This window comes from Megascapheus bottae, chromosome 7 (assembly GCF_031878675.1).
Source record: "Megascapheus bottae isolate mThoBot1 chromosome 7, mThoBot2.hap1, whole genome shotgun sequence".
Lineage (NCBI taxonomy): Eukaryota > Metazoa > Chordata > Mammalia > Rodentia > Geomyidae > Megascapheus > Megascapheus bottae.
The window spans coordinates 7,534,327-7,593,199 of record NC_143515.1 but is presented as its reverse complement, the minus strand read 5'-3'; the positions used below and the strand labels follow the sequence as shown (position 1 = coordinate 7,593,199).

The window sequence follows — 58,873 nt, the reverse complement described above, 5'->3', positions numbered from 1 at the left end:
CAAGGGATCGAACCCAGGGGCTTTGTGCATGTTAGGTGAGCACTCTGCCACTAGGCCACACTCGCGGCTTTTTTTCCCCACATTTTTTATCAGGATCACTTAATTATATAAGGGGAATTTATTTGGACATATCTTAAAATACATATATAATGTGCCTTGCTTAAACTCAGCACTCCGTGACTCTCCCTTATCCCCCTGCCCTTCCCTAACCAGCCTCCATAGGCCTCATGGTTCCATTTTTCATAGCTGTACATAAAGAATTTCAGCCATATTCATCCTCCTTCACACTCCTGCTCGCCCTTTCCACTCCCACGAGCTCCCACACCACACAGGAAGTTTGACATTCCTGTCTGTCCTGGTTTTAGGACATGTTAATTGTTCAGAGGGATTTGGGGATAGCATTTCATACACACACACACACACACACACACACACACACACACACACACACACAGTATTTTCATTAGATTGACCTCTTTCACTACCCCTGCTCCATTATTCAACAACTATGTTTCATTCTGCTCTCTTTATTCACAGATGCAGTGCAGTTTGCAATTGTTCACCCTCTCCATTCTCCATTCCCTTTTCCCCTGTCCCTTCCAACAGCCAACAGTCCCACAATTTATATATGTATAGTTGTATATATGTATAAATGTGTATGATATGTATATAAATATATTTATATATTATATATTCACATACATATATCTATTGTATCTATTATATATGGTATATAATATTTGTATTATACTTTATACATGCTTATAACATGTCTATATTATGCTATATAACATGTATAAATCTATTATATGATATAAATATATATTTATATATGATCCTGCATGTGTTTACATATGCTTGTATTTAGGTCCAGCATCCACACACAGATGTAATGGGGGGTGGTTTTTGTGTTTTTGGCCAGTCCTGGGCTTGAACTCAGGGCCTGGGCACTGTCCTTGGGCTTTCTCAAGGCTAGCGGTCTATAGTCACAGAACCACTTCTGGCTTTTTCTGTGTATGTGGTACTGAGGTATTGAACCCAGGGCTTCGTGCATGCTAGGGAAGCACTCTACCACTAAGCCATATCTTGCCTCACATGTAGTTTTAAGCAGGACTTGTCATCAAGTCCTGCCTAGCCTAACCCTGCTGGCAAATGGTTCCAAGACAGCTAATGTGGCCCCTTCCGTGACCTGCAGAGAGCTTACAGACAAGAAGGCCAGAACCTTTGAGCAGGCACCCACCAGGCTAGCACTGATTCCTTTGGTTCCTCCTGAGAACAGCTGCTCCAAAAGTCCATGATACCAAACCCAAAGACCAGCATGAATTATTTGCAGCGTTGCTGTGATGTGGGGCTGGCCCATTTCCCATGACCTGCACAGAGATAATGCCTGTATGCATAATTTATCTTGCCAGGAAGAGACAATACAGCCTGGGAATTTATTTAAATAGACAAAAGTGATGTTCACCCTCTCTCAATTTTTAATGTACTATGTGATCACAAAAAGCACTATGAAGCCAAACTCTAGTGGCTAGCTCAAGCCTGTAATCCTACTCAGGAGGCTGAGATCTGAGGATCATGGTTCAAAGCCAGCTGGGACAGGAAAGTCTGAAAGTCTTTTTTTTGGCCAGTCCTGGGGCTTGAACTCAGGGCCTAAGTATTGTCCTTGGGCTTTCTCAAGCTACAGCTCTCCCACTTGAACCATAGCACCATGTCTAGCCTTTTCTATATATGTGGTACCAAGGAATTGATTCTGAGTCTTCCTGCATTCTAGGAAAGCACTCTGCCACTAGGCCAAACTCCCGGTTCCTGTGACAATCTTATCTCCAACTAAACACAGAAAAAGCTGAAAGTAGCACTGTGACTAAGGTGGTGCAGTGTTAGCCTTGAGCAAAATGAGCTCAAAGAGAGCACCTAGGCCCAGAGTTCAAGCCCCAGGACCAGAAAAACAAAACAAACCAAAGCAAAAAAACAAAAACAAAGAAAAACACTGTGAGCAAGGCACTCCCAGCTCATGCTTATAATTCTAGTTACTCAGGAGGCTGAGATTGGAGGATTGCAGTTCAAAACCAGCTTGGGCAGGAAAGCCTATGAGACGCTTACCTCCAATTAAGCACACACACACACACACACACACACACACACACACACACACACCACAACCACTTTATCAGGAAACTTAAAACTTTTTTTTAAAAAAAGTGTTAAATGGGACCTGGAGTTTGGCCTAGTGATAGGGTGCTTGCCTAGCATGCATGAAGACCCAGGTTCGATTCCTCAGTCCCACATACATAGAAAAAAGCCAGAAGTGGTGCTGTGGCTCAAGTGGTAGAGATCTTTGAGAAAGCCCAAGGACAGTGCTCATACCCTGAGCTCAAGCCCAGGACTGGCAAAAAAGAAAAGTGTTAAATAAGTGTTCTAAATAAGTTGTAATAAATTGGCATTTTCATTTCTTTTTTTTTTTTACTTTTTACTTAGTTGAAATCACACTACATACAACTCTAGCCTGGTCCCATACCTTTCCTTTATTATAGTAAAACACACATAACATAAAAATGGCCAGTAAGGGCTGGGAGTTTAGCCTAGTGGTAGAGTGCTTGATTCCTTGGTACCACATACACAGAAAAAGCCAGAAATTGTGCTATGGCTCAAGTGGTAGAGCGCTAGCTTGAAGGAAAGCCTAAGGACAGTGCTCAGGCCCTGAGTTGTACTCCAGCACTGGCAAAATAAAAATGGCCAGTATGGGAGTTTGAACTCAGGGCCTCTCATTTTCATTCAGCTTTCTTGCTCATGGCTACGGTTGTGCCACTTGATCCATGCCTCCAGTCCATGATCCTCCAGGATCTTCCTTAGTAGAATTATGGGCACATGGCACTACTACCCGGCTTGCTTTGGTTATTTTATTTATTATTTATTACAGGCGTGAGCCACTGCACCCAGCTAATTTGGTTATTTTGAGATAGTCTCAAGTTTATGCCCAGCTAGCCTGGGCATAATCTAATCTATACTTCCCACAGGACTAGGATGAGAGGAGATGCCTTGGTGTCTAACCTTTTGTAGTTTTTTTTAATTGGTTGGGATGTCACCAACCTTTTTTTAAGCTGGCTTCAAACCTTGATCTTCTCACCCTTTGAGTAGCTAGGGTATCAGGAATGAGGCAATTCTTGCACAACTTGTAATTTGCTCACGTTTTAAACATAAATATTTTTTCAGCAACTTTTTTTTTTGCCAGTTCTGGGGCTTGAACTCGGAGCCTGAGCAACGTCCTTGGGCTTTATGAAGGCTAGTGCTCTTTCACTTGTGCCACAGCACCACTTGCAGCTATTTCTGTTCGTGTGGTACTGGGGAATCGAACCCCAGGCTTTTGCATGCTAGGCAAGCATTCTACCAGTAGGCCACACTTCCGGTCCTCAGCAACATTTTTGTAACTTTTAAACAGTTATATGATTTAAAAGTTGCAATAATAGTGCAGTCTACTAGACCTGTTCTTTAATCAGATTCACCAGTTGTTACCACTTTGTCATATTTGCTTTCTTTTTTTCCGTCCTCCTCTCTGGGCAGATAGTTCGGTCATTATCTCAAAAGGATTCATTTGCATACCCACAGAATCATCTTCAAAAACAGGACATTAAACAATGATATAATTGATGTAATTATCTAATTCAAAACCAATATTCAGGGGCCGGGAGTTTGGCCTAGTGGTTAAAGTGCTTGCCTAGCATGCATGAAGACCCGGCTTCAATTCCTCGGTACCACATACATAGAAAAAAGCCGGAAGTGGTGCTGAGGCTCAAGTGGTAGAGCTCTAGCCTTGAGAAAGTCCAAGGACAGTGCTCAGGCCCTGAGTTCAAGCCCAGGACTGGCAAAAAAAAAAAAAACAATATTCAATTTAGTTGTCCCCAGTCTGAAAATATTGCATTCAACTGCCAAATGCTGTGCTAGGCAGAATTCTAAAAATACTCTCTGCTTTTATCATCAAGATTCTCATCTCCTAGTTAGACAAACAAAATCAGTCTAGGAACTACTGTACAGAGACTTTGCACGTATGATTAAGGTCACTAATCAGCTGACAGAGAAAATAGCCTTTTCAGAGGAACCAGATATAATGACAGGATCCCTTAAGACCACGAAAGGAGGAAGGGAGAAGAGGTGAGATAGATTTAGAAGATGGCAGAGTTGCTTGACCTACCATTGGGAGGGGGGGGTGTTTCAAGGACTAAAGTCATCCTGGAAGAAGAAAGATCAGGTTCAGATGACATCCCGCATGAAAACAGAGATCTCAGTCCTATCACCACAAAGAACTGGATTCATCCAACCATCTTTCTGATTTCTTGACTGGATTAAAGCCCAGCGAAGGAGACATTTCAACTTTAGCCTGAGATCTGTAGCGAAGGAACCCACCAAATCAACCACTTCTCCCATCTGAAACTTTGAGTAGGAAGTTTGTGTGGTTTAGGTCACACTACACATGCGATGATGTGTTCTGGCCTCAATAGGAAATAAATGCAAATCATTTTAACCCAGATACTGGCCCACTTCCAGAGATTCTGTGTCATTCCTGACCTTGAGTATTTGATGATGACATACAAGTCAGTCATTTATAGGAAGTCTTTAGACTAGAATTTTTGTAATGTGTTTTCAGTAGTCTCAGGCTTTACACTTGACCAAGTGACACTCTTCCAGTGACACTGTGTCCTTCCCAGGGCACAGTGTGTCTGCAGATGTCTAATAATAACAATGCTAATTTTGATCTCTTTGATAAGACAATACTTGTCAGTTCTCTGTAAAAGCACTACTGTTATGAGATACATTATTTAAAGATACATGATTTATTATATGGAGTGTTGGTATTTGTTGTTATTTCCAGCACTGGTTTTAGAGCTCAGGGCCTTGTGCTTTCCAGGCAGGCATTCTACCACTTGAATTATGCATCCAGCCACGTGCCCAACCCTTAGGCTTGAACTCAGGGCCTGGGCACTGTCGTTGTGCTTTTGTTATCCTGTGTAGCAGGGATGACAGTTGCCTACTATCATGTCCAGCTTTTTTTATTGGCTGAAATAGGGTATCTTGGGGCAAGGAGTTTGGCCTAATGGCAGATTGCTTACCTAGCATGCACAAAGACCTGGGTTCGATTCCTCAGTACCGCATACATTGAAAAAGCCAGAAGTAGTGATGTGGCTCAAGTGGTAGACCCTAAGGACAGTGCTCAGGCCCTGAGTTGAAGCCCTAGGACTGGCCAAAAAAAAATGGAGAGTCTTGAACTTTTTTTGGCCAAACTGGCCTCAAACTGAGATCCTCCTAATCTCCATCTCCAGACCCCACAGGAGGCTCCCATCACAGCAGGGCTTCCAGAACTGTCTTTCCAAAGGAAAGAAATGTGGCTTTTCAGATAACATTATATTCAGCTCCATAGTAAGGTTATGGGTAGTAAGTAAATAAAAGGAGGCTTTGTTATTTTTTATAGGTTCTCATGCTCTTTGCTTAGGAGTGACTTTAAACCACAAACCTCCTCCTTACACTTGGGTTCTAACTGGTGTTCTAGATGTATACCACCACACTTCAGCTGAATAGGCTGAAACAGATCTTGGTAACATCTTCCTTCTGATACCTGCCTCCAGAGCAGCTGGGATTTCAGCAGTTCCCTGTTCTCTACCCCCCACAACTGCTGTACAATATTCTTCTGATGTGTGGATATTCTATGGGCATCTGTGTTGTTCAAATGCTTGAAAATTATGAATACTAATGAAATGAATAATCTCTTGTCTGTGTTATGTTTATGCATGTTCATCTTCAAAGAAAATTCTTGTCTTCTGACTCTGCATTTTACCCAACTTCCTTTAATTGTATACAATCATAGCACATTTATCAAAGCTAAGAAAGTGGCATGGATATACAGCTGTTAACTACATCTGAAGTTCTGTTAAAAACTCACTAGTTTTGCACTAATTTCCCTTGGTCTATCTAGGATTCAATATTGCAGTTCATCATCATGTTTTCATGGCCTCCAACTTGGATGATTTCAGAAGGAAGACTTTTGGAGATGAGAGAGTTTAAATGATCTTTTGGGGAAAATTTGCTGTTCTGGGCACAGACTGAGAAATTAGCCCTAAGCCAATCAGAAGTTCAAGTTCCTTTCTTGTGGTGATACTTTGGTAGTTTAGAATCTCCTTCCTACTGTGGAAAAGGTCGGGATGGAAACACTAATATTTACTTTATCTTGGTAGCTACAGGCTTACATTATTGTAGCTTGGCCATTGGCTTCTGTGTTCTTTATTTTCCCCTCTCTCTCATTTCTGCCAGTCCTGGGGCTTGGACTCAGGGCCTGAGCACTGTCCTTGGACTTTCTCAAGACTAGCACTCTACCACGTACCACGTGAGCCACAGCACCACTTCTAGTCAAGTGTATCGCCACTGTGCTACATACCAGTCTTCTTTTTTTTTTTTTTTTGGCCAGTCCTAGGCTTGAGCTCAGGGCCTCAGCACTCACCTTGAACTTTCTCAAGGCTAGAGCTCTAGCACTTGAGCCTCAGCACCACTTCTGGCTTTTTTCTATGTATGTGGTACCAAGGAATCGAACCTGGGTCTTCGTGCATGCTAGGCAAGCACTTTAACCACTAGGCCAAACTCCCGGCCCTTATACCAGTCTTCTTTCATTAGTTTTTTTCAACTACTCATGATTTCCTACATCCATTGGCTTGTGGCACCTTCCTCAATCTCTACTTCCTTCACTCATCCTCTCTTTGATTCCTCCCGCCTCTCTCTTTATGAGCACTGTTGTGATTCCTCTAGATCTACCTAGTATGGCTTTCTCATTTCAGGACACTAAATGTAATCACATCTAAAGGCTCCTTTTATGAAAAGTAGCATATTTCAAAAAATTAACATGAGACCCTTACTCCAACTAAACTCCAAAAAGCCACAAGTGGTTCAAGTGATAGAGTACTAGCCTTGAGCAAAAAAGCTCAGAGACAGCATCCAGACCTTTATTCAAGCCCCCAAGACCAGCATAAGAAGAGGAAGAAGAAGAAGAAGAAGAAGAAGAAGAAGAAGAAGAAGAAGAAGAAGAAGAAGAAGAGAGGAGGAGGAGGAGGAGGAGGAGGAGGAGGAGGAGGGGGAGAAGGAGGAGGAGGAAGAAGAAGAGGAAGAGGAAGAAGAAGAAGAATTATTGAGTATCAAGAAGATTAAATATACTTTTATATTTTAACCTTTGTTTCTAAGTTAATTTTTCCAGTAAGAATTATTTCTTAAATTGCATTTCAAATCATACTACATTATTTATTTTATATTTTGTCAATATGGGCTTTCACATATGATTTCTTTCCAAAGATATTTAAGACTATCATACAACCTGAGTTACATGTTCCTCCTATTGCCAGTTTTTCCGAAAGTGGACTTGAGTTCTTTGAAAAAATTACCTGTGGGCAATTTGGGCCAACTCTTCGCTAGCATTTGTCAGTCCAGATGCCGACATCTCCAAAGAGGCAAACACATCGTTGCTTATAACTTTCGTCTCCATCGAGATGAGCAGGTGGCAAAGTTGAATGGTCATTGGTGAGATGATTCTCTCTATAGCCTTGTTCTGTATTACAGAGCCAATGACATCAAGGCAGAAAGACTCCATGTCTTCTAGGCTGTGAATGGAAATTATCACATGGTTGTTGCTTGTGTAGACTGAATATAAAAGTGGTGCTTCTGATTTGATGCTCACTTACTTTAATTTCTACGTGGAGAAAAGAAATTTATGAAATCAGAAAGTAAGAGAGTGTTTTGTGGCTTAATAGTCCATGATAGATTGTGGCTTGAAAGAAACATAGTGTAGGACAAAAACAAAGTGACAGGCACAGAGGAAAACAGACTCGCAAGCAGACCCAGTTAGGAAATGGTTGATGTGTGACAATGTAGTTGAAGTCTTTCATCTTTGTAGCACCATGAAGAGTAGAGGGAACAGATTTTGCTTTCATTTTATGTAGTCTCTTAGAATAAGGTAAGCTATGGGGCTGGGAGTCTGGCCTAGTGGTAGAGTGTGCTTGCCTAGCATGCATGAAGATCCAGATTCGGTTCCTTGGTACCACATACATAGAAAAAAAAGCCGGAAATGGTGCTGTGGCTCAAGTGGTAGAACTCTAGCCTTGAGAAAGACCAAGAACAGGGCTCAGGCCCTGAGTTCAAGCCCCAGGACTGGCAAAAAAAGAGAGAGAAGAGAATGAGAGAGAGAGGGGGAGAGAGAGAGAGAGAGAGAGAGAGAGAGAGAGAGAGAGAGAGAGAGAGACAGAGAGACAGAGAGACAGAGAGAGACAGAGACAGAGAGAGACAGAGAGAGAGACAGAGAGAGAGACAGAGAGAGAGACAGAGAGAGAGAGGGAGAGAGAGAGAGAATAATGGAAACTATATCAATAGAAAGTTTACTTGATGGTATTCAAAGCTGGATGAGGATTTGTGGATTATCTATCAACATCTATTTTTTTTTTTGCCAGTCCTGGGCTTAAGCTCAGGGCCTGAGCACTGTCCTTGGACTTTCTCAAGGCTAGAGCTCTACCACTTGAGCCTCAGCACCACTTCCGGCTTTTTTCTATGTATGTGGTACCGAGGAATCGAACCCGGGTCTTCATGCATGCTAGGCAAGCACTTTAACCACTAGGCCAGACTCCCGGCCCTATCAACATCTATTTTTTGTTGCTGTTGCTGTTTTGAAGACAGGATCTCGTATATAGCTCTGGCTAGTTTCATAGTTGATGTAGTTGTTCTTCAATCTCCCAAGAGCTGGGATAACAGGTGTGTGCCAATCCAGCTAGTCTATAGAAATATTTTGCATTACATGAATGGATGGACAAAATCCCAATAGTGAATTTCTGTGATTTGTTCAACATTATTCTTTCATTCAAAATCTGCTCCGTACTCTTAATAGAGATGAAAGGAAGAAGGTTTAGATTTGCTCTTCTGGTTAGCATAAAATAGATTGTGGTAGGTCAAAGTTCTTGCTATAATACTGGGAAAGTCAAATAAATTATAAATATATGCATATATATAAGCTACAAGACATAAGAAAACTGCAGAAAGCAGGACTGTAAAAAAATTCCAGAAAGAAGAATCTTTTAGAGATGAGACAGTATAAATGATCATTTTGCAGGAAATCTGCTGCTCTGGGCAATCGACTCTAATCCAATCAGAAGTTCAAGTTCCTAGGTGAGCCAATAAAAACCACAATTTTATAATTTAAACATCTAGATACATTGCCAAATATCTAATTGCCAAAAACCAAGCACAAGAAGAAAAACCTTAATGCATCCACCAAGAGAAAATATCCTATATTTAAGAGCTATATTAAATCTCCAATGACTTATTACTTGGAACCAAAGAATCCAGAAGATAATGGAATGGCATCTCCAAAGACACCAAAGAAAATAATTTACCTAGAACTGTATATCCAAGTGGGTGGTGTGCTGGAGGGATGGAAATGTTCTAAATCTGGATTGTTGTGGTTACACCACTATATGCATTTGTCAAAGCTTACAGAACTGGGCCCTGAGGAAGGACAAATTTTAGTATATGTAAAAATGTAAGTTAGAATTTCAAAACGAAATGGCTGGGGATGTGGCTTAGTGGAACTTGCTTTGCATGCATGAAGCTCTGGGTTCCATTCCTCAGTACCACATAAACAGAAAAAGAATTTCAAAACAAAACTTGGTGAGTTGGGTGCCAGTGGCTCACATCTGTAACCCTAATTATTCAGGTAGCTGAGATGTAATGATTGCAGTTTAATAACAGCCTAAGCAGGAAAGTCTATGAGATTCTTATTTCTAATTCAGCAATAAAAAAATCTGAAAGTGGCATTGTGGCTTAAATGGTAGAGCATTGGCCTTGAACAAAAAAGCTCAGGGACCATGCCCAGGCCCTGAGTTCAAGCTCCATGACCAGCACCAAATAAAAAAAAAACATTTTTTAAAGAAAAGAATGGTGGCCCCGCACAGTGGCTCACGCCTATAATCCTAGCTACTCAAGAAGCTGAGATCTGAGGATCAAGGTTCAAAGCCAGCCCAAGGATCTGAGACTCTTACGCCAATTAAACTCTAGAAAATGGGAAGTGGAGCTTGGCTCAAGGGTAGGGTGATGGCCTTGAGCTGAAGAGCTCAGGGACAGTGCCCAGGTGAGTTCAAGCCCCATGACCACCCCCTCCACACACAAAATGATGAAACAAAATTACCTCAAAGAAACAACAAAAACTGAAGGGGCTAATTGCCAGCAAACCATAGAGAGAGAATGGAAAAGGAAGCAGGAGAAGAAGAGGGAGAGGGAGGAGGAGAGGGAAATTTTCAGGAAGGAGGAAAATTATTCAAAAGGGCAGCAAATGTAGGAGAAAAATCCAATAAGGCTGGGAGCATAGCCTAGTGGTAGAGTGCTTGCCTAGTGTGCAGGAAGCCCTGGTTTGATTCCTCGGTACCACATACACACAAAAAGCTGAAAGTGGTGCTGTGGCTGAGGTGGCTGTGGTGTTGTGGCGAAGGTGGCAAAGCATTAGCTTTGAGCAAAAAAGAGTCCAAGGATAGTGCCCGGGTCCTGAGTTCAGGCCCCAGGACTGGCAAAAGGAAAAAGAAAAGAAAAATCCAATAAGGGTGAACTAGGGATAAAAACAAAAATGCTGCTTATTCAAAATAATGGTATATCTTGTAGAGATTGAACTATATACAGAACAAAAATGCATGCAGCCAATAGCACAGAAAGCCTGAGAGGGGGAAATGTTGAGGAAGAGTTTCAAGATTGTAGCATCATGAAGAAATTAGTAAACAAGCAAACAAAAATACCACAAGCAACTCTTTTAGACCCTAAGACTCTAATAAGGCAAGTACACATTACCTTTAATGTAATCACTAAAAGAAAAGAATGCAGAACTAAAAAGTTGCTACTCAAAAATAATAGAAAAATCAAAGTTTTGAGTGATGTTCAAAGGCAAGAAAAGGAGAAAATAGCCATAAAGTGAATTTAAAAATGCTAAAAAAAAATTCTACTAAGTTAGTATACCTAAAAGAAAATACGGCTATGTGCTGGTTGCTCATGCCTGCAATCTTTGTTATTCTCTGGAGGTTGAGATCTAAGGGTCATGGTTGAAAGCCACCCTGGATAGGAAAGTCAGTGAGACTCTCATCTCCAATTACCAAAAAAGCTGGAAATGGCACTGTAGCTCAAAGTGATAGAGCTTTTTTGAGCACAAAAGCTCAGGGACATTGCCCAGGCCTTGAGTTCAAGTCTTAGGACCCATCATAACACACACACACACACACACACACACACACACACACACACACCAGTGGTTATATTAAGTGTAAATGCCTGGATTCATCAAGTGAACTACTGAACTGGCAGTCTAGATTAACTCCCACCATACATTCTGCTTTCAGGACATACTTTTTTAAGGCACAGAGAGATTGAAAGTAAAACGAGGAAGCATTCTTTTTAATGGAAAGAAAGCTGGTTATGGGGCCAGAGTTTGGCCTAGCAATAAATGCTTGTCTAGTGTGCATGAAGACCTGGGTTCAATTCCTTGGTACTACAGACATACAAAAGCTGGAAATGGTGCTGTGGCTGCAGTGGTAGAGCACTAGCCTTGAGGAAAGTCCAAGGACTGGCCCCCCCTCCAAAAGAAAAAAGAAAAAAAAAGAAAGAAAGCTGGTTATGGCTTGATTATTTCCAATCAGAGTAGCCTTAGGTCAAGAAGAATTACTAGAGATGATGATTCCTTCATACCTGTAACATCAAATTCAGCTACGTTAAACTACTGTTCTCATGGATGGAAAGGGCAGAGGAAAATGCAGAGTAGATTTTTATTAAAATCCCTTTCAAGCTAGAGATGTCATTGCTCACTATCATTAAATATTTTATGAAATTCCATTTAGAGCAAGTAGATGAAGAATTTATGCAAGTATTGAAAGAAGAAAAATTGTCCAAGGTATTTCAGGGGGAAAAAAAAGTACCAGCAAAAGAAACAATCAATAGAGTTGGTATTGGTGGCTCATTCCTAGAATCCTAGCTACTCAGGAGGTTGAGATCTGAGAACTGCAGTTCAAAGACAGCTCAGGTTATAAAAAAGTCTGTGAGACTCTTATTTCCAATTAACCACTAGAAAACTAGAAGTGGTACTGTGGCTCAAAATGGTAAGAGCTTTGAGTGAAAAAGCAGGAACAGCGCCCCTATGATCAATGAAAACAGAACAATGCTGGATATGGTGGCTCACGCCTGTAATCCTAGCTACTCAGGAGGCTGAGATCTGAGGATCAAGGTTCAAAGCCAGTCCAGGCACTAAAGTCTGTGAGACTCTTCAATTAACCACCAGAAAGCTGGAAGTAGCACTGTGGCTGGAGGGGTAAGGTGCTAGCCTTGAGATGAAGAGCTCAGGGGCAGTGCCCAGGCCCAGAGTTCAAGTCCCACACCCGACAAAAAAAAAAAAAAAGAAACAACATCAAACCTCAGAAAGATCAAAGGACCAGAGGAGTATTCATTTATGCCTAGGTCCATTTGAAAAGATTAATAGTGTTCCTCTCAGAGCCTCTCAACCAACAAATCCTTTAGGAAGCTTAAGAGTGTTTGCCTCAGAGATTTGGAGCTAAAGACCATCAAAGGCTTATAGCAGACTCCTTATCTAGTGGGGTTGACCCCAATAAGAATCTCTCTCTCTCTCTCTCTCTGTCTGTCTCTTCCCTCTTTCTCAGTGTTTCACACAAACTCGCATGAACACACGCACTCACACACACGTGTGTATGTGTGTGTATTTATGTATCATAGAGGAGAGTTAGACACACACACACACACACACACACACACACACACACACACTCACCCCTATCCTCTATTTTAAGGATGCTGAGAGCCAGGCACGGTGGCTCACGCCTGTAATCCTAGCAACTCAGGAGGCTGAGATCTGAGGTCGAAGTTCAATGCCAGCCTAGGGAAGAAAGTGGGTGAGACTTTTATCTTCAATTAACCATCAGAAAACTAGAAGTGGCACTGTGGCTCAAGGGGTAGAGTGCTAGCCTTGAGCTGAATAGCTTAGGTACAGCACCCAGGCCCAGAGTTCAAGCCCCATGACCAACAACAACAAAAAGGAATCTTTTTTTTTTTTTAAAGGACATCAATATCATCATCACGAAGGCCTCACTTTTCATGACCTAATTGGACCCCACATAAATTCCGAAGGCTACACCTCCAAACACTAGCCCATTGGCCATTAGAGTATGAGCAAGCATTTATTGGCTCAAACTGCCCATCTATCTCCAATCCACGGCGGGCACTCAGGACCAGGCTCCAGATGAAGAGGTGTGAAGGTTGAAAAGCAGCCCTCACGGCTGTCGGTAGATAGCACTTCCAGAAGCTGGGCCTGTGTGCCTGACCCAGCGCAGGACAGAGTAGAACCCTGTCGGAGGAGAAACGCTGTGTACTGGTGTTGCATGTGGTCTCACTGACATCCTCTGCTAGAAGGGGGTGGGTGTGGCTCAATGTGGAAAACAGGGGTGGTGACAGGAGAAGAGACCGGACACTCAGCATGGATTAGAGGGGGCAAGCACCCCCATGTGGAGCCTCCAGAAAGCCCCAATATAAACTTCAAGCACATTTTCATTCAGGGGTCTGGAGGAACCTTAGGTTTCTCTATACATTGCTTTAAAGGCAGCCAAATGGCTCATACCTGTAATCTTAGCTACTCAGGAGCTAAGATCTGAGGAGCGAGGTTCAAAGCCAACCCCAGGCAGATGGGACTCTTATGTGCAATTAACCACCAAAAAGCTGATCGTGGCTGTAGCCACTTGAGCTGTGGCTCAAGTGGTTAAAGCTCTAAGCTGGTGTAAAAAAAAAAAAATAACCCACAAGGGATTGTAAACTAGTTCAGCCACTCTGGAAAGCAGTGTGGAGGTTTCTTAAAGAACTGAAAATAGACCTTCCCTACGATCCCGCCATACCACTTCTGGGCATCTACCCTGAACATCATGACCCAAGATATTACAAGGACACCTGTTCATCTCTGCACTATTCACAATAGCCAGGCAATGGAAACAATCCAGATGCCCTACTGCAGATGAATGGATATAGAAAATGTGATATATATATATATATATATATACACACACACACAATGGAATTCACATAGCCAACAGACAAGATAAAATAATGGCATTTGCAGGGAAGTGGATGAATCTAGAGCGAATCATGTTGAGTGAGACAAGTCAAGACCAAAGGAACAAAAGGCACATGGTACCCTTAATATGTTGCTATTAGATCCAAATAGTACAAGAGTGAGGACTCAATATTTGCATACCCAATGCTATGGACATAGTATTGGAAATATAAACACAAATATATAGACATAAAAACCTATAGACATGTTTTATTACATAGATTAATATGTATCTATGATATACAAACCTTAGCCTAATTTTTTTAATTGCAATTAGTAAAAGGGTTACATGATATTTGCCAGATAGAAGGTGCATTAATTCACATACATTGATACCCTTTCACATGTCTTGGTACCCATTTCCCTCCCCCCCCACACCCCCCACCCATCTTGGTTTTCCCCCCTTCCCTATCAAATTTCAAATATCCAAATACAAATAAATTCAATATATCAGATAACAAAGTGAGATACTATACCAATATGAGATAACCAAGGGACAGCAAAGGAGATGAGAGACAACATAGTACATTAAGGACAATAATCATTCATTATATGGCTTTTGTTTCAATATCCTGGAGGTCCTTTCAATTAGCTTCACATTATATGGCCTTATGTATCAAGATTTTACTCTATTGCAGATCTCTGCTAGTAGAGCCCAAGGTTTCTACTGATTATGACGAATGAGGGAAACCATTGAGCCTAAGTTCCTTTGAGTCTGGCTTACTTCACTTAATATGATTTTTTCTAAGTCTTTCCATTTCCTAACAAATGGGGCGATGTCATTCTTTCTGACAGCAGCATAGAATTTCATTGTGTACAAATACCACAACTTGTTGATCCACTCATCAACTGAGGGACATCTAGGTTGGTTCCATATCTTTGCTATGGTGAATAGTGCTGCAATGAACATTGTTGTACTAGTGGATTTAGTATGCCCTTGTTTCTGGATGGTTGGGTAAATGCCAAGTAGTGGAATTGCTGTGTCATAGGGGAGTTCTATGTTTAGCCTTTTGAGGCACTGCCATATTGCTTTCCATGGTGGTTGAACAAGTTTGCACTTCCATCAACAGTGTAGTAGTGATCCCTCCTGGCCACATCCCCTCCAGCATCTGTTGTTATTCGTTTTCCTGATCCTGGCCATTCTAACTGGGGTGAGGTGGAATCTTAGAATTGTTTTGATTTGCATTTCTTTTATGACCAGAGATGTTGAGCATTTCTTCATGTGTCTATAGGCCATTTTTGTTTCTTCTTCAGAGAAGATTCTCTTTAAGTCTTTGGCCCATTTTTTAATGGGATGGTTGTTACTTTGGAGGTTAGTTTTGGTAGCCTAATTTTTTTTAAGAATCGTACAGCTGTTTTATTTAACAAAATCAATGCCAACCTCTATGTACAACTGTGTTTCAAAATCAGAGCAGCAGACACACACACTGCTATGGGCACAGGAATTCTAACAATGCTTGTCACATTGGACAAAGTTTTGTTTTCTGCTCTTCTAAACATTCCAGGGGTTTCAAAGTCATTCTGAAGGCTGAACAATGTGACATCTTCACTTTCAGGGATGGCTTATGAAAATCCTAGAGGAGGGATAAAACTGCAGGGCTAATTCATATGCACTGTGTCCTGGTGAGTGACTTTAACAGACAGTACTTGGCCCATGATAGGAACTCACAAAACGTTTTGAACTGGGGCTATAAATCTGAACAAAATGTATTCTATTGAGTATACTTAGTGGCTTTAAGATTTTATTAGCCTACCTATCGATTTCATAAACATTAACCAAGTCATCTCACTTCTGGTTCCCCCCTCCCAAAAAGATCTACTTTAAAAATAATGCTATTAGTACTAGTAACAAAATGTAGTGACTGGAGAGCCTTCAAAACCAAGGTTAAAAATCTGCACCACAGTTCTGCCCTATTCTGTCTGTGGGTTACTTCATGGCATTCAGCTACATGTGAAAGCTATGTTCTACAGCTAGTTACTTAGCCTTAGCCTAACTTTAATTATGTTCTAAAAACTAAGTGCCAGTGATTATATAGAGAGATTCCCTTCTTGAATACTTGTTTGTTAAACATGTCATTTGAAATATGATGTAAAAATCAATGTTAATAAATTCTTTAATAGAAAAAATAAAACTTTCTATTTGAAAAAAATACTAAAATTCTCAAAAAAAAAAAAAAACCCACAAGGACAGGGACTATGCCCTAGGACCAACACATATACACAAAAAAAATCACTGGTTTACTAGCATGTCCTGATAGGCTTGGTGCATGTGACCACGTGAAGGTGATGGTGTAATCACACACAGGAGTTGTAAGGCTGCTGAGTGAGCAGCCACCCTTTGTAAGGTGGAAGCAGTGCACGTGGGATGGTGCTGGAGCAGGTCCAGAGCAAACAAGCAAGCTGCATAAGCAGAAGCCAGACCTGCACACCATCCCTTTCTTTTTCACTTCATCTCATAGATGGGATTAATTAGAACAGGTGACAGAGGAGATGGAGAAACCTGATTGTGATCAAGAATAGCGTAGCCTGATGTGTTGGTAGAAGTTGGCAAGGTATTGCTGTTACTTCTGCCCTGCTCAGATGAGGATGAATTACAGAGACAGACCATGGAGGGAGTTCTCTTAATGTGCAGTCATCTATTTTCCGTAGAGAGAGAAGAGAATATACATCTACTATGGCGGCAATGAATTATTGGTGACTCAGAGGCTTAGAGGAAGCAATATAATGAAATCCAAGGCAAGGAAGTCTGGGGAGAGTCTGTTAGTAGACTTAGGGAAGGATCTTTGTAATGCATGCTAATGCTCTTAAAGAAATGGCTGTTCTGCATAAGCTACTAAACAGCCAAGTGGATCAGGTAACTCAACTGATATCCACCCACCTCTGTTCTCAGCTGTCCTGGGCTTTCTCACTAACCTCAAGAGAGAGGTAGGTTCTCTTTAGGCTTCTCTCACCAAGATTAGTATCATTATCTGACCATCTGTCCTTGCTGTTAAGATCTACCCTCCATACGTTTCTTCATGGAGACCAACCAAATGCTTGGTGCTAAGTTGATTATATTGGACCTACTACACTCTGTAAAAAGGAAGTGATTTATCCTGACTAGAATGGATGTAAATTCTGGATCCCAGTTTTCTTTCCCTGAGTACAAAGTCTGAGCCAGCATGACTATTGGAGGGCTCATATTAGGATGATTTAGTGACACCCCATATAAATGTTCCTGGAATCCAAGGCCCAGGTCAAAGCGGGTACTTCAATTGCACATGACCCTGATCCACCTCCCCCCAACATTCTTTTCCTCAGCCAGATTCCTGCCCAAAAGAGCAGAAGAAGAGCCTCTGAAAGAGGCAACACAGGTGCCCTTCGGGAGATGACACCTAATACCACAACTGTACATTATGCTATGAATCTAAAAATGCCCCTTGAAAGGCTGTATTTTAAGTTTAATTGCCATCTGAAGGGCTTTGGAGCTGTGATTAAATCATGAAATTGCTGGCTTTTTCGATCCCCAGAGGCTGAAAAACAGAGTTAAGTGACCATAGATGCTGAAACTTTTGAGTGAGCCAAAGTAAACCTTTCATAGTGATGAAAACGACTGATGCATTGGGCAGTTGTATTCCCTTTTTGTTTCCTGTGTAATCCAATCTCAACTTGAACTTGCTAATGTAGCTCAAGGCTGACCTTGAATTCAGGACCCAGGTACCTTAGTCTCCCCTGTGCTAAGATTACAAGCACGAGGAAGCATACTTAACAGACTGGATAATTATAATTAACACAAATTCAACCAGCCTCCAGAGCCAATGACCACATCTGATAAGTGCAAAATGGTGGAGTGAGAGTCCAAGTGGAGGCAAACCTACGATAAAGGCACTAGTCCATTCACGAATCGTCCTTCCAATACCATCACAACGGCTACTACATTTTGATATGAGATCTGGTGAGGACAAACATTCAGACAATAGCATCCCTAAAATCAACAGAATATATTCTCTAGAGGTAGAAATCATTGGTACGCTAACCAAATGGTAGGGATAAGGGGGACATTTCTTTCCCGAGTACTTGAGGAATTTGTACTTTCATTCATTGCCAACTTGAGTCTTGAGTCAGAAGGCTTGCTTCCTCAAGAAGCTGTGCTTCCAGCAGGGAACCCTGATAAATCCCTCATGAAAAGGTCACAGGTGCTATGGTGTCCATTCTCATTTCTTCACCAGTCCTGACTGCTTTCCAGAGACTTCTCTGAGATGCCAAAGCTATTCTCCCTAGGGAGTATTCCTCCTCTCCCTCCCCCCCTCTCCCCACCAACCACCAAGAGCAGAATATAGTCAATGACAATGGAGAAGGATCAGATAGATCCCTTGCCTTAGGGGAGGAAAAACTATGACAGCTTGTGTTCCCTTGACCATATTTTGTTGATCAGACCAGAAGAGACTAGACCTGAAGGTTCATGTGTTAGGTTTGTTTGCCAGCTGAGGTTAGCCTTGAGAGGTAATGGGATTTTAAGGGAACTAATTTGTTTGGCTCCACACTGCCCCCCCACCCCGCCCTGTAGGGTACTTCTTCAGTGTGTCGATGCCTCCAAACAGCTGTCCTAGGCTGCTTCTAGGGAAACGAAGGACACTTTTGTCTACATGTGTTGATACTGGGAGGGGAGATGATTTCAGCCTGTCCAGTTAAGGCTGCCCTATTTTCCACCAACCCGTGCAAAGTCTTGTTATGTGCCTGCATTTGCTGGCCACCATTTTGTGTCCACATGAATGCTAGAGAGCATAGCCAAGGAATTGAAAAGAGTGAGACAAGATTTCAAAAACATAGCTCAAACTCAATATTTGGGTACCCAATGTTATGAACATGGTCTTGGAGATATAAACATAACTACATAGACATAAAAATTATGATGGGCTATATACTCTATAGACATAATGTCTTAATACATTAATATGTACCTATGACATACAAACCCTCAGCTTAATTTTAATTATGTTCTAAAATCTAAGTGCCAGTGATTGTATATAGAGATTCCCTTCTTGAATACTTGTTTGTTAAAGATGACATTTGAAATATGATGTAAAAATCAATGTTAATAAATTCTTTTTTTCATATAAAAAAAAAAAACCATAGCTCAAGTGTTCAGATTCAAGCACGTTTGTTCCCTACACATATACTTTTGTTTTGCTTTTGCCATTTGGGTTGTTTGTGGGAGGCTTGGTTGACATGTCTGTCATCTTCATTCACCTGGGGACCTTCCTCTCTGCACCAGAAAAAGCCAGAAATGGTGCTGTGGCTCAAGTGGTAGAGCGTTAGCTTTGAGAAAACCCAAGGACAGTGCTCAGGCCCTGAGTTCAAGCCCCAGGACCTGTAGAAAAAAAAAAGGAAGTAGAGATGTGGCTCAAGTGATGGTGCTCTAGGCTTGAGTCAAAAAGTTAAGGGACAAGCTGGGCATGGTGGCTCATGCCTGCCTGTAATCCTAGCTCCTCAGGAGGCTGAAGCCTGAGGATCATGGTTCAAAGTCAGCCTGGGAAGAAAAGTCCCTGTGACATTTTTATCTCAAAGACCAGAAGTGGCACTGTGACTCAAAACGGTAGAGCACTAGCTTTGAGCAAAAGGGCTCAGGGACAGTGCCCAGGCCATTAGGTCAAGCCTTACAATCACCACCACCACCAACAGCAACAAAAAGTCAAGGAAAAGGGCACAGGTCCTGAGGTCAGGTCCCAGGACTGGCAAAAAGCCTCCATAATTATCTAAAGGGAGAGGTGGGGCCAGGTGCCAGTGGTTCACATCTGTAGTCCTAGTAACTCAGGAGGCTGAAATCTGAGGATTGTGGTTCAACGCCAGCCCAGACGGGAAAGTCTGTGAGGCTCTCATCTCCAAAGAAGCACCAAAATGAACCACTCAAAAACTGGAAATGGTACTGTGGCTCAAGTGATAGAGCACCAGACTTGAGCAAAAGAACTCAGGGACAGTGCCCAGGCACTGAGTTCTAGCCACAGGATGAGCACAAAAGTAAATAAATAAATAAAAGTAATAATAAAAGCCGAGGTAATATCTATATTCTTGGCCAGAACTCTGTTGATAAAACACTTTAACATGTGGAAATACTCAGAATAAACAACTCCAAATAACAGAGAAATTTACTACATACAGAAAAGAGGATGTGACTATATCTAGTGACACCATCTTAGCCAGAGTATAAGTTGTAATATCCCTACAGTCCATCCTTCATTGACTATCATGACCATAAAGAACGAATAAGGGAAAAATAAGAGATTTTTTTTTCCTTACCGTGATGGGAAAGAGCTGGTCACTCTTCAAACAAATAAGCAGACTATTGGAATCATCCACTCATGTGCAGTTTCTGACTCCAGCCCCTTTCAACACCTGTCCTCTGACCGTGCTTCTGACATTACAGCTGGTATCAGTGAGAAGCAAACGTCATAACTTATGCATGGGGCTGTGGAAAGTCTGCTGCATATGTTGTGCTGATTCCTGTGTAGGAATGAGCTGGCTTACAGTCTGCAGAAGCAGCTACAAGTTTTCATTAGGCCAGTCATGAAAATAAAGCTTACCTATGGGTGCTCAGAAAGTTTTTGTAGCAAGAACTGAAAGAATTAGGCACAAGATCACTGAAAGCCTGAAGCTGAATTGCTGAACACTTTAATTAATGTGGATTTTGGAATTTTTAGTTCCCTCACGTGCAGAGTTTTATAAGAATGTGACTCCTGAGGCTCTGGAAGAGTAGCTCAGCCATCACTAGACTACATGTGAGATCCTACATTCAAATCCCTGTAACTGATAATAAACTAAAATAATTTGAGTCTCATACCTCCAATCCTAGCTACTTGGGAGGCTGAGATCTGAGGATCATAGTTTGAAGTCAACCCGGGTCCTGGTGATACTATTATTGCCAATTAACCATACAAAAACCAGAAGTGGCACTATGGCTCAAGTAGTAGAGTGCTAGCCTTGAGCACAAAAAGATTCAGGAACAGTGCCTAGGCCCTGAGTTCAAGACCCATAACTCACTAATAGATTCCTGAGTGAATGTCTGGATGTTGTTTCCTTTTTATTCTTGCATATGATTTTTGTTTTACCCTTAAGTAGCTGTACAAAAGACTTGCCATTCACCAAAGCAGTTTATGACTAAGTACATCTTGATCAATGCAACCCCTTTCAATATTCTCATCTACCTTTCCCATACTTAATTTTAGGTTGTGTATTGATTTATGTATTGATTTTGATTTTTTGTAACCCCTTTCAATGTTCTCACCTGCCTTTCCCTTATTTACTTTTAGGTTATGTATTGATTTTTTTAACAGAGCATTTTATGTATAAAGTGCATTTTGATCTGTGTCACCACTTCAGGAGGAACTTATGGATCTAATTGAATGAGGAAGTCATCAAATCATCTTCCCTAAAACCATAAAGATGGATGTAAAGAAACAAACCTGGGAGTTTGGCCTAGCATGCACAAAGACCTGGGGTTTGATTCCTTGGTACCACATAAATAGAAAAAAGCTGGAAGTGGTGCTGTGGCTCAAGTGGCTCTCTAGTTTTGAGAAAGCCCAAGGACAGTGCTCAGGCCTTGAGTTCAAGCCCCAGGACTGGCAAAAAAAGAAAGGAAGGAAGGAAGGAAGGAAGGAAGGAAGGAAGGAAGGAAGGAAGGAAGCCAACATTTCAACAGCCTGGAGTCTTAGAGTCCACCATCTGGGCAGAATTTATACTTCAGAACTTGCAGTCTTTGGGAGAACTGTGATCGGTGCTGCAGCTGACTCTAGCCATTTCTCTCTCCTTCCCCAGCTGGATCAAAATGGAGTTTCTGTGAAGGGAACTAGCTCCATTTGAAGAAATAGCCAATTCTCTCACCCAGGATCATTGTTAGTGAAAATGAGGTCTCAGAGGAAAAAGAATAAGACAGGGCCAAGATTTTACCTCTGCGGATATGAATCATGATGCCGAGCTCATATGCAGCATAGACTATGTTTCAAGCTGGTCACACTCTGGATGACCCTAAGATTTTGTGTACCCCTAAAAAGGGAACACTAAAAATGGCAGCCCACCAGAAAGTACACCCCAGGGAGGATCTGAAAGCAGCTGAGACTTTGAATGTGATCTCTGATTGTCAATCAGATGAATCAGCAGAAGATGCAAGTCTGACTGGCAGGAGGTTCATCAACAGACTGTTAGGCCATTTGCAGAGTCACTGCCAGGGCAATGAAGCCAATGCAATTTAGACGTGCATGTGTGTGTATGTGTGTTAGTACTGGGGCATGAACTCAATGATTTATACTCTCACTTGGTTTTTTTTTTTTTTTTCAGCCCAAGTCTGGTCTCTACTACTTGTGTCACGCTTCTCTTAGTCATTGGACTTCTCTATCCCCAGTGGCTTTGAACTGAGAGCCTCAGATCCCAGCCTCCTGAGTAGCTAGGATTATAATTGGAGCCTCCAGTGGCTGGCTTTAGACCAATTCTTTTCCTCCTTGATAAAGGGGGCAGAGATGGAACACAAACACTCAGCATTTCTGGACTGGCTGCATTTGTGCACTGAGTAAGCTCTCTACTTTCTCCTTCATATCAGAATGGGTGTGCAAAGTGAGTCAAAGTCTGCCCCATAGGAAATTAGAGGGGAAAGGGTACTTTTATAATCTGCTCTGTATATCATGAGCACAGGGAAAAAAACAGCATGGCAAGAGACAACTGGGATGGCCCTTCTCCAAAGACGAGTAAAAGAGGTGAGGCTGAAAGTTGATGTAGGTAATTCTTTCTAAAACATTTTATTATGCAATAAAGAACAGAACAATAACTGGATCATACTTCAAAAGCATCTATGGAAAAAAGAACAAGCAGCCTGGAGAGTTTGACCTAGTGGTAGAGTGCTTGCCTAGCATTCACAAAGACCCGGGTTCGATTCCTCAGTACCACATACATAGAAAAAAAAGCTGGAAGTGGTGCTGTGGCTCAAGTGGTAGAGTTCTAGCCTTGAGAAAAGTCCAAGGACAGTGCTCAGGCCCTGAGTTCAGCCCCACGACTGGCAAAAAACAAACAAAACAAAAAAGAACAAGCAAAAAAAAAAAAAAAACACTGTTCAGATATAATATGCTGACAAAAGCCTAAACTCCAAGTCTAGTGTTAGTCTACCATTACATAGCTGAATTAAATATTGCACAACTGTGACATTTCACAATAATGTCACAGAACCCAAAATATTTTAAAAAATTACTTCATTAGCTGGGTGCTGGTGACTCACACCTGTAATCCTAGCTACTCTGGAGGTTGAGATCTGAGGATGGAGGTTTCAAGTCAGCTTGGGCAGGAATTCCTTGAGACTCTTACTTCCAATTAACAACCAGAAAGCTGGGTATGGTGCTGTTGCTCAAAGAGGTAGAGCGCTAGCATTGAGCAAAAGAACTCAGGGACAGCACCCAGGTCTTGAGTTCTACCCCAACCACTACCACCACCACCAACAACAACAAAATGTGTAATACCTACAAATTATACTCTTATGTAGACTGTGTATAAGTGACAAGCATAACAAGGAAAGTAGAAAAAGTCTTCTCTTTTTTAGGTTTATGAGGTCTGCAGTTACCAAGAAGTGATGTGATTTACAGCTCTGTGAGCTTTTGATATCTTGGTTCTTTTGTGTCCATTTGGTTCATTCAGTTGAATTAGTTTTTGTTGGCTGTTGGTGCTGTCAAAGTAGTTTTTTTTTTTTGCCACTGAGGAGGATACAGCAAACCAGGGAGCGAGGAAGAAGATTAAGAGGGAAAAGGAGGAAGAGGAATCAGACATTTTAAAGTAATGAGATGTACTGTACGGATCGTTATTTTCCATACTAGTGTGATGAATAATCGTGCTGTTTCTCAGCCATCACAGCGTCTAGAGACGAAGACCTGTGGGCATGGATGCCCTGCCTCAGTTTCGGGGGGTAGATTTGTGACGTAGGTGAGTGAAAAGGCGAATATTCGTGGGCAATCTGGTGGCCTCTACCTCTCTGCGCAGAGCGCGGGCGTTAGAGCAGGCAGGCTCTCAGAACCACAGCGGCCGCTCCGAAGGGCACGGCAGGGCGCGCGCGGAGGCCCTGGCCTGCAGGGGACCCCTGCCACCAGGGAGACCGCGGTCACCTCCTCCGAGGTCTCCAGACAGCCGACCTGGGGAGCAGCATCGACCCCGTGACCCCGGCCGCACCTCCAGGCCCCGGGCTCTCCGCGATGGCGAAGCGCAGCCACAGGGGCGCATCTCCACTTGGACCCGGGCGGGGCCTCCGCACGCTCATTTTGCGTTCACCCAGGAAACACCGTTCTGAAGGTTGAGAAACCTAGAGGAACTCTGCGGGAAGATCCGGCCGGGGCCCCACCGCGCTCCGCCGGGCCGCGCGGAATCACGGGGCGGAGGCGGAGCCACTGGGTCGGACGCGCGGGCGCCCGGGGGCGGCGCCCAGGGCCGGGGAGGCGCGGCCGGAGCGCGCGGCGGGGCCGGGCCGGGCCGGGCCGCGGATCCGCTGCACCCTCGCCGGAGCCGCCGCCCGGGCGGTGTGGGTGCTGAGGCCGGCGCCGGGCGGCCCGGGCGCGCGGCCCCTCGCCATGTACACCTTCGTGGTGCGCGATGAGAACAGCAGCGTCTATGCCGAGGTCTCCCGCTTGCTCCTCGCCACCGGCCACTGGAAGAGGCTGAGGCGAGACAACCCCAGGTTTAACCTGATGCTGGGGGAGAGGAACCGGCTGCCGTTCGGGAGACTCGGTGAGTCCTCCACCCCGTCCCCGCGTCGCCGGCTCGGGCCCGGGAGAGCGGGCGCTTTTGTTTTTCAGGTCATAAATCTTCCCGTCCTCGCGTGGGGTTTGCTCGGGCAGATGCACAGGCGAGCCAGAAAGACCGACACCCGGCGCGATCGGCGCCCTCCGCTCTCCCCGCTCCGGGTGACCTGTCCTCCGCAGCGCGGGGGCCGCGCCGCCGGCCCTGGGAGGCCCGGGGCTCGCTGGGGGTGGGCCGGGCGGGGCGGGGCTCCGCAGAGCCGGGAGTCCGCTCAGGATTCAGGTGTGGAGCCCCGGGCCCCCGGGATTCCGCCACCCCAGAGGCTCAGATGTACGGGCGGGGGTTTGTTGGCTTGCAGAAAACGGGAACTTCAGAGAGACCCCAACCCGGGGAAGGGTCGCCGTTTGAGATCTAACCAAAGAGCGTGCGTTCACCATCGTGCGTCGAACCCAGGCTTTCCGGGAGCCAGGGCCCCCTCGGCCTCCGCTCGAGCCTCTGGAGGGGGTCGCCCCCCGTTCACCAGGGTGGACGCGTGGCCTGGCACCGCGCCTTCCCCACGCTCGCCTGCGGACAGGGCCGGGGCCGGGCTGGGACCAGCGCTCCTCCGCGATGACGTAATCCAGAAGTTGTCCCGACGGCTTCAACTCCCGTCCCTAGGGAGCCGGGTCTCCCGGTGACCTCACTGCAGTCAGATGGGAAAAGGCAGCCCTCCTCCTCCCGGTAGGCGTGTGCCCTGCGCACACTCACCCAGGCTGGGGCTGAAAGGGAGGAGAGGCACAGAGAAAGAACCATGTCTGCCTTCCCGGACCCTGTCTGGGAGGGGAGAGGGTTTTCAGAAACAGGTGTAGCCGAAGGCTGAGGGGGTGTGGCCTGGAAATGGCGGGTGTGGACCCGACTGGGCCTGGTTGACCTGGACGACCTTTACAGAGGTGTCAAATGGTCATTTTGGGGGCAGAAGCATAACTGGGCTAGTACTGCAGACAGGTTTTCATTGTTATTCAAGTTGATGGTGTAGAATGGTGACTGTACCAAGGCTGACTGGAACCCCCAGAAATCTGAGCAGACCGAGGATGTGCCTAAGGAGCCCCTTTGGTTTAATTATCTTCTCAGGAATCCCCTAGCTGAAAAAATAATAGTTTACTTCCCTGACAGATTAGCTTGTAGTTGAGAGTGAAGTCCTTCTTGCTTCATTTTCTTTCTTGACTTCCTGACTTTCTCAGGACTTGGCAGTTAAAAAGTTAGAGAGAATCCTAGTATTGAACACACACACACACACACACACACACACACACGAACTAGAAAAAGAAAACCAGGACCTGGACTCTATCCCTGAGCTCTTTTGCTCAAGGCTAGCTCTTTGAACCACAGCCTGCTTCTGGCTTTTTCTGAGTAGTTTATTGGTGATAAAAATCTCAGAGGCTTTCCTACCTGGGCTGGCTTTGAACCACAATCCTCATATCTCTGCCTCTGGAGTAGCTAGGGTTACAGGTGTGAGCCACCAGCACCCATCACAATTTGTTAATTTTAAATAAAATGTGTTTTGGGCCTGGAATTTGGCCTAGAGGTAGAGGGCTTGCCTAACATGCATGAAGACCCAGGTTCGATTCCTCAGTACCACATATACAGAAAAAAAGTCAGAAATGGTTTTGTGGCTCAAGTGGTAGAGTTCTGGCCTTGAGAAAGTTGAAGGACAGTGCTCAGGCCCTGAGCTCAAGGCCTAGGACTAGCAAAAAAAAAATAAAATAAAATGTGTTTTTAGTGTCCTTTCAGCTTTAGCTTCGCATGTGATAAGAATTGAAGCCAGGGCTTCAATCACAGGGAACATGTCTATATGCCACTGAGCTTTGCTTCCATCCCCTCTTTCTAATGTTGCAGGAAGAGGTTGTGTAGTAACAACCATTGAAAATGGCTTCTGACATTACAGATAACTGGGTTTTCTTCTACCTTTTTTTCACTTCTGAGTGGCCCTGTTGGATCTTGCAGAGATTAGCATCCTTAAGGCCAACAACAGCACAGATCCTTACATCTTCCTTTGATGTTTATAGAAAGCAAGCCTGGAGGTATGGAAAGCATGAGCCTTCTAAAGTGGCTTGTTGTAAAAAGATGATTCATCTACATGTGCCAAGAAAAGAGAGGAATGTGATAAGGATCAAGAATAAGTACACTAGAAAATGACCCCAATATCTTAATAAGAAAAGGCCAAATTGATATTATAATAGTAGCCACTGTGGAGAAGGAAGGGATGGGAATTGCCAGAGGAATACTGAGGCGGGGATGAGGAGGGATTTCAAGGACACTGAAACACAATTATTCCATTTCTAACAACTCATCCTGAAAGGAGAGGAAGGAAAGGCTGGGTGTGATATAGCTGTTCTCTCTTGGCATGCGGGTACTGACTGGCATTCACCACCTGTCCCATGTCCCTTCTGAGCCTTCTCTTTCCTTGTAGGTCATGAGCCTGGACTGGTGCAACTGGTAAACTACTACCGTGGGGCTGACAAACTGTGCCGCAAAGCTTCTTTAGTCAAGTAAGTGTTCCTTAAGGCTTCCATTTTCCACGTTCTACAAACACGGTTTGAGCTTTCTTCCTGAAGCACTTATGAAGAGATGATGTGATTATTTAAAGGAAAAAAAATACTTGTACTATTTTAAAAGCCAATAGACATTCATGCTGAAAGCCTCCTCCAGGTTGTTCTGATTACAGTTAAAAGTGTTGCTGCGCTTGATAAAGCCTGTCAGTCTCCTGGGCAAAGCTCTGCAGAGGCAGGGCCTGACTCAGGTTCTTGCATAAAGGGAAAGGCTCCCAAGACAAACACATGACAAAACCAGTGCAAGTAAGAGCCAAGAAGGAAGTGATTTCAGCTCCAGTGTCGCTCCTGGAGCTCCGGAACGAATGACACTTCAGAGATGTCACAGCCAGAAGTGAAGTGACTGGGCTTCTGTGCTCCAGCATTAGTCAGCCTTTGGCGATGGGGAGAGGTGGAGGACCTAGCTTTCTTAGTGTTTCTGGTTCTTGGGGAAGGCCACTGCAGCTGGGGATCTGTCACAGAAGATATTTGAGCAGGGTGTAAGAGCTCTGCTTGGGCCACCCATCTCTGAGCAGTCTGGCTCTGGCCACATACCATGACAGCAGTATTACAGGGTAAAGGAGATGGTATCCCACAATGGTTAAGATGTAGAGTCAGGGAGCTGGGAATTTGGCCTAGTGGTAGAGTGCTTACCTAGCATGCATGAAGACCGGGGTCCCATTCCTCAGAACCACATACACAGAATAAACCAGAAATGGTGCTGTGGCTCAAGTGGTAGAGCTCTAGACTTGAGAAAGCCCTCAGGCTCTGAGTTCAAGCTCCAAGACTGGCAAATAAATAAATAATAAAATAAAGATTTAGAGTCAGCAGCGTGGGTTTATCCTCAGCTGTCATTGTAGGGTGGATTCAATCTCATCCCTCTAAGCCTCTGTACCTCCCTCCTAAGGCAATTGTGAATGTTAAACAAGGAGCCACAAAGTGGACATAGCACAGATGCCCAATGTAAAATGTATGTTTGTAAAAATGAATATAGTGAACTACATCAGGGTTGTTGTGGGGATTGAGTTGATTTAAGGGAATCTGTGTGTGTGTGTGTGTGTGTGTGTGTGTGTGTGTGTGTGTGTGTGTGTGTGTGTATGGTTGTAGGACTTGAACTCAGGGCCTGGGTGCCTCAGCTCTTTTGCTCAAGGCTAACACTTTACCACTTAGAGCCACAGCACCACTTCTGGGTTTTTTTGGGGGTGGTTAATTGGAGATCAGAGAGTCTCATGGACTTTCCTGCCTTGGTTGGCTTTGAGCTGTGATCCTCAGATCTCAGCCTTCTGGGATTACAGGTGTGAGCCACCGGCATCTGGCTGGGAGAATCTTTTTTTTTTTTTTTAAATTTTAGTAACACCAATTTTTATATCATATATATATATATATATATATTAAGGGTCATGGGGTTTTCTGGGCTTGGGCACTGTGCCTGAGCTCTTCAGCTCAAGGCTACCACCCTACCCCTGAGCCACAGCCCCACTTCCATTTTGGAGATAAGAGTCTCACTCTCCTTATTGCCAGGGCTGGCTTTGAATGGATCCTCAGATCTCAGTCTCCTGAGTAATTAGGATTATAGGTGTGAGCTACCACGCCTGGCTTACATCATATTTCAATTGTCAAGTTTAACAAACAAGTATTCAAGAATGGAATCTCTATATGCAATCACTGGCACATCAATTTAAGAACAAAATTAAAAAGTTGAGAGTTTGTCATAGATTCATGTCCATCTATATATCAATGTCTATAGAATATATAGCCCATCATAGATTTATATGCCTATATGCCTTTATATTTATATCTCCAAGTTCATGTCAATAACCTTGAGTACCCGAGGATTGAGTCATCACTCTTGTACTGTTTGGATCTGATATCCACATATCAGAGACCATGTGCCTTTTGTTCCCTCAGTCTTGACATTTCACTCAACATGATTCGCTCTAGTTCCATCCACTTCCCAGTGAATGCCATTATTTTATCTTGTCTGGTGGCTATGTAGAATTCCATTGTGTGTGTGTATATATATATATCACATTTTTTTATCCATTCATTTGTAGTGGGGCATCTGGGTTGTTTCCATCGCTTGGCTATTGTGAATAGTGCAAAGATGAACAAGGCTGAGCAGGTGTCCTTATAACCTGGATTATGATGCTCAGGGTAGATGTCTAGGAGTGGTATGACTGGGTGGTAGGGAAGGTCTATTTTTTAGTTTTTTGAGGAGTCTCCAAACTGCCTTCCAGAGTGGTTGTACTAGTTTACATTCCCACCAGCAGTGCAGGATTCCTCTTTCTCCACAACCCTGCCAGCATTTGTTGTTCTCTGAGTTCAGAATAGTGGCCATTCTGATTGGGGTAAGATGGTATCTTAGGGTTGTTTTTATTTGCATTTCCTTTATGACCATGGATGAGGAACATTTTCTCACACGTTTCTTTGCCATTTTTACCTCCTCCTCTGGTAAGTCTCTCTTTAGCTCCCTTGCCCATTTAGCGAGTGGTTTGTGGGTTTGGGGGGAGATTAGTTTCTTGAGTTCTCTGTAGATATTGGATATTAAGTATTTGTCTGATGTATTATTGGTAAATATTTTTTCCCAGTTGGTTGTCTTTCTACTTTAGTAGCTATGTCTTTTTCTGTTCAGAAACCTTTTATTTTTAGGTAGTCCCATTTATCGAGTCTCTCTCCAATCTGTTATGACCCTGGGATTCTGTTCAAGAAGTTTTTGCCTGTGCCTATGAGTTCCAGTGTCTCTCCAACTCTATTGTGTATCAGTTTCAGAGTTTCAGCTCTGATATTGAGGTCTTTGATCCATTTTGAGTTAATATCCATGCATGGTGACAGGCTGGGATCGATTTTTATTTTTCTGCATGTGGCTGCCCAGTTTTTCCAGTACCAATAATTGAATAGAGGTCAAGCCCTATAGCGGACAAAAACAAACAAGAACCAAATAACTGATAAACATATGTAGCTAAGCGGATTGTTTAGGCAAGGAAACAATGAGAGATGGTCACTCCCTAGATACACTCCGTGGTGCCCAAAACGAGTACTCACAGGAACATTTCCACTTTTGTCTTTCTTTCTTTTCTTTCTCTCTTTCTTTCTTTCTTTCTTTCTTTCTTTCTTTCTTTCTTTTTCTCTCTCTCCTTTCTTTTTCTCTCTCTTTCTTTCTTTTTTCCTTTTGAACCACAGAGCACTTCCAGCTTTGTCTGAGTATGTGGTACTGGGGAATTGAACCCAGGGCTTCATGCATACTGGGTGAGCACACTACCACTAAGCTACTCTCCTGGCCCCTCCACTTTTCTTTTGCGTGCGTGTACCTGCCGTGGGACTTGAGCTCAGGGCCTCATCCTGTCACTTAGTTTTTTTACTCATAGCTGGCACGCTACCACTTGAGCTATATCTCCTTGTCTACCCTTGTAGTGATTCGTTAGGGATAAGGATCCAAAGCCTTCCTGGGCTGGCTTTGAAGCCTGATCCCCAGATCTCAGTCTCCTGAGTAACTAGGATTACAAGTGTGAGCCACCGGTACCTGGCCATTTCCACTTTTTGTTCTGCCTTTTTGGCCCTTGTAACTTCCCCACTGCACCATGTTGGATACTCATGACTCAGCTAACTCTCCTATGAGAAAATGAAGTTTTCTGAAGTCTTTTGATTACCTCTTTTTATATTTAGAATCTAAAAAAACTGAGTAACATCAGGAGCAGGAAGTGGCACACGATTTTCCATATAAATATTTATATACAATATTCAGTTTCTTCTGTTTTTTTTTATTTAAAGACAAAAATAGAATTTTGCTTTTATAAATAAAAAGCAGAGGATGCTGTTAAAAATAATGCTGAACAGATTTGTCTAATATTCAGCAGCTATACAGGACTAGAGTCCTGAACAGAGATGAGCAGTTACCTGTATGTTAAGACAGCACAACTCAGAATTTCTATGTCTCGTCTATAAAATGGGCATAAAATGTAGTGTCAGTGGCTGTCCGTGGACGGCTGTGATGTGATGTGATCTGTGATGGTAAATGGTGTAAATGAAGAAAAAAGGGATGTGACTCGTGGATCTTGGAGGTTATCTTTCTTTTCTTAATTGTCTTGCGAGAGACTGTTGTATCCCAAGAGAAGAGGATGACCTTTGTCAGTTTGTGACCCTCTTATGATTTGGTATGGCTCAAAAGGACTCTGAGGAATTAGAAATGTAAATCTCCCCCAATCTATAGGACGAAATGGAAATCTGAGATCAGTTATGTTGTCCAAGGCCACAATAATAATAAACCAGAATGCTTCTCATCTCTACAAATGGACCTTATAGGCAGTGTAACTAGACAACCACCCAGGGCTTTTTAGAGCCTTTCAAGGGTTTCACATTGGCCCCACTATAGCTGCGTACTTCTTCCTATCATATCATGGGGTTCAGAAGTTCATCAAGGTCCCAGGACACCCAAGGGCTTTTCTTCTCTGGGCAGGAGTGGGTGCTTTCATTTCTTGTGAGTATTGCTCTCTTGTTGATGTGACTAAAGCTCCATTTGAGTTATGATTGCTTCCCAAATGAGCTGGTGAGGGATTGGAACAAATTCAAAGGACCTTCTACAGAGCCTGGTCTTGGTTCTATACCGAAAATGCAATTGATACCGAAAATCATTAATAGAACAATGCTGTCTAACACACACTTAATACTAGCCACAAATGTGACTTGAACTTCTCAGTAGCCACATAAGAGTAAGTGCAGCAAGATCAATGCAATTAAATTCATAATCTAAAAAAAAAAAAAAAAAAAAGAGCTGAGGAAGGCCAGGTACTGGTGGCTCATGCCTGTAAGCCTAGCTACATAGGACACGGAGATCTAAGGATCATGGTTCAAAGCCAGCCAAGGCTGGAAAGTCCTTGAGACTCTGATCTCCAATTGATCACCAAAAAGCGGTAGCTTAAGTGGTAGAGTGCTAGCTTTGGGCAAAAACCTTAAGGACAACAGTTAGACCTTGAGTTTAAGCCCCAGGACTGCGCGCGCACGTGTGCGCACACACACACACACACACACACACACACACACACACACACACACAAATGTGGATCTTTGTGCATTGCTAGGCAAGCACTCTGCCACTAGGCCAAACACCCAGCCCCTGACCTTTTTTGAATTATGATTTTATTTATTTTTTTGTGTGTATGGTTCTGAGGAATTTAACCCAGTGTTTCACGCATGCTAGACAAGCACTATACCACTAAACCACATTTTTAGCCCCTTCCTTGTGATTTATTAGGGATTGGGCCTCATGTATGCTAGGAGAATGTTATACCATGTGGGCATGTAATATTAGTATTGCATTCAAAATGAGTATATTAAAAGTAATTCTAACAATATGTTTTTCAGTTTTACTTTTTAGTTTTTTGTTTTTTTGTTTTGTTTTTTTTTGCCAGTCCTGGGCTTGGCCTCAGGGCTTGAGCACTGTCCTTGGACTTTCTCAAGGCTAGCACTCTACCACGTGAGCCTTAGCACCACTTCCGGCTTTTTGCTATGTATGTGGTACTGAGGAATCGAACCGGGGTCATTGTGCATGCTAGGCAAGCACTCTACAACTAGGCCAAACTCCCGGCAACTTTTTAGTTCTTATAACTAATTTTCATAATGTATTATAATTACTTTTAAATCATAATCAAAATCTTTATAATTAAAATCTTCTGTATCTTATGGGATAAAAGTGTGTAAAATCATTATTGCTAATTTATATTATGAAGTTTAAATACAGATGTATGAGTAGATCCTAAATAGGCTCTTCTGGGGCCAGGAGTTTTGCCTGGTGGTAGAGTACTTGCCTAGTATGCACAAAGCCCTGGGTTCAATTCCTCGGTACCACATACACAGAAAGAATGGAAATGGTGCTGTGGATCAAGTGGAAGAGCACTGGTGCTGAAGGACAGTGCCCAGGCCCTAATTCAAGCCCCAGTACTGCAAAGCAAAAACAGAAAACAAGCAAACAAAAAGTATAGGTTCTTTTGTTCCCATCCTCAGACCTGTAGATTTAGTTAGCTCATATATAGTTTGCACACAGGTGTGGTACTGTAAATAACTTTGCCTTTTATGTGTGTGTGCGTGCTGGTCCTGAGGCTGGAACTCAGGAACTAGGCACTGTTCCAGAGCTTTTATGCTCATGGCTAGTGTTTTACTTATAGCTTTTTGGTGGTTAATGGAAGAAAAGTCTCTTTAGATTTTCCTGCCCAGGCTAGCTTCAAACTATGATCTTTGGATCAGCCTTTTGTTTAGGTAGGATTACATGTATGAGCTCCTGGTTACCCTGCCATTGTTTTCCTTGGCAGTCCTGGAGCTTGAACTCAGGACCTGGACATTGTCCTTGGACATTTTTTTGCTCAAGGCTAGCGCCCTGCCATTTGAGCCATAATACCACTTCTGGCTTTTTCTCAGTATGTGGTACTGAGAAAATCAGACCCAGGGCTTCATGCATGCTAGGCGAGCACTTTACCACTAGGCTACACTTCTGGGCCAGAGCTGTTTTTATTTGCTAGTCCTGAGGCTTGAACTTGGGGCCTAAGCACTGTCCTTGAGCTTTCTCAAGGCTAGAGCTCTACTGCTTGAGCCATAGCACCATTTCCGGTTATTTCTGTGTATGTGGTACCGAGGAATCAAACTTGGGTGTTCGTGCATGCTAGGCAAGCACTCTACCACTAGGTCAAACCCCCCCGCCCCTCTGCCATGTTTTTTAAGTCTTTCATTGTTGAATGAAATAATGGCATTTTGAGAGGAAATAATATAGCCAACATTCCTTCCACCAAGACATATGAGCTGGAATTAATAGTAGAGTAAACCTTTGTAAAACTCTTTAATCTCTCATCATTGAGTATTTATGAATACAGTACCATTAAATTCATTGTATTCTACAACAATTTCATGAACTGGTGAGTCATTGTAGCATTTTCAAGGATGCTCTGAACCATTTCAACTGCTCAACCCAGGCCATTATGTAATAAAACTTTCAAAAACCAGAGGAAACAAATGTTCCCAGTATGTATCCCATGATAGAATGGAGTTTAAAACAGAAACACTGTTCAAATCCCAGTGAATCTACCTCAACCCAACTCACTTACAGTCAGTCCTGTCCTACTTGATAGCAAATTTCACATATAGGTGAAATTCTTTGACTATTATAAAATATCGAAACATACCCATGCCAAGTAGGCTATAATTTGACTATTTTTTCCATGTAAGCATGCCTCAAATATGAATGAGCATTAATTAGCATCTCCTATGATATTTAACTTACCTAAAGCTAAAGAAACATGGCTAATATTTTAAAAATTTGAATGTTGTTTTGTGACAAAGCTAATAATCTGAAACTTGCTCTGTAGCTTGGGCTACTCTCAAGCACAAAATCTTCATCTCTCAGCATCCTTAGTGTTGAGAATGCAGGCAGCACTACCATTCTTGAGTCAGGCTTTGGTGTTCTTAGAGAGTGTTTATAGTCTACGGATAGTTGTCACGTAGCTGAAGGTTGTCTTTTGTAAACTATCTTTTTCAATGCTTTTTTCAGTCATTCACTATTTATTATTATTATTATTTTTTAGTTGGTCTGGGCCTGGGCATTGTCCTGAGCTCTTCAATGCAGCCACTGCCCTACCGCTTGAGCTACAGCACCGCTTCCAGTTTTCTAGTGGCTAATTGGAGATAAGATTCTCATGGACTTTAGTGCCTGGACTGGCTTTGAACCCTGATCTTCAGAGCTCAGCCTCCTGAGTAGCTAGGATTACAGGCGTGAGTCACTGGCACCCGGCTTATTTCTAAGTTTTTGGTTGAACAATCTGATCTATTTTATAATCGGCTGAAATTGCAAGTTTGAATTTTGTTAATTTTCTATCAGTAGTAGCTTTGTTTTAAATTTAAAAATCTGTCCATACTTGGAGGAAAGAATGATGGGTAAATACAGTCATAATTTATACAGATAGGAAAGGGGGGCTAGGAAATTTGAGGAGACAGTGGGGATGGTAGAGGTGGTAGGTGGAGAGAGAGATGGAAGGGATGATTGTGGCCTAGTGGTAGAGAGCTTGCCTAGCAAGCACGAGGCCCTGGGTTTGAGTCCTGTACATTTGGGTATGATACCACACACACAGAAAAAGCCAGAAATGGTGCTGTGGCTCAAGTGCTAGCCTTGTGATAGCTCAGGGACAGTGCCCAGGTCCTGAGTTCAAGCCCCAAAACTGGCAAAGAAAAGAAAGAAAGAGAGAGAGAGACAGAGAGAGAGACAGAGAGAGAGAGAGAGAGAGAGAGAGAGAGAGAGAGAGAGAGAGAGAGAGAGAGAGAGAGAGAAAGGAAGGAATGGACATCTTAAATTAAACCTGTACAACTATCTGGAAATAACAAAAAGTTTTAAAAAACATTTGTCCATACTGATATTTTTAACTAGGAAAATAATTATATTCCACCTTAAGGATCACTAGCGTTCTAACTCAAACTCTGCAAATAAATACATCATAAGGTTTCACTAACGCACGGAAAAGCAGAATTACTTGAGTTGAATTAACCTATTGTCCCTGAATAGAACAGTGGTGTGTTTGTGTGTGATGTGAGACATTGCACACAGGCCTGACATGTACACAGCAATACAATTGCAAAGTAAAATATCACCCTGCTATGCCAATGAACTTGCGTTGAATGGAGCCATGTTTTCACAATGATTGGTGGTTAAATTAAAATTAGATACAAGTTACAAGTCGGTTCACACCGGCCAGTTTTAAGTGCCCACAGGCTATCATTGGCTTGTGGCCACTTACTCAGTGGTACAAAATTGGAACATTCAGTGAGTTTTTTAGAGGTTAATTGGAGATAAGAGTCTCAGGTCTTCAAAGCCGGGGCTGGCTTTGAACCTTGATCCTCAGATCTCAGCCTCCTGAGTAGTTAAGATTACAAGCGTGAGCCATCCTGCCCGGCCCCCATTGACTCTTATCTCCAATTAACCACTCAAAAACTGGAAGTGGCGCTGTGGCTCAAAGTGGTAGAACACTAGATTTGAGCAAGAGTTCAGGAACAGTGCCTAGGCCCTGAGTTCCATCTCATAACTGACAAAAAAAAAAAGAAAAGAACAAAGGAAAAAATAGTCTTTAGTTCAGATTTCTAATAACCTTTCTCCCAAGAAAGATGGGCCAAGATAGCACTTAAGATAGTACTTTTCTTAGTTATTTGAACATTTTCCTCTACTCCCCCCCATTTTTTTTTCCCCAGCCATGAGACTTGAATCCTGGGCCTGATGATGTCCCTGAGCTCTTCAGCTCAATCCTATTGCCCTACACCTTGAGCCACAGCACCACTTGCTGTTTTCTGGTTGTTAATTGGAGATGAGTCGCTTGGTTTTTAGTGCCTGGGCTGGCTTTGAATCATGATCCTCAGATCTCAGCCTCCTGAGTAGCTAGGATTACAGGCGTGAGCCACCATGCCCAACCCCCATTTCTTTTTAATATCTTTTCTTTCCTTCCTTCCTTCTTTCTTTTCTTTCCTTCCTTCCTTCTTTCTTTTCTTTCCTTCCTTTCTTCCTTTCTTTCTCTCTTTTTTTTGCGCCAATCCTGGTGTTGGAACTCAGGAGTAAAGCACTCTCCCTGAGCTCTTTTGCTTAGAGCTAGTACTCTACCACTTGAACTACAGCTCCACTTCCAGTTTTTTGCTGGCTAACTGGAGATAAGAATCTCATGGGCTTTTCTGCCTGGGCTGACTCTGAACCATAACCCTCAGGTTTCAGCCTCCTAAATAGCTAAGATTACAGATGTGAGCCACTGTCACAGAACCTTACTTCATTTCTTAATATGAAATTGACTCATGTATGTGGTGGTTTTCAACTGTCTAATTAGTTGAAAACGTGTTGGCTCAGAATTATATTGAGTTTCTGTGCAGATTAAAAACAAAACAGCTGAAGTTTTCATCATTAAGCCTTTTAAGTTAACTGGGATAATCCCTTCAGTGCTGTACCTAAGAGAGACCAAGGCCAAGAAGAAGGGGAAGGAAGAGACTAGGCTATGTTTCGCCTCTTTGAAAAGCTTTTGGGGAAAGCAGTGGCCTTTTTGAATAGAGTTGCAGAGCATAGTAATAAATAGACTGACCTTCTTTTATCTGCAGGCTAATCAAGACAAGCCCAGAACTGTCAGAGTCCTGTACCTGGTTCCCTGAGTCCTATGTGATTTATCCAACGAATGTCAAGACCCCAGTTGCTTCAGCACAGAATGGAATCCAGTCACTGATCAGTAACTCAAGGACAGATGAAAGAGAATTCTTCCTGGCTTCTTATAACAGAAAGAAAGAAGATGGAGAAGGCAGTGTTTGGATTGCAAAGTCATCAGCTGGTGCCAAAGGTGAGGGATTGAGGTATCAACCCCTTCCCTTGTTCCTGTAGGTTTTCTGTCAAGCTCTGGTCTTTGGATAACAGATTCTAACTGAATCCGTGAGTGAGCAACATCAGTAGGCACCCTGATTCTTCCTTCCTTCCTTCCTTCCTTCCTTCCTTCCTTCCTTCCTTCCTTCCTTTCTTTCTTCCTTTCTTCCTTTTTTCTTCTGTTTTGGGACTTGAACTCTGGGCCTGGGTGCTGTCCCTGAGCTCCTCAGCTTCCCCTTGAGCCACAGTGCCACTTCCGGTTTTCCGGTGTTAACTGGAGATAAAAGCCTCATGGACTTTGTGCCCAGGCTGGCTTTGAACTGGGATCCTCAGATCTCAGCCTCCTGAGTAGCTAGAATTATAGGTGTGTACCACTGCACCCAGCCTGATGGTTTCTTTCAAATCTAGCTTTCCCTGGAAGCTGTATATTCAAGCGACCTTCACCGTCTCTAAAAGGCATTTCAAAATTAATGTGTCTGATTAGAACTCTTCGTTTCCTTTCCAATTTTGCTTGCCCCAGCCTTTTCACATTCACTATTTCTACTACTGATTCTACTATTTACTCAGTCTCTGAAGCCCCAAGCATAGGATTCATCCTTGATGGCTCTTTTTTTTTTTTTTTTTCCAGTCCTGAGCTTGAGCTCAGGGCCTGAGCACTGTCCTTGGACTTTCTCAAGGCTAGAGCTCTACCACTTGAGCCTCAGCACCACTTCCGGCTTTTTTCTATGTATGTGGTACCAAGGAATCGAACCCGGGTCTTCATGCATGCTAGGCAAGCACTTTAACCACTAGGCCAAACTCCCAGCCCTTGATGGCTCTTTTCTTGTCATTACTATCGTGCTGATGTTACCCTCAGAACCCACTCTGAAATAGACCTATCTTCATATTTCCACTGCTTACATTTAAAATCAAAGCCACCATTCTCTCTGTTCTGTGACACTCTCTGCCAGCTCTCTACCCAGACAGTGATGTGTCAGAAACACAAATCTGATCATGTTTCATGACGTTTCCTGCTTAAGACTTACCAGCTGGCGCTTAATGTAGTTAGAGTAACTCTAGCTTCCTGATGGTAGCCAGCTGCTGGCCATTTCCTCATATCTCTGATTTCATCTCTTTCTATTCTTGGCCTTGCTCACTGTATTGTAGACACAGTGTCTGCCTTGAGTCTCTCATATACTCTAAACTTGTCTGTGTGTCTGGAATGTGCTTACATTTACATGGAATATTTTCTATTTCAGCTCCAAGCTTGCTATGTCAGAAAGATGTTTCTAATCTAAAATCACCTGTGCAGTCATTGCTTTTTTTTTTTTTTAACTTCTGGCACTAACTTCGTCTCAGAACTGCATGTGTCCGTTTCCCCATCGTGTTCTCTCTCTTTTTTTTTTTTTTTTTTTTTTGCCAGTCCTGGGCTTGAGTTCAGGGCCTGAGCACTGTCCTTGGATTTTTCTCAAGGCTAGAGCTCTACCACTTGAGCCTCAGCACCACTTCTGGCTTTTTCTAAGTATGTAGTACCAAGGAATCGAACTTGGGTCTTCGTGCATGCTAGGCAAGCACTCTACCACTAGGCCAAACTCCCGGCTCTTCCCCATCGTGTTCTAAACTCCATGAAAACACAGATTTTCTCTCTTGTTTGCCCCCATGCGGTCCTCACAGACACTTAAATAATGCATGTGAATGAATGCATGACTGCCATGAAGTTTATAATGATAACTCATTCTCTTTTTACAACCATTCCACTTTGAACTTGCTTTTCCTTTGTGTTTTCTTGGAAGACCATCTGGCCATTAGTTCTCATTTCTATTTTTGGTCAAGTAAACATCACTTTTTTGTGTGTGTGCCACTCCTGGGACTTGAACTCAGGACCTGGGCACTGTCCCTGAGCACTTTTTTATTTTTATTTTGTTGTTGGGATAATATATAGAGGGGTTACCGTTACATTCATCAGGTAGTAGGTATATGATTTCTCTTACAGTAATGCCCCTTCTCATGTTTTTGTCTCCATTTCTCTCCACCTCCCTGAGCACTTTTGCACAAGGCTAGCACTCTGCCACTTGAACCACAGCACCATTTCTGGCTTTTTTTTTCTGTGTATGTGGTACTCAGGAATCAAACCCAGGTCTTCGTGCATGCTAGGCAAGGACTCTTCCAGTAGGCCACACTTCTGGCTTACTTTCTTTTCTAATGACTGTTCTGGCATTACCAGCAATCTTCTATAAGGGGAAGAATTAGACTCATGCCACAGGCCAGATACTTCACCTATTCCTTCCACCTACACACACCTTGCATCTTTTTCTCAAGTTATGTCCCTGGGTTTTGATGACCAATGGAGGAATTGGCGAAGGAATAGACATTCATGGTATTCCAGGTTCCTGCTGTGGGGTTGAACTTGGAGCCAAGAAGTCCTCTCTAGGGACCCCTGCACAGTCCCCGGGCCCTTACAAGGCAAGACAGAGAAGGACACTAAGCAGTAGGTACAGTAAAAAGAAAATAAAATGTTGAACTGGATTTTTGCTATAAGACTTGAGACAAGGAAGCAGAAGTGTGGCTCAAGTGGTAGATCGCCAGCCTTGAGCAAAAACACCGAGGAAGCCAGCCGCTCCCTCCATGCCTATTATCTTAGCTACTCAGCAGGCTGAGATCTGAGGATTGTGGTTCAAAGCCATGAAATTGGGCCAGGAGTTTGGCCTAGTGGTACAGTGTTTGCCTAGCGTGCACGAAGACCCACCCGGGTTCGATTCTTCAGTACCACATACTTAGAAAAAGCCAGAAGTGGTGCTGTGGCTCAAGTGGTAGAGCTCTAGCCTTGAGAAAGCCCAAGGACAGTGCTCAGGCCCTGAGCTCAAGCCCAGGACTGGCAAAAATAAATAAATAAACAAATAAAGCCATGAAATCCTTACACACACACACACACACACACACACACACATACACACACACACACACCACGCGCTCGTGTGTGCTCTTCCATATGTATAGACTAACAATGAATATATGGGAAGCAAAACCACAACACAATACCACTTATACTTTACCTCTGTGACAAAGAGATCTTAAGAAGAAACTTCACAAAATATGTACCAGTGCTGAAGATTACACAATGGGTATTGAAGAGGTCAGAGAGCTCTGGAGAACTCTCAACAGTAAAGATGCCAGTTCACCCAAAACTGGTCCACAGGGTTAAGGTACTTCTAATCAAGACCTCAGCAAGATTTTCATGTAGCTTCTAAAATTCACACAGAAAAGCACAGACTCTTAATACCTTAAGTGATCTTGAGAAGGAAAGTTGAAGGCTTGCCTCAGTGGCTCACGCCTGCAGTCGTAGATACTTTGGAGGTGGAAATCTGGAAGATGAAAGTCTGGGATCACTCTGGCAAAAAGTTTGCGAGACCCTCTCTCTACTGTGTGTCACAGTGACACACACATCTATAATCCCAGCAATGCAGAAAGGCTGAGATTGAGAGGATCTCTGTTCTTGACCAGTGTAGGCAAACAGTTCATGAGACCCCTGTCTCAACAGAACAAAACTGGACATGGTACCATATGCCTGTCATCCTTTTATGGCAGGAAGTATAAATAGGAGGATTATGGTCCATGCTGGCCAAGGCAAAAAAACCTAGATTCTACCAAAAAGAAAAAAAGATCAAGCTGGGTACTGGTGGCTCAAATCTGTAAACCTAGTTACTTGTGAGCCATGAATGATAGTGTCACAGTTTGAGTCCCGCCCATGCAGATAAGTGTGCATGGGCCACTGAAAGTCTCTCTTGGTTTTCTCCTGCTCTCCCTTTCCTTTCTGGTGTTGCAGAGGGATTTTCCTGGTGGGAAGAACTGGACCAGTTTCTGTTTTGCCTTTGCTCTGTTAGGTGAAGGCATCCTCATCTCCTCAGAGGCGTCGGAGCTTCTGGATTTCATAGACAACCAAGGCCAAGTGCATGTGATCCAGAAGTACCTCGAGCGCCCTCTGCTCCTTGAACCTGGTCACCGCAAGTTTGACATTAGGTAATCCATCTGTGCCGGTGCTGAGATTTTATTCATCCACCAACAATGCCCTGGGCTGTGGCCTGCAGAGGACCCAGATGTGAGGACCTGGCCGCTGACTTGAGGACAGCTCAGCAGACCTGAGTTCCTGCACCTTATTTTCTGTTTCCATTTCCTCTCTTTTCTTTAGAAGATGGAACAAAATTTTCTTTTTTAACACGTGTATGTGTGCATGTGAGCAGGTCCTGGGGCTTTAACTCTAGGCCTGGACACTGTTCTTGAGTATTTTGCTCAAGGCTAGCCACCTCTCTACTTCTCACTTTTTGATGGTAAATTAAAAATAAAAAGCTCATGTTCATGTCTTCATGTCCAGACTGGCTTCTATCTGCAGTCCTCAGATCTCAATCTCTTGAGTAGCTAGGATACAAGCGAGAACCAACTTTACCTGATTTTTTCTTAATACATTTTTTTGTGGAAGTAATTGGATGTCTTCCTCTTTTCTGCCTAGGAAGACCTCAGGCTGCTACCCTCTAACCTGTATAATTCAGATCATAGGCATGAAACCACTGTATCCCAGTGGAAATCCCGAGATGAAATCCTCTTACTTTTTATCTGGACTGGTCAAGTTTTCTGCCAAGCACTGGTGGTGGCTTAAGAAGCAAAATATGAAGAAAAATCATTTTTTTTTTGTCAGTCTTGAACTCTGCCTGGGTGCTGTCCCTAAGCTCTTCAGCTCAAGGCTAACACTCTACCACTTGAGTCACAGCACCACCTCCAATTTTATGGTGGTTAATTAGAGATAAAGAGTTTCACAGACTTCCCTGCCCAAGGCTGGCTTTGAACCACGATCCTCAGATCTCAGCCTCCTGAGTAGCTAGGATTATTGGTCTGAGCCACTGGTACCTAGCTGTTTTATTATTATATATGGTGAAATGTTTATTTATCTCATTGTGGTAAAAAACCACTCTTTTACCTAACCTTATATAACTTTAGAACTACCTCCTTCCTCTATTCTTCCTAATTTCTTTACCCCCCCCAAAAAAAACCTAAGCATGGGAGGATTGATACACACACACACTCCTATACCTATATTGTAAACAGTGTGTTTGTTAAATTACAGAAGCTGGGTGTTGGTCGATCATCAATACAATATCTACCTCTATAGAGAGGGTGTACTTCGGACTGCTTCAGAACCATATCATGTTGATAACTTCCAAGACAAGACCTGCCACTTGACCAATCACTGCATTCAAAAAGAGTACTCAAAGAACTACGGAAAGTACGAAGAAGGGAATGAAATGTTCTTTGAGGAGTTCAATCAGTACCTCACAAGTGCTTTGAACATTACCTTGGAAAATAGTATCTTGCTACAAATCAAGCATATCATAAGGTAAACTTACTTGTAACCTTTCTTTTGGCTTCCTTCATCTCAACTGTGCTTTGAGTGTTTATGATCTTCAAGGAATTGTTACACTTACCTTGTCTGATTTATGGGCAAAATGTATTTGGAATAGTCTGTTGCTTTCAATGTAATATCTGGAAGGACCGATGATGATGTCACTTCTTGCCAGTTACTGATAATTTAGAATTATTTCCTCTCTATTTTACTTGATAGATAGACTGTCGTGTTATTACTATTATTTTGTGTGTGCCAGTCCTGGGGCTTGGGTGCTGTCCCCTAGCTTTTGTGTTCAAGGCTAGCTATGCTTCCACTTAAGCTTTTTGATCATTAATTGGAGATAGAAATCTCATGGACTTCGCTGCCCTAGCTGGTTTCAAATCCCATTCCTCAAACCTTAGCCTCCCGAATAGCCAGGGTTACAGGTGTGAGCCACTGACACCTGGCCATTACTTTATTGATTGATTGATTTTCTTGATTTATTGAGTTGTACTAGGACTTGAACTCAGGGCCTGGGCACTATTCTTGAGTGGTTTTGATCAAGGCTAGTGCTCTTATCACTTAAGCTACAGCTCCACTTTTTGCTGGTTAGTTGGAGATAAGAGTCTCATGAATCAAATGGCGTTTAAGCACGATCCTCAGATCTCAGCCTCCTGAGTAGCTAGAATTACAGGCATTGGCCACCAGCACCCAGCTATTTATTTATTCTTGGTGCTGGAAATAGGGATTTAACACAAAGCCTAATATTCTTGCTTCCCTTCTTTTTTCTTTTGTGCTAATTCTGGGGCTTAAACTCAGGGACTGAGTGCTATCTCTGTGTTTTGTGTTCAAGGCTAGCACTCTACCACTTGATCCACAACTCCACTTTTGGCTTTTTGGTAATTACTTGGAGATAAGAGTCTCTTGAACTTTCCTGCCTGGGCATCAAACCATGATCTTTAGATCTCAGCCTGCTGAGTAGCTAGGGTTATAAGTGTGAGCCTCTGGTGCCCAGCTTGCTTGACTTTTTTGCTAATGGCTGGCACTCTGCTAGTTGAGCCATACTTTCAGTCTTGACATTTTTCTGATTACTTAGAATCTTGCAGACTTTTCTACCCAGGTTGCCTTTGAACCATGATCTTCCAGGACTCAGCCTCTTGCTTAGCTAAGATTATAGGTATGAGCCACCAAAATCTCGTTTTAAATGTTTATTTAATATTTATTTATTTAAATTTTACTTCTTTAAATACTTAATATTTTTTAATATTTTTAATATTTATTTTAAACCAGATTTTTAGCTTTATTGGTTTTCTCTTATGTTTTAAGTCTCTTTGCTTTTTATGATCTTTGTTATTTTCTTTCTTATGCTCTTTGGGGAGGTTTAATTTGTTCTTTCTCTTTTTTTTTTTTTTTTTGCCAGTCCTGGGCTTGAGCTCAGGGCCTGAGCACTGTCCTTGGACTTTCTCAAGGTTAGAGCTCTACCGCTTGAGCCTCAGCACCACTTCCAACTTTTTTCTATGTATGTGGTATGGAGGAATTGAACCCAGGTCTTCGTGCATGGTAGGCAAGCACTTTAACCACTAGGCCAAACTCCTGGCCCCTCTTTCTCTTATTTCTTAAGGTGAAATGTTAGATCTTTGATCTAAGAGTTACCTCAAAAGAGGGGGGGGAAGGGTATCAATGTTTGTGAAGTAATGCACCTTCTATCTGGCGAATATAATGTAACCCTTCTATTAATTACAATAAAAAATATTTTTTAAAAAAAGAGGAAAAAAAGCACATTCCAAATACTACATTAGCCACATGCCACAAATTTACTATATATATATATATATTTTTTTTTTTTTTTTGCCAAGTCCTGAGTTTGGTCTCAGGGCCTGAGCACTGTCCTTGGGCTTTCTCAAGGCTAGAGCTCCACCACTTGAGCCTGAGCACCATTTCTGGCTTTTTTCTATGTATATGGTACCGAGGAATCAAACCCGGGTCTTTGTGCATGCTAGGCAAGCACTCAACCACTAGGCCAAACTCCTGGCCCAAATTTACTATATTTTTATTTCTACTCTGTCTCTCTTTTTTTTGGGGGGGGGGGTGGTCAGTTGTGGAGCTTGAACTCTAGGCCTGAGCCCTGTCTCTGAGCTCTTCAGCTCAAGAATAGTGCTCTGTCACTTGAGCCACAGTGCCACTACCTGTCAAAATATTTTTAAATTTCAGCCAGGCACTGGTGTTTCATGCCTTTAAATCCTAGCTAAGATCCATGGATCCCAATTCAAGGCCAACCTGAGCAAGAAGATTGTGAGACTCTTATCTTCAGTTAACCACCAAGAAACTAGAAATGAAGCGTGGCTCAGAGTGGCAGAGTGGCTAGCCTTGAGCACAAAAGCTCAGGAACAGCACTCGGGCCCTGAGTTCAAGCCCCAGAACCAATTAAAAAAAAATTAAATTTCCCTAACGGCCTCATCTCTATGGGTTTTTGAAAAAATTATTATTATTGTATTTTTTGCTTAATGATCTGCTTAATGTGGGGGTTTCTGAGTAATTCCACTGTTGACATACAGACATGCTTTATATTATTTCATGTTTTAAAATCCTTATGGTCTGGGCCATGGCTCAGAGTGTGATCTTGGTGAATATTCTTCATGCTCTGGAAACAATGTCTGTGTTGTGATACATAGTTCAACTGTGTTCTGTTTTCAAGTAGGTCTAGAGGATTGATCATGTTTGAGTATTTTAGATCCTTGATGGTTTTCTCTTTGGAGTGTTTTGTCCATTACTGCAATAAAAAACTGAAGTAGCCAGGCACAGTGGCCCATGTCCACAATCCTACCTACTCAGAAGGCTGAGATCTAAGGATCCTGATTCAAAGCCAGCCCTGGCACGAAAGTCCAAGAGATTCTTATTTCTAATTAATCATCAGAAAGCAGGAAGTGGCACTGTGGATCAAGGGGTAAGCTGGTAGCCTTGAGCTGAAGAGCTCAGGGACAATGCCCAGACCCAGAGTTCAAGTCCCACAACTGACAAAACAAAACAAAAAATCTCTGAAGTTTCCAACTGCAATTATGTTTCAGTTTCATTAGTTTTGTTTTATAAGTTTTGAGGCTCTGTTACTAGATTAAGTTATGAGCCATGATCCTCAGATCCCAATGTCTAGTCCTATTTATTTGCCATGTAATCTGTTGGTTTCTCCTTCTGTAATCGATAGACATCTGGGTTTGTTTGTTTGTTTTGTGCCAGCAATGGGACTTGAACTTACTTGGCTTCCTGGATCCCTCCCCCTCCCCTTGCTCAAAGCATCATTGTACTCCTTGAGCCACACCTCCACTTCTGTCTTTTTGATGTTCAATTGGAGATAAGAATGCCTCAGACTTAGGCCAAGCAGATGGCTCACCCCTGTAATCCTAGCTACTCAGGAGGCTGAGATCTGAGAATCAAGGTTCAAAGCCAGCCCAGGCACAAAAGGACTGAGACTCTTATCTCCAATTAACCTCTAGAAAATGAAAAGTGGGGCTTGGCTCAAGGGTGGGGTGGTAGCCTTGAGCTGAAGAGCTCAGGGACAGCGTCCAGGCCGAGTTCAGCCCCCACGACCCACAATCCTCAGATTTCAGTCTTCTGAGTAGCTAGGATTACAGGCATGAATCATGGTGCCCAGCTGATTTGATTTCTTTTATGCAAGGCCTACATTCTGTCTAGAATTAGTATGTCAAGTGTAGACTTGTACCTGCCATCTGTGCCTGAGACTGTCCCTGCCCACTGCTGCTTGGAGCCTTTATTGTGAGTCCTGTGGCCATGTATGAGCGGGTCTGAGCTTGTTTGCTCAAGCTTGCAACCTATCGCCTGAGCTTCAGCACCTCCTCTGGCTCCTTTCATAGTTAATTGAAGCTAAGAGTGTCAAGGACTCTCCCAATGTAGGCAAATGACATATTGGCCCTTGGCGTGCCCTTTCCTAATGGGTCTGTGCAGGCAGCGCTGTCTTCTAATAGTAGAAATGTTCTTCACAGCACTCATTTGCTTTTCTCAGCCACTGTCCCCTTTCTTCCCACGCCAGCCTACAAAAAGATGTGCTCTGATTTCTCTCTGATGATTGTTCATCCCACACATCCATATTTAACTTGGATTAGGTTTGGCTCATGGTTTTTCCTCTATATGTGTTGCTGGTTCCACTTTTCACCCTTTTTTCTTGGTGTCTTTCTCTCTTTCTCTCTATTCCTCAAGCACTCCTTCATCACATACTAAGCTTTTTACTTTTTCTTTATGTTGGCATTCATGGGGTTTGAACTTAGTATCTTTTGCTTGCTAGACAGGTATTCTTCCCCTGAGCCCATCCTTCAGCCTATTTTTTTTCCAGTCCTGGGGCTTCAGACTTGACGTACTTAGTTATAATATTTATAAGATTCACTTTGAGCTACTTTTTGTGTCACTGAAACCCTTCAATGTTTTCAAGCAATAATTCATGTAAATGACAATTCTATGCTATATTTCAATATTTTAATTTGTGTGACTTGAATTTGTGTGTGCGTGCATGTGTATGTGTGCGTGTGTGTGCTGTTACTGAGGCTTGAACTCAGGGCTTTGTGTTCTCACATGCGTTTTTTTGTTCAAAGGTGACACTATGCCACTTGGGCTACAGCTCTATTTCTGACTTTTTGCTGATTAACTAGAGATAAAATTTCTCAGATTTCTCTGCTGGGGCTGGCTTCAAACTGCGATCCTTAGATCTCAGCTTCCCGAGTAGCCAGGATTACAGGCATGAACCACACACCCAGGGCATGGCTCTTGAATCTTTTTTTTTTTTTGCCAGTCCTGGGCCTTGAACTCAGGGTCTGAGCACTGTCCTTGGACATTCTCAAGGCTAGAGCTCTACCACTTGAGCCACAGCACCATTTCTGGCTTTTTTCTATGTATGTAGTACCAAGGAATCGAATCCAGTTCTTCGTACATGCTAGGCAATCACTCTACCACTAGGCCAAACTCCTGGCCCTTGAATTTTTAATTAGCAATAATTTTGTGAAAGAACAGGAGCTCCAAGGGCCAGGAATATAGCCTAGTGGTAGAGTGCTTGCCTAGCAAGCCCCGGGTTGAATTCCTCAGTATCACATACACAGAAAAAGCCAGAAGTGGTGCTGTGGCTCAAGTGGTAGAGTACTAGCCTTGATAAAGCCCCAGGACAGTGCCAAGGCCCTGAGTTCAAGAAAAAGAAAGAAAGATGGAAGGAAGGAAGAAAGGGAGGAAGGAAGAGAAAGAAAGAAAGAAAGAAAGAAAGAAAGAAAGAAAGAAAGAAAGAAAGAAAGAAAGAACTGGAACTCCTGGAAGAAATCAGTGATACCAGTGTTCTCTTTGTGCCTTATTTCTAGGGGCCCTGGTTACCCCATGCTAAACTGCCCATGGGGCCTCTTTGCCTTAGAACCTTGAATGTTTGGGGCGTCTTGCTTCTTTTGAGTGATCTATTGGTGATAAGATGGATGCTATTGTTGTTTATTTGTTTTTTTTTGTACCAGTCCTGGTGCTTGAACTCAGGTCCTAAGAGCTATCCTTGAACATTTTTTGTTGTTGCTGTTTTTTGGTTTTTGCTCAAGGCTAGTGCTATACCACTTGAGTCATACCTCCAGCAAAAAGCTGGTATGGCTTTTTGGTGGTTAACTGGAGATAAGAGTCTCATGGATTTTCCCACCTCGCTGGCTTTGAACTCCCAGTCCTCAGATCTCATTCTCCTGTGTAGCTAGGAAGATAGGCATGAGTCACCAGGTGCCTGACTGGTGATAAAGAGAGGTAAGCTGAATCCAGCTTGTATGTACATTGGGCGTCATGAAATCCTCTGCCTCTGCCATCCACTCAGTGAGCTCTCTCCCTTCTCCCACAGGAGCTGCCTCATGAGCATAGAGCCAGCCATCAGTACCAGACACCTCCCTTACCAGAGTTTCCAACTCTTTGGCTTCGACTTCATGGTAGATGAAGAGCTGAAGGTTTGGCTCATTGAGGTTAATGGCGCCCCGGCTTGTGCTCAGTAAGCCTCAATGTAACTGGGTTGATCAAGTGGGAAGTTGTTTGTGTTCTCTGACACCTGCCCCCAGTATTCAGACACACACCCATCTCTCTATGTATCTGCATATCTATCTTTCTATCCACTGACGTGCTCATTTGTTTTGGATGGTTACTGGGGCTTGAACTCAGGGCCTGGACACACGGTCCCTTAGCTTTTTCTTTCTAACCTAGTGCCGCTTCTGGCTAACTGGAGACGAGAGGTCTTCAGATTTCACTGCCTGGGCAGACTTAGAACCACAATCCTCCGATCTCAGCCTCTGGAGCAGCTCAAACATTGATCTTTGGACTGATGAAGACTGGCACGGTGGCAGACAGTTCTTCACAGCACCCTGGAGAGCCAGGAGACTCTGTCATTTCTTTATGTGCAGGTGGTCTGCGCTTAGGTGGGTGGCAGATACCATGAGTTCAAGACAAAAACTAATAAGTGCCAGAGAGATCCTGTGTGTGACCAGTAGAACGCCCAGAGTCTGTGGAAACAGTGACATTTAGGGACTCCCTAAGGAAGAGATGATCAGAGAAGCTTCCAGGCCACAGCAGAGCTGGAACTGGAGTGCAAGGAAAGGGTTTCTTAAGGGCACTGAAATAAAAGTCGGGGGAACTATGCTGGCCTCTGTGTAAGTCTGGGTGGTGTCCTTTTGTGCTCCATCTCCATTTTCCTAGCTCTTCCTAGTCTCTCAGTACATACATCCATATTGCATAGAGAGGTGGAGGAAGCCATAAAGATGAGTGTCCCAAGATGGCAGAGACAGACCCCGCCCCATTTGGTGTATTAGGAATATTAGAGCTCAGTACTGCAATAGAAAATAATACAGATTCCATCTTTTAGATAGGATTTTGATGGAGGTTGTGGGGAGGGAGGCTTTGGACTTCTCAAGAGGGAAAGCAGAAGCTGTCTTGCTCCCTAATACAGATTGGGACACAGAACTGCCAGGGACAGAAGAGGTTCTGTGCTGGGAGGGGCATGCCATGGAGCAGGAGGGATGAGAATGAGACAGAAAGGGATTGGGATACAGTATCTTTTGGAAATTATTTATTAGGAAAGGACTTCTGTCCCTGGCTAGCTTGCCTAGTGTGTTGTATGGATGGGCACATCTGCCCCAGATGTGGTTTCCTCTTTAGATCATGCGTGCCCCTCCCCCACCCAACTCCTTTTTCTTTTCTTTTTTTTTCATTTTTTTCTTGCCATTCCTGAGGCTTGTGCTCTGGGCCTAGGCACTGCCCCTGAGCTCCTTTTGCTCAAGGCTACTTGAGCTATATCTCCATTTCTGGATTTTTCTGAGACTAATTGAAGATAAGTATCTCACGGACTTTTATACCTGAGCTGGCTTTTAACCACGATCCTCAGATCTCAGCCTCCTAAGTATTAGGATTATAAGAGTGAGCTTTTGGTGTCCCCCACCACCCCCCACTCTGTTTTTCCTGATTTAGAATCAGTCCCCACAGGTCTCCAGGGCCTCATAAAAACCTGCAGCAAAAGCTGGAGATAGAGGGCCTTAGAGCTCCTCCGGAGAGAGGAAGTTTTCCTTCTTGGATTTTCTTCCTCTTTTTTTCTGTCCATCCAATTTTCTGTCTGACCTATATATTTTCCCAAGTTCCAGACTGTCAGTCCCGTGAAGTTTTCCCCAGTGTCCTTTCAAGCCTAGCAAGGTGGTTATTTCCCTGGCTTACTGCTTGCCTCTCCATGTCTGTCCTTATAGGCAAGATGTTATCAAATCTATTCCCCTGTCAGTGCAAGCAGGAATTATCTGTGTATTCACCTGCAAGACCTTCCATAAATTTTTACTCATGGAATGCTTTGTTGGGGTGCAATACTTCCTGAGGTACTTGTATATGTGTGGAGACCAGTTTTAGAAAGCTGTTCTTGACATAAACACCTACAGCAGATCTTGATTTAGCAAACAAATAAACACAAACGAGGCCAGGTGCTGGTGGCTCATGCCTACAATCTTAGCTACTCAAGAGGCAGAGATCTGAGGATCATGGTTTGAAGCCAGCCCGGGCAGGAAAGCCCATGAGACTTTTATCTCCAATAAACTACTCAGGAAAAACTGTGGCTCAAATGGTAGAGTGCTAGCCTTGAGCAAAAGAAGCTCAGGGACAGCACCCAGGTCCTGAGTTCAAACCTCAAGACTGGCACCAAAAAAAAAGGCCAGCCGGGAATTTGGTCTAGTGGTAGAGTGCTTGCCTAGCATGCATGAAGTCTCCAGTTCGATTCTTTGATACCACATATGTAGAAAAAGCCAAATATAGTGCTGTGGCTCAACTGGTAGAATGTTAGCCTTGAAAAAGCCCAAGGACAGTGCTCAGGTCCTGAGTTCAAGCCCTAGGACTGGCAAAAAAAAAAAAAAAAAAGGCCAAGTAACTTTTGAGTTTTTCATTGTACTTTGCTAAAGATCGTCAGTGACTTTCTGTTAAACTCATTTCAGGAAACTCTATGCAGAACTGTGCCAGGGCATTGTGGACCTAGCCATAGCCAGTGTCTTTCCACCCCCGGATATGGAGCCGCCGCCACCGCCAGCCGCATTCATCAAGCTGTGATAGAGACCATGGAGATACACACAGCTGCCTTGGGTCCTGCTCCAGAGGGAGGTGAAATGTCCAAACTGCTCCTTATCAAGCCATGATGAGGAGAGAGAGGCAACCCCAGGATGTGTCAGAAGAACACAGGAAGAAAAAAGGACAGCAGTCTGGCTGGGGCCAGTGGTGGTCTCCACAGTGCTGCTGACTTTAGCAAATTAAAGCAAATCTCTCTAGAAGGAGCAGAACATTCTTGTAAGGGGCCAAAGGCAGGGAGTTGATTATCCTGTGTTCTCAGCCTTTGCAAGAGTCTTTGGATCCTCAGGCAGTGCTGGGAACAGAGCCTGTCTTCCCAGATGGCAGGCCAGGAACCTCTGCTTGGTGTCTTTCTACCTGCTGCAGCCTGTAGTGCCTTAGTTTTGTGCCCAGCTGCAGGCCTGCTGGTCAGGGACATGGACTGGACATGAAAGCATTTGCGAGGTTGCATCAGGTGTCCCCTGCTTACCTCCTCCACGACACTCGGCCCCACTCAACTCTGGACAAGCATGCACCAACCATCCTTCATTTTGTACTGTGCCCCAGTCTCTTGGCAATGGCTGTTTTCTCTGCTACCTTTCTGGTGGGTTGTAGTCCAGCCCCCGCCAGGGGTCCTGTGGGTTGAGGAACCAACTGCCTTGTGCTCTCTGCATGTTTTAGAAAGGAAGCCTCAAATCGGATGATTCCCATACGCATCAAATAAGCATGAGAAAGGGAAAACGAAATGTGATAACTTGCTTTACTTAATAGGTTGGGGAGGGGTGTCTTTGAAGTATCATGGTTCTCAATTCTCTGTTTTAAGCAGAATGCAAAATGCAGTTTTGCAAAGTCCCTTTTCCTTTCCTTTTTATTTTCACTTGCATCCTTGCAGAAACCTCTCTGGGAGTCATAGAGGATAGAATTCCATTATTTGTCCCCATCTTCAGGTGGGCTTGGACAGATATAGGTGGCTTTCCTCCTTCTCATTCTCCTTGTACTTCAAGAGCCTTCTGCAGGGGCTGGAGGCCAGCTTCCACTCCAGGAGGGATTTTATGTCTGTGGACTCCTGTGGATATCAGGAGGAATGCTCTCTGAATAAGCATAGGTAGGAGAGCTTCCGAGCTCTCTACTGTATCTTGTAAGCCACAAGGTATGTGGAGTGTTAGTTATATGTTGTAGACTTCTCAGAAGGCCACATCATTAACATGAGGAGATTTTATTTATTTATTTTGTGTGGGCCCCAGGCCCCACTCCTGGGGCCTGGGTGCTGTCTCTGAGCTTATTTTTTGAGTAGTTTGGAGATAAGAGTCTCATAGACTTCCCTGCAAAGGCTGGCTTCAAACCATGATCCTCAGATCTCAGCCTCCTGAGTAGCTAGGATTACAGGTGTGAATCACCAGTGCCCATTTATGTCAAGCTTGATCGGAGGCACTCGGCTCTTCTTAGTGTCCCTGAGTGGAGAAGCTTCTTTCCTAGTGCATATTTTAATCAGTTCTTTTTTGATAGGTTCTACAGTCAAGTCAGATTCTTACAAAAGAAGAGCAAAAGCATTGCCTCCTGAAACAGGGTGTAAGATGGAAGCTTAAGGCTTAGAAAAGGAATAAGGATGAAAGTGATTGGCTAGATGCAGCCATCTGGTAATAGAATGTGGAAGGAAGTCCCCACCAGGTTGGCTCAGAAGAATTTGGAATTCTAACACAGAAGTTCTACTGGTTACTGAGAATATAGATCACAGAGTTTGTGTTCAGAGCACAATAGATTAGGTGATGTGAAATCCGTCCTGGAGTCCCAGGGCAGCCAGTAGGGCAATGTCTGGAAGCTTACGAGCAATGAAGTGGGATCTGAGTAGGTTGTAGGAAGACGCATACCCATGTGCAGATTGGAGGGTACTGGTTCTATGGTCGAGTACAGGTGGGCTGGTGGGGATAGCATAGAAGGTTTCATGTACTTTGAAATCTAAGTCACAAGGATATCTGAGATCGTTTTTCAGCTCTTTCAGTGACAGAACTAAGAATTTAGATATGAAGGCATGTATTAATCCTGGTAGATTTTCTAAGAAACCTGAATTCATGGCATCTAGGTAAGAGATGAAAGGTTTTAGAAAAAGAAAAGACTTCTGTGTGTTCCTCACATTGTGTCAACACACATGTGCTTTTGTGTGTGTGTATGTGTGTGTGTGTGTGCACACGTGCACATGCTATGTCCATGTGCCAGTATTGAGGCTTGAACTCAGGGCCTCATGCTCTCATTTGGCTATTTTTGTTGAAAGATGGCACCCTACCACTTGAGCTACACCTCCATTTCTGGTTTTTTGCTGGCTAATCAATTTCAGATAGATTTGTCTGCCTGGACTGGCTTCGAACTTTGATCCTCCTATCTCATCCTCCTAAGTGGGTAGGATTATAAGTGGAAGCCACTGGTGCCCAGCTCAATGATGTATCTATTTTATGCATTTTCCCCCATCAGGTAGGAAAAATATTCCTGACCCTTCCTAATCCCCTGGCACAGATGCCCAGGTCTGTCAAGCTTCTTAGTCTTCGGGTTTTATATTTTAGATTGTATAAGTGTCTCCAGAGGGGGCCAGGGACAAGCACTTGTTGAGTCCTTTGGAGCTGTTGATTGCAGCCTCAGTGCTATCATTTCACTGTTGACTGTCGAGTTCATTTGACTGCTGAGTTTGTTGACCTCTCTGTGCCTTAGTTTCTAATCTCGTGGAAGAAATGTTTGCCAGAGCTGGGACAACCTCCGGGGCTTTTTGTGAGAACAAGAGAGTAGAAAAGACTATGCAAGAGCTTTTAGTACCATGGTTCTCAGTGCTGAGTACATGCGAGAATCTCTTGGGAAGCTTTTATAACATGTTGGTTCCCTTCCCTCACCCCCTAGCCAATTAAATCAGAAACCCCAGGCAGCAGTGTCTTGAGAAGCCCTGAACTATGGCTTGACAAGAAAAGTCAGACACTTTATACTTGGGAAGTATCATATAAGGCATAATGTTTAAAAAAAATTCTGTTGGGTGTTGGTGGCTGGCTACTCAGGAGGTTGAGATCTGAAGATCACCCTAGCCCAGGCAGGGAAGTCTGTGAGACTCCTATCTCTAGTACACTACTAAAGAGTTGGAAGTGGAGCCATGACTCAAGTGGTAGAGCACTGACCTTGAGCAAAGAAAAAGAAGAAAAAGCTCAGGGACAGCACCCAAGCTCTTAGTTAAAGCCTCAGGACTGGCACACACAGAAATTCTTTCTGAAAGTATTTCTTTTAAGAACAACCAGATGTTGACATACATACAGTAGTTTTCCTGGTTCAAACAAATATTGTCGAAGCAGACTCTAGTTGCTCTATTATAGTATCTAAAAACTCAAACTTGTTTTTATCTATGTACACAGTTTGTGAGCCCCTGGCAACAACTATAAACAGAGGAATTCATAAATTTATTAAATATGTGCTAAAGTAATTCATGAATACTCACACTTGACTCCTATGGCGATGATAAAAATCCATTTTACCAAGAACATTTAAGTGCCTTGGTGTTTGCAGGAGAGATCGGGGCAGATGCCAGCATGTGGAGTGGCTGGATATGGAATTTAGCTAAGCTTCTTGAGAGGCTGGTTGCATGCACTGATCTCTTGGGATAGAAGAGCCACAGATCTGGCGTCGCTAATCGTGATTATGCCTGTGGATGGGTTCTGCCTGTTGGTTTGTGGTGTTGAGACAAGGACGTGGTGCCAAAGTAGGTGACAGGTAGCCTGGAGGACTATAGAGAAAATTCGTGATATGCATGGCTGTCATCCTAGACATAAAATCTGTACTTGAGGAGATGGTTTTTGAAACAAGGCAATTTTATGAATGTTTGAAATGCCTGGCGCATCAAAGTAAAATATTTCAAGTGTTTTGCCTCTTTGCTTCTGTTTATTTATTGTTTTATTATTATTTTGGGGTGGTTTAAGACTAGGACTTGGAGTCAGTATCTGACGTTTTACTCATTGACTGACACTGTACCACTGGAGTCACACATCCACCCCAGCCTCCTTGCGTCCGTATGTTACTGTGAGTGGTGCGTGTCTTAGTATCGCTGGTTATTCAAATCCAGTCTCATTACCAAAAAGCAAGCAGGATTTCCCTGCAGCCATACTGTAACTACACTAAGCTTTCACAAACCAGATCAGTCGGTGTCGCATTGTTGTCTATTCTTTTTTGCCTGTACTGGGGTTTGAACTCAAGACCTCATAGTCTCACATGGCATTTTTGCTCATACTGATGTTCTATTATTTGAGCCAAGGTCCACTTCTGGCTTTTTAGAGGTTAATTGAAGATAAGAGTTGCTTAGACTTTTCTGCCTTGGCTGGCACGGAACTTTGATCCTCAGATCTCAGTTTACTAAAGACCTAGGATTATAGGCATATGCCACCAGTACCCAGCTGTACTTTTCATTCCCTGCCCCCCCTCAAAAAGTATTAAAAAAAATGAAGGGTTGCATATGTGGCTTAGTGCTTAGTAGAGTGCTTGCCTCATGTGCATGAAGCCCTGGGTTCAATTCCTCAGTACCATAGAAACAGAAAAAGCCAGAAGTGGCACTGTGACTCAAGTGTTAGAATGCGAGCCTTGAGCTAAAAAGCTAAGGGATAGCACCTAGGCCCTGAGTCAAGCTTCAGTGCTGGTACACAAAACAAAACAAGAAGTATAAAAAAATTATTCAGCTAAACTCACAGAGTATACAGAAATAAGCCAGATAGGGAAGAGTTTGCTCTCAGGTTTTCACTCATTTCCCCAGAACTGTGACTTACGCTGTGGTGAAACATGGAATAAATCTGGTCCATCATTCATATTCGTATTCCCTCTCTCTCTCTCTTATCCTGAGGTCCTGGGCACTGTTTCTGAACTCAGCTTTTTTGCTCAATAGTAGCACTCTACCACTTGAGCCACAACACCACTTCCAGCTTTTTCAGTTTATGTGATATTGAGGAATCGAACCCAGAGTGTCATGCATGCGAGGCAAGTACTTTACCACTAAGCCACATTCCCAGCCCTCATTCCCACAATCCCATCCCATCATTTCTTATAGATCCTCCAAGTGGCTGGACTGTGGTTAAGTGAGCCCTCTCCTTGTAAGGGGGTTGGACTGAAGGGGCTTTTGAAATGAAGCTACTTCCATAAACTAGCCAAAAAAAAAAAAACACAAAAAAACCCACACCACACACACAAGAGATCCTTACTGAGCATTCACTAGGGCCCAATTTTTAGGTTCTAATAAATCTCACGTACTTTAGTCACTTAATCTCAGGATAGGAAGGGCTTCATTCATGGCAAACTGCCCTTCACTGGTCACTTGTGCTTTAGGCTCTTTTCCTGTCTGTGCCTGGTCTGCTTTCAGGGGCTATTCCCCTAACCTAAACAGACTTCTGGCACAGCAAAATGCTTTGCCAATCCAGAACCTCTGGCTTAGGCATGCTACTTCAAAGGAAATTCAGATAAGGTGTAACATACTCCACTGGAGTCAGCAGAGATTGCTTAGGCAAAGCGTAGGGTTAAGCAGATATGTTTCTAGACAGGCAGCTCCATAGCCCGGCACAGTGGCTCATGCCTGTAATCCTAGCTACTCAGGAGGCTGAAATCTGAAGACTGAGGTTCAAAGCCAACCTGGGCACTAAAGTCCATGAGACTCTTATCTCCAATTAACCTCTAGAAAACCAGAAGTGATGCTGTGGCTCAAGGGATAAGAAAGTAACCTTGAGCTGAAGAGCTCAGGGACAGTGTCTAGGCCCAGAGTTCAAGCCCCACTACTGACAAAAAAAGTGCAGCTCCTTGGGGGCCTGAGTGGGCATCTTCAAAGATGGAGGCCTTCTCTTAGGGATTAGTCCCACTTGCTTTTAGTAGCTGCCCTTTCTCCTTACAAAACCTGAAGTTTCAGTGGCCCCAAAGACCCAGTAATATTAGAAAGTTGTCCAAGGGTAGACTGTCTCATGGAATACTTAGTGGCACAAGCCAAATTGCTTTTTTGAAAATTCACACAGGAGTACCTGGTGTGAGGAGACAGGTTCTGGTGGCTCATGTCGTATGTCCTAGCTGCTCAAGAGACTGAGATCTGAGGATTAAGGTTTGAAGCCAGTCTAGGCAGGAAAGTCTGTGAGACTCTTATCTTCAATTAATCACCAAATAGTTGGAAGTGGAGCTGTGGCTGGTGGTAGAGTACCAGCCTTGAGTGAAGAAGAAGAAGGAGAAGAAGAAGAACAACAACAACAACAACAACAATGTGTGACTATATAAGTGCATGAGTGTTTGTCTTCTGAGAGTACCAGAGTAGAACCTCTGAAAACCCTAACAAAACTGTAGGCATCAACCAAAAGCTTGTGGCAATCCAGAAAACACCCAGAAAAAAAAAATGGTTTCATCTCAGTAAGAACACATTCAGTTGATCTATTTGTATCACCCCTTCTCAGCTGCCCAGTAGTCTCACAAACCAATAGCCCCAAAACATGGTGAAGCCCAGCCTTGTACAACCATTGGAGAAATGCAGAATGGAACTGAAGCCCTTCCAAAGCTGTATTACCAGAGAGCTGTCATTGTTTGACTTTTCTAGTAATCCCATTGAAAAGAATTCAATGAATTCTGAAGGCTAACATACATGGGTAGAGTGATGGATATGCTGTAAAGAAACCTGTGAGTTCCCAAAGCCTTGAGGCACAAAAAGAGAAGACTAAAGCAGAGTTGTCAATGCTTCCCTGAGTATTGCAGGCATGTTCACCACACACAAAGCCACTCAATGGTTAAGAGGTACTTGTGCTCAGGCGTCTAAGAAAACATCTGTTGAGTTCTGAGCAGAGATTTTAGTAGCCAAACATGGCACACACACACACACAAAGATAGGTTGTGTAGCTTTTGTTTAGAAAAGTCACCAAGCGAACCAGAACCCTGTATCTACTCTCAAATTCACCTCATTCTATTAAGATTTCCTAGCCAGGTGCCAGTGGCTCACGCCTGTAATCCCAGTTACTCAGGAGGCTAAAATCTGAGGATCTCAGTTCAAAGCCAGCCTGGGCATGAAAGTTTGTGAGACTTATTTCCAGTTAACCACCAGAAGACCAGAAGTGGCACTGTGGCTCAAGTGGTAGAGTGCTAGCCTTGGGCTGAAGAGCTCAGGG

The 58,873-nt window shown here is 43.3% G+C and overlaps 2 protein-coding genes across 3 annotated transcripts in view; one reads left to right on the top strand and one right to left on the bottom strand.

Annotated features, from left to right (window-relative positions):
* LOC150060241 (uncharacterized) overlaps positions 1-22,097 on the bottom strand; it is a 45,658-nt gene extending 23,561 nt beyond the window's left edge. The window contains exons 1-3 of the mRNA XM_090336916.1: positions 22,079-22,097; positions 18,849-18,909; positions 7,413-7,628 (exon numbers count right to left, since the gene is read on the bottom strand). Coding sequence (XP_090193042.1) covers positions 7,413-7,628; positions 18,849-18,909; positions 22,079-22,097 — 296 coding nt within the window. The remainder of the gene's footprint in view (positions 1-7,412; positions 7,629-18,848; positions 18,910-22,078) is intronic.
* Positions 22,098-24,694: 2,597 nt separating this feature from the next.
* On the top strand, positions 24,695-55,199 carry Ttl (tubulin tyrosine ligase). Of its 2 annotated transcripts, none has more exons than XM_090336368.1 (7): positions 24,695-24,883; positions 27,345-27,423; positions 37,564-37,796; positions 41,677-41,812; positions 42,912-43,181; positions 49,024-49,167; positions 51,632-55,199. In XM_090336368.1, exons 1-7 carry the CDS (start codon positions 24,727-24,729, stop codon positions 51,741-51,743), a joined length of 1,131 nt encoding a protein of 376 aa, XP_090192494.1. In that variant the 5' UTR covers positions 24,695-24,726; the 3' UTR covers positions 51,744-55,199. The 2 variants fall into 2 exon arrangements, with proteins under 2 accessions (XP_090192494.1, XP_090192495.1); XM_090336369.1 differs by lacking the exon at positions 24,695-24,883 and adding an exon at positions 25,551-25,615.
* The last annotated feature ends 3,674 nt before the right edge of the window (positions 55,200-58,873 follow it).

Coding starts and splice junctions, on each gene's coding strand:
- Ttl (XM_090336368.1), top strand. CDS start 24,727: ATGTACACCTTCGTGGTGCGCGATGAGAACAGCAGCGTCTATGCCGAG. Junction 24,884..27,344: donor GCTGCCGTTCGGGAGACTCG/GTGAGTCCTCCA, acceptor CTTTCCTTGTAG/GTCATGAGCCTGGACTGGTG. Junction 37,797..41,676: donor GTCATCAGCTGGTGCCAAAG/GTGAGGGATTGA, acceptor TTGCTCTGTTAG/GTGAAGGCATCCTCATCTCC.